General features: G+C 35.6%; 4 protein-coding genes and 1 long non-coding RNA gene across 6 annotated transcripts in view; 4 read left to right on the top strand and 1 right to left on the bottom strand.

The window, feature by feature from the left end:
- Positions 1 to 11,763, top strand: part of LOC100888138 (regulator of telomere elongation helicase 1) — a 19,470-nt gene extending 7,707 nt beyond the window's left edge. The window contains exons 9-18 of one of the 2 annotated variants that reach the window (XM_030983130.1): positions 392 to 593; positions 1,354 to 1,460; positions 2,371 to 2,409; positions 2,809 to 2,880; positions 3,683 to 3,775; positions 5,989 to 6,054; positions 7,798 to 7,876; positions 8,643 to 8,792; positions 9,327 to 9,389; positions 10,332 to 10,409. In XM_030983130.1, the coding sequence (XP_030838990.1) occupies positions 392 to 593; positions 1,354 to 1,460; positions 2,371 to 2,409; positions 2,809 to 2,880; positions 3,683 to 3,775; positions 5,989 to 6,054; positions 7,798 to 7,876; positions 8,643 to 8,792; positions 9,327 to 9,352 (834 nt within the window). In that variant the 3' untranslated portion in view covers positions 9,353 to 9,389; positions 10,332 to 10,409. Of the gene's footprint in view, positions 1 to 391; positions 594 to 1,353; positions 1,461 to 2,370; positions 2,410 to 2,808; positions 2,881 to 3,682; positions 3,776 to 5,988; positions 6,055 to 7,797; positions 7,877 to 8,642; positions 8,793 to 9,326; positions 9,390 to 10,331 lie in introns of both variants that reach the window. The other variant, XM_030983129.1, reaches the window with a different exon arrangement.
- Positions 11,764 to 15,945: 4,182 nt separating this feature from the next.
- LOC581896 (ubiquitin carboxyl-terminal hydrolase 14) lies at positions 15,946 to 32,262 on the top strand. Its single transcript, XM_030983131.1, has 13 exons — positions 15,946 to 16,076; positions 20,034 to 20,212; positions 20,833 to 20,937; positions 21,722 to 21,825; positions 22,458 to 22,650; positions 23,208 to 23,374; positions 23,948 to 24,062; positions 25,701 to 25,766; positions 26,616 to 26,708; positions 27,344 to 27,469; positions 28,452 to 28,545; positions 29,654 to 29,761; positions 30,623 to 32,262. Exons 1-13 carry the CDS (start codon positions 16,061 to 16,063, stop codon positions 30,805 to 30,807), a joined length of 1,551 nt encoding a protein of 516 aa, XP_030838991.1. The 5' UTR covers positions 15,946 to 16,060; the 3' UTR covers positions 30,808 to 32,262.
- Positions 32,263 to 33,425: 1,163 nt separating this feature from the next.
- LOC115923041 lies at positions 33,426 to 33,893 on the top strand. The gene is made up of 2 exons (XR_004063735.1): positions 33,426 to 33,712; positions 33,767 to 33,893. It is a non-coding gene; the product is annotated as an uncharacterized LOC115923041 (long non-coding RNA).
- Positions 33,894 to 34,420: 527 nt separating this feature from the next.
- On the bottom strand, positions 34,421 to 37,990 carry LOC581854 (ankyrin repeat domain-containing protein 66). The gene is made up of 4 exons (XM_781833.5): positions 37,853 to 37,990; positions 36,265 to 36,808; positions 35,547 to 35,775; positions 34,421 to 34,907 (listed from the first exon to the last, which is right to left on the bottom strand). Exons 2-4 carry the CDS (start codon positions 36,401 to 36,403, stop codon positions 34,733 to 34,735), a joined length of 543 nt encoding a protein of 180 aa, XP_786926.1. The 5' UTR covers positions 36,404 to 36,808; positions 37,853 to 37,990; the 3' UTR covers positions 34,421 to 34,732.
- Positions 37,991 to 38,272: 282 nt separating this feature from the next.
- On the top strand, positions 38,273 to 45,345 carry LOC581807 (vacuolar protein sorting-associated protein 28 homolog). Its single transcript, XM_781790.5, has 7 exons — positions 38,273 to 38,440; positions 39,749 to 39,783; positions 40,336 to 40,463; positions 41,020 to 41,122; positions 42,770 to 42,871; positions 43,902 to 44,047; positions 45,193 to 45,345. The coding sequence occupies exons 1-7, from the start codon at positions 38,407 to 38,409 to the stop codon at positions 45,317 to 45,319; spliced, it is 675 nt and encodes a 224-aa protein (XP_786883.1). The 5' UTR covers positions 38,273 to 38,406; the 3' UTR covers positions 45,320 to 45,345.
- Positions 45,346 to 72,089: the final 26,744 nt, after the last annotated feature.

A 72,089-nucleotide genomic window follows, 5' to 3' on the forward strand; every position in this document is an offset into this window, starting at 1 on the left:
TCAATGTGCAGATTATTAGTTACATACACCTGTACATACATGTAGCAGGTAGTTTTCTAAAATCTTCAGTTTTGTTTAATTCTTTATGGAGGTTGCAATAACTATGATAGGAAACAAAGTACTGGGACAGGCACAATTTACAAAGTTATAACAAGAATTTTTCAATAAAAATATATTTGTATTGAGATTCTAGTGTACTTTGCTCTGTACCTTTCTGCATGAAAAACTTTAAGATGCCTAAACCGAAGCTGAAGTCTGACAGAGCTCAAGTTCCAATCGTAGCGAGCGCATCTTCATCATCTAACAGAATTGTTTTATAAATTTGTACATGTATTTGTAATGAGATTCTAGTGTACTTTGCTCTGTATATTTCTGCATGAAAAACTTTCAGATGCCTAAACCAAAGCTGAAGTCTGACAGACCTCCAATCGTAGCGAGTGCATCTTCATCATCTACATCTCTGGACCGGCCGTCACAGGTTGCCAGGGCAGCATCATCATCCTCCTCCTCCTCCTCCTTCAAGAACGTTTCCTACCAGACAGCCAAGCATGTGGATGCTCATGTACCAAGCTTGAAGAGGAATAGAGATGGAAGTAAGACATATATTTTGATTACATCTGGGGGGTGTTTCACAAATCTCCTAAGTTGAACTTATCTCTAAGTTGGACTTAACAATTATGGAAAGCCGTTGGCATCTATCAAAATATTTTGTAAAAGTTATTTTAAAAAGCATAAAATGTTGATTCAAATCATTAAAATTTTCTTATACCAACAGGGATTTCACGCTCTTGATGTGGAATTTATAAAAAGTCTTAAACACTTGAATTTTTGCTTTTATATATATTTTATTTTAAGGCTACAAATGGCTCTCAATAATATTTAAGTCAAACTTAGAGTTAAGTTTGACTTAGGATCTTTGTGAAACACCCCCCCCCCCCCAGTTATGTTTAACTAAAGCCTAGATCTACTGATCTACAGATGACTATTTGGATTGCAGGAAACTGCACACACAATTTTTTTTGAAGAAGGGATGGAATTGCTTGAATATTAAAAATGTAATGATGACATCATCACAAAATAGTTCCTAAAACAATAGATATGCGCAAATTTATGATATCGCTATACAGTATGCAGTTTACAGTATGTAAGACATTGATCTACATTTGCCACAACTCAACCCAGGTGATGTAAATGGGTACCTGGCAGGAATTAATTCCTTGAAATCCTGGAGCGCTGTAATGGCAGCTAGGCTAAAGCCGGGGTAATAATAAATGCGCCTCGGCATAGAATTTCTAGATAGACGGCGCTATAGAAATACCTATTATCATTATTATTATTATTATTATTATTTAGGCCATGTGTCAGAAGCTCAGCTGAAGATCATGTACGAGGAGGCGAGACCTTCACCCTCATCATCATCCAGCGGGTTTACTCTCCTCGATGCTCTACATAATGCTGAGGTACACCAAGATGACAATGTTTTTGTCTCTTTAGACATACATGTACAGTCAAACCTGCTTTAGTGACCACTTGTATAGAAAGACCATATTTTTTTTATTTCCCTTGAAAAAGATTTCTCATTGAAATATGAACTAAAGGAACCTGTACATAAAGACCATCCGCCTATAAAGATCACTTTTTTGTAGGTGGTCTTTATAGACAGGTTTCACTGTACTTTGTAATGCTATTAGTTTTGATGTACTCCTCGTTATAGGTCTTTGTAAATGTTTGTTCATTTGTTTTTTTCAAGGGAAGTCTTACCTGCTGTTAGTTGGTTTTGATTACAGAGATAGTGAGAGAAACGGATCAGGGCAATTTTGTGCATTGTTTCCTGTGTAACATGTGTCTTTTTCCCCATTTATTTCATTAAAAAATCAAAAATATCTTGATTTAACCATTCATTAATTAAATTAGTTACACTAAAAAGATCCATTAACCAAGGATCATAACAAAATGTTTTTTTTTATTTTGGATGAAATACATTAATAAATTCATATGGCCCATGAAAGTCTGAGGGAGGATAAGAAAGTTAATGATTTCATAAAGTTGTAATTGATTCAGTGCAAAATTGGCAACTTTATGATTTGCCTTGTTATAACATGAAAACATAAAAACTTAAGATAATACATGTACATGTACTAGTACTGGTTTTAGATGTCACACAGGTTAGTCTACATGAAAATAGTCAGAATAATAATTGAGGTCTTTATGTAACAGTAATCAAGTAAACTAATGCATGTGCGGTGCAAAGTTGTGATTGTAAGCTTAATGTAAATTTGAACAGTTTTTAAGTTTAACAAAAGAATATTGAAGATGCAGTCACATTCATCTTGTCTTGTTTCTTTTTTTGTTACTTTTTCTCCCTACCAGAAACCCAAATCGGATGACTTTGCAATTCCTACAAGTATAGTAAGTATACATGTTCATGTATACATGTTCATATAATACATTTTCTCATACAGGTTATATTTGTACAATAAATATGTATGGTTATTGTACTAGTATATTGTGCTTGAAAGTCTTTCAAGTTAATTAGTAGGAACTTTTAGAACTATGTGAAATACACCAACCTTTAAAGTGAGCAGGGCTCTCGATGAACCGTCAGCTAGTCAACGAACATTGTAGATGAATACCTCGGTTGCTTAATTCAGATTTTATTGTTTGATGAAAATGGATTTCTTAAAATCTGTATGAAATAACAATATTTTGTTGTTCAATATCTCATCGGCAGCGGTATTTTGAGCCCAGAATGCAGTTATTGATAAGATTGTAAGCTATATTTTTGTTTGTTTGTTTGTTTTTAATCAGCCTTTATCAAATCAGGACAATGCTATGAATAAGCGACAAGATGATCCCAAGAAAAAGAAGAAAATCATCATTGTAAGTATTAAATGAAGATCGGTTGAATAAGGTAAATCTAGGAAGAAATTTTAGCAATAGTCACAAGGTCAAATATGTTGATTTGTTTAATTTCCTGATATTTTGGAACATACAGTGTACATGTATGTACTAGCATAGAGTTGGGAAGCGTGTCCGAGTTACTTGAACTAGACTTATCTGCAACATTCATACCACTTTCATGCATCTTCTTGTAGTTGTCTTTGTTGAAAGTACCTAGAGTTAACAATTAAATTATTCATACCCTTACCAAGTTTTGTAACTTTTTAATCAAGGCAAAAATTGATTTTTCCCCATTGATGTTTCTTGAGAATGCCAAGTATTAAATCTTACATATAAAACTATTCCTCAAATGCCCCAATTCAATCCAACTTTCATTCTTGAGTTACGAAAAACACAAAAAACATTGAATTTATAAGGGGTATTAATAATTTAGTTGCTAACTGCATGTACATTTGATACATTGTAACTAAAGTCTGATTACATGTTATTTTTAATTTGTGTATGATATTGTTCCCATCCATTGCTTGTTTGTTTGATCTTATGTTTGACCTTATGTTTGATCTCATTTTTATGTTTATTATTATATATGCATGATTTATTGAATAAAAACAGGTTTATATTTTTGTGTGTTTATTATTGTTTTGTTATTAAGTTTTGGTTGGTAATTTTAAGTCAGACAGTGGTGCACTTAGAAAGTAGAAACACCCGTATTAAGCGCCTAATAAATGTTATGTATTATTATTATTATTATTATTATTATTATCCACATGCATATGATCAGAAACAAAGTATGTTTGGAGGCCAGTCATCATCTTCCATCACCAAGAGGCAACGGAATGCTTGTCTTGTATCAGCCAAGGATTATGTAACGGAGGTATGACATTCTTCTCTACCTTCTCCTTGTTTCTCTCTTTCCATCTCTTTATACATCTGTCTATAGTTTGATCCTTGCCTGTTCTTTGCAACATCTCTCTCAGTCTACATGTATTTATGTATATCAATTCATCTCCCCCCCCCCCCCACCCTGTATTGTTTTCTTGTTCTCTTTCTCTTTTATCTTTCAATCACTTTCAAGAATGAACGTTGTGGCATAGTGACTCGAGAAGAAGAAGATCACTTTCAACCCCCTCCTTTCCTCCACTTATATAAATATCCATGTAAATGTACATGAAAATATTTTCCTACCTATTTCTCATTGTTTTGCTTTCCAGTTTCCTTCTATAATTCCTTCACCTGACTTCTCTTTCATTTTCCATTTATATTTGTGGTGTGCATTGTCATGAAGGTTGCCATTGGTAGAAAAATGATAATGGCTTCTGTATACTGCAGCAGAGATGCCAACCAGTACGATATTATCATTTTTAGTACGATATTAAGAGTGAAATATGATAATTCGATATCACCTCTTAAAATACAATTTTTCATTTTTCATTTTTTTTTTAAATCCATAAAAACCCATAAAAATCATGGACTTGCATAGAAACATGTACAAGTAAACACCTGCAACCCCAACAAAAACTTTGCTTTACAATTTTCTCATTAAATTCTAATGAAAGAGCAAACAGTTTACTTGGTGTCACGATACAAAACGACTTGAAGTGGGAAGCCCATGTCAGAGATATTGAAAAAAGAGCGAATGCGAAACTATATATGTTCCGTTCTTTGGGGAAGTTCGGTCTTTCACATGAAGATCTGATTACTATTTTTATTGGCTATATTCGCCCAATCCTTGAATATGCTACTCAAGTTTGGAGCGGAGGTCTCACTAGTGCACAAAAACAACGCATAGAAAGATTACAAAAACGTGCATTGAGGATTATCTTTGGAAAGGATTATCATAGTTACGCAAACGCTCTTACTAAATCGAAAATACAAACATTGGAAAGTCGTCGAAATGACTTATGTGTTACCTTCTTTAAAAAAAACTCTTTCATGCACAGACCAGTTCAAACAATTTATACCCCAAAGAGCACACAATAGAACTTTGCGAAGAACTAACAAGATCCCTGAACCCAGGTGCAAAACTAAACGTATGCAGAATACCCCAATCCCAGATTTGATCCTTTTGTATAACAAAAGTTTTTTATGATTGTATTTAATATACTCTGAAAGAAATTACAATTTCATATTCCTTAGTATATAATTAATTCATAAATTTGAGGTCTGATTTTTTTTACCAAGTTAGTCAATGAATTTTTTATGACATGAAGAATGCGATGCATATATATATATCTATATTTATATTTTAATATCTCTAATGTTCACCTTATAATATTCATATTTGTCTTGCAATGTATCTTTGTATTCTATCAACATGTACATAACTGTTTTCCCTCTCTGTCCATCTGTCCCCTTTCTCCCCCCTCTCTCTCTCTCTTTCTCATTCTCTTTCTCTCTCTCTTTCTCTCTTTTTTTCTCTCTCTCCTGCTTTCCCATCTCTCTTTCTTTTTAACTCAAATTTTTAAATTGAAATATTGTATAAGATTAATGGTATATAGTATATACACGCTCTTCATAATTATGTAGATTGTAGTGTGCATTTTAAAATGTATACTTGCTTTTTTCCAGCAATTTACTCATGTGCAATTCAGTTACTTTTTACTGTGATATCACTTGAAATGTATAATTGTCTTCACCATCAATGTTTTATTCATGCACAATTCAGTTACTTGTAACTGCGATACATGGAAATGAATCAATAAATACCATTTATCTATCTATCTATCTATCTATCTAACAGTAAAACATTTCTATGAAGATTTACTGGCCCAGGGCCAACGGGCCAGTGAAAGTGTCAAGTTTTCGTGAAAATCTTATTTTTGCTGCAGCCGTTCTCATGCATAGGACAGTTGTGCTGCAGAAAGTGATGCATGTTATGGTACATTTAAACCTGTCTATAAAGGCCACCTAAGGGAAACAGGAAAACTGGCCACTATGGACGGGTGGTCTGTCTAAACAGGTCCTGCAACACATCATTCTCCCCAGAGGGAGACAATAAAGGTGACCACTATTATAGACAAGTGGTCGCTAAGGCATGTTTAACTGTATACTAAAAGATTTATTAATTTTTTATTTTTTTTTTCGCAGGTGAAGAAGAGGCTGAGTAAAGAAAACTACAAGGCGTTCTCTAATGTCATGCAATCATACAAAAAGGTAAGAACACATTAAAAGTGGAGATGATAATAATAATAATAATAATAATAATCTTTTAATGGTCCACTCCAAATTTTATTTTTATTAAATTAATCCAAAAATGGAAATTCTTTTTGCCCAATTGATCGTGAGCCCGGCAGCCACTGAGCAGCGCCAGATCGACGTTGCTCTATCCCTTTATTGTTGAGCGCCAAACAAGGTAGCAGCAACTCCTGTCTTTTAACGTCTTTTGGTATGACGCGGCCGGGGTTCGAACCCACGACCAGTAGTATTAAAGTTGTGTGTAATGAAATGTGTTAATGGAATTATTTCTGCAATATTTGATACATTTGTACATTCTCATGTGTCAGTTTTCGATACAATCATACATACATTGAAACGTACTTCCTTGTGTCCAATCACTTTCTGTATAAAACGAATAATAGAAATAGTGAATTTTTCAGTTGCCCCGTAGGCAAGAATGGCAAACTTTTAAGTTTGCTCTGTAAGGCTCTTCACTGTCAACAGCATCTGGGCAACTGCTAATTTTTGAGCTCTGGGTATACATTGTTATAAATGGAGTATGAAAGGCTTTGACCAATGTGACCTTTCCTAATCCTTTTGCATACTCTTTAAGGACAAGTCCACTCAAAAAATAACTTACTTTCAATAATAGCAAAAAAATCAGACAAAGCAGAAAAATCAAAAAAAGTTTGAGCAAAATCGGATAACTTAAAAGAAAGTTATGAATTTTTATGAGAATCGCAACACAAATTTCCAAGATGGTTATCAGTTTGTGACGTCATGTCCTCACTATTTATCAATTGCTCTGTATGGTTTAATCCCAATAATTTCCCATTTTATTCCCCAAAAACTTGATTACCCCATGCGTTTGCCTAGGTTATATGATTTATATCATATTGCGTTTAGACATTTCACAAAATCTTTTATGAACTTTGAAGAATTTATACTATTTTGTGAATATTGTATATTCATAATTATTGATTTTTATATAAATAGTTTATCAAGATTCACATTTTTCATGATTTAACTGGGAAAAAATACTCTATATTAGTGCATCCACACAAAAACATATTGCTATTAATCTAACTTGGATGCTGGTGTGAAGAAATAAGATTCTTAAGGAGAAAATAGGAAATTTATATCATCAATATAAAATAATTAGTGGATAGTGAGGACATGACGTAACAGACTCATGAGTGAGTTGCCAATTTGTCTAGTGATTTTCAAAGTTTTTAATGTCATTAAAAATTCATAACTTTCTTATTCGCTATCCGATTTTGCTTGGACTTTTTATGATTGGTTAGTCTGATTTTTCTGCTTCTATTGAAAGTAAGTTATTTTTGGAGTGGACTTGGGCTTTAAAGTAGTCACCCAAGAAAATTCATGACAACTGATAATTATGGACAAGTTATATATGGTTGGAAAGATAGAAAAATCAAATAGATATCACGGAAAGGCGTAAAATGCAATTTTGTGGCTAGCTGTGTCTCGCATGTGACGTCACGAATCTTGACGCTCTACGGAGGACCGCTGAAGGCAGAAAATCTGGATTTCCAAATTAACATTTTTGAGAGATGATTACTGCGGGCCCCAAACATGTTTTGAAGAGGGAAGTTGTTAAATTTGATCAGTAAGGCTTCCCCTTCGCAATGATATGAATTTTTCATCAATTCAAAACATTTTTTCTTCTTCGGGTAACTACTTCAATATGACTTATCCTTTGTTTATCGTGTGATCCAGGACAATGACTTTGGTCTGATGATAGCTGGTCTAGCTGATCTCTTCACAGAAGACCCTACTCAATATCATCTCTTCAGGAGTAAGTATGATCTTTGCAGGTGCACAGTAGAAAGGTGTTGACACAAATTTCTCTTAAAGCCTGATTGCACTAGTTTGGCCGGGAGGATTAGACCTCCCTGCAAGGTCACTGGTGGTTATCTCATCAAATCAGCTCTCAATTAACATAAGAAAAAGGGGATCATGGGGGACCAACAGGCACCAATTAGGCATGGTTTGCTATATAGAGGGCGCAAGTAGCTATAAGTAGTACAGTGAGGCTTTAAAGGCATCATTTAACAATGTCAAATCTGAGATGCATGGCCCTACGTGGTATCAGTGTCTGTGATATGGTGTAATATTGAAGCCCTAAACAAAAATTGTGCTTCAAAATTATCATGAAGTGCCTCAAAAAAGTAAAAATCGTTGAGTGACAGGTTTTACCATACTCATTTTCCCCAATAGACTGTATAATGAAATTTTGATTTCCAATCATAAAAATCTTGATAATCAGGCGATTGGCTGGTAAAAGTCATGGGGTTCCTGACTGACCTAAAGGTTTAAACTGTCATTGCAGCATGAGCTAAATCCAAGATTTTGTTTCACCTACTGTTTTATTTTGCATAGTTTTGATTCTTAAATGATAATATAATGATGGTGGCTTCTTATATAGTGCACAAAAATGTCATGCCATGATGCTCCTTGCGCTCTCTTTCTCTCTCTTTTCTACCATTCTAGTACACTCTTGCAGCGTCATACAACGTATACAATTCATACATCCTCATTATCTCTCTCTTTCTGTCTCTCAGAATTCTATAGTTTTGTACGCCCCTGCCACAAGAAGCGATTTGATGAGCTGTGTAAGGAGATAACAGGAGAAGGATGCGGATACAGACCAGAGGACAGCATCGAGAAGAAGAAGACGGATGACTCTGAAGAGAAGGCACAAAAACCACAAGGTATGTGCTGTATTTATCACCTTGATCATTCCATGATATTCTCCCTTCTTACAACTTTTCGTTACCTCGCATCAGCTCTTTTTTCCCATTCCCTCTATATCCTTCCCATTTACTGTCTTATTATTACTTATTATTACTGTATTAGTTGTTCATATGTATTTTTATTCCTTGTAAAAAAATCCTGTGTAACATTTCCATTTATTTAAACCTTTCATTACCTGGCATCAGCTCACTTTCCTTTTCTCTCTATATCCTTCCCCTTCTTCCGACTCATTCCCTTCTCCCCCGACCTCGATTTACTGTCCTTCTTCCTCTATTACTCTCTTTCCTGTTTTACTGTTTGTTAGTACTAATTATATGGGTAATTTTACTTTAATGTGTAAGATTTCAACGTCTATGAATATTAATCATTTATTATTACTGTTTTAGTTGTTCATAAATGTATTTTTATTCCTCGTAAAAAAATCTGTGTAACATTTCCATTTATTTACTTGAACGAATAAAATTGAATTGAATTGATTTGAAATATTGTAGGAGGAAGCTCTACTGATAAGTCTTAAATTGCTGAGTGATGACTGACAAAAGGTGGAGAGAATGGTGAATTTATAATCCTCAGAAACACAGAATAAACATTAAAGCCCCTCTAAAGTGTTGGGAGCCCCCAATTTGATGGCAAAATTTCACTTAAACTGTATCATAATGGGAAAGGGGATGTCATTTAAGACACATTTTTGCAAGGATTTTCAAAACAAAAGTGTTTGAAGTCAATTATTGATGAAAGAATGCAAAACTTAGGTTTTCCACAAACAACAGAAATCTCAAATTATGTATTCTTTTATCAATATTTGTCTTTGCAGAAGTGTGTCTTAAATGACATCCTCTTTCGCATTATGAATTTATGATACAATTTAAGTAACATTTTGCCATCAAATTTCGGGTGAAATCGGGGATCCCAACACTTTAAGAGGGGCTTTAAAGGGTTCCATCGCCAATTTTTTTTTGCTTTGTATGTCTGGGATTCCATGTCACTATACTAAATTTAAATAATGAGCTCCACATATCACTTATGCAAAGAGCTATTGGAAGCAAAAAAACACTTTATAATTTGTGAGTAGGATCGTCAAATGCACCACTCTGCACTCATTTAGAAGAGCGTACGTACAGAACTCTAGTGCATCATGGGTACTGTGCATGAGGTTTCATGTTATCCCTTATTTTCTTCATACGCTTTCACTGTTAACCTATAGAATGCTAGGTACATTTTTTTAAGGTTGATGTTGGAAATTTTAGCTTGAAACAAATACTGTAGGTGAATGGTACATTTTACCTAAAAAAAAAGAAGAGGACCAAAGGACTGTCTATACATAGAGACTTTAATACTATTACAATTGTAAATTCAAGTAGATCAGCCCATTTCTTCAAATTTTATTTCAGTGCAAAGTCACATATAACAACGGTAAATGGTTGTATCCTGTCATCAAACTGCACAGCTATTTCTTGGTTCCTTGATTTTGCTGCTTCTTCTTCTCATTTTTACAGAGGCCAAGAAGAACTTTGAGCAAAACACTGTGAGTGAAGCAGCGAAAAGGCACTGCTCCGGACTAGGTAGTGCCTCCAGCAGCGCAACCATCGGTCATCTGAACAGCACGTCCCATCTTAGTAAGGGTGTAGACCTTCTGAATCGTGGTGCCGACCACTTGAACAAGGGTTCCTTGCACCTCAATGAAGGTGCTTCATTATGGACCGAAGGCGCAGAGACTCTGGAGAAAGGTAGCTGACAAAGAGTTGATATTTCTTAGTCCCATCTTAGTAAGGGTGCCGACCTTCTTAATCGTGGTGCCGACCACTTGAACAAGGGTTCCTTGCACCTCAATAAAGGTGCTTCATTATGGACCGAGGGCGCAGAGACTCTGGAGAAAGGTAGCTGACAAAGAGTTGATATTTCTTAGTCCCATCTTAGTAAGGGTGTAGACCTTCTGAATCATGGTGCCGACCACTTGAACAAGGGTTCCTTGCACCACAATGAAGGTGCTTCATTATGGACTGAGGGTGCAGAGACTCTGGAGAAAGTTAGCTGACAAAGAGTTGATATTTCTTAGCCATGGTACCACCAACTTAAACAAGGGTTCCTTGCACCTCAATGAAGGTGCTTCATTATGGACTGAGGGCACAGAGATTCTGGAGAAAGGTAGCTGACAAAGAGTTGATGTTTCTTAGCCAAGGTACCACCAACTTGAAGAAGGGTGCCATGCATCTCCTTGATGGTACTTTGCGTTAGAGTTAGAGTGAAGGTGCAGAGATGATGAAAAGTTGTAACTGACAAACATTTGGTATTTCTTAGCCAAGGTAATACCAACTGTAGTAAGGGTGCCCAGCACAATAATAAAGGTTCTCTTCGAATAAAAGGTGCTTTTTTATGAGGTGCAGGTTCAGAGAAAACCAAAGAAAGGTAGCCGACAAAGAGATATATTTCTTAGCCAAGGGCAAGGTATTGCCAACATGACTAAGGGTGCCCTGCACCTTCTTAATGGTGCTTTGCTCTAGAGAGAAGGTACAGTACAGAGACTCTGGAGAAAGTTAGCTGACAAACTTTTCATACTGACCAGCTAAGGTACTGTCGTCTTGACTGAAGGTGCCTTTCACTATAAAGGAGGATCTGCTTTGAATGATGGTGCTTTATTTTGGACAGAAGGTGCAGAGACTTTAAAGAAAAGTCAGCTTACACACAGTTGATATTTCTTAGCTGAAGTACTGCCAACTTTAAGAAGGATTCTTGCTTCTCCCTCAAGGGACACTATTTTTTCAGTGAAGGCACGTTCCTTTGAAGTGAAGGTGCAAATACCCTGTATCAGAGTAGCTTACAAAGCATACAGCGTAGCCTAGGTACAATGAACTTTACTAATGGTGCCTTGTAGCTTGAAGAGAGAGAAAGAGAGAGAGAGAAAAAAAGAAAGAAAGAAAGAAAGAAAGAAAGAGAGAGAGAGAGAGAGAGAGAGAGGGAGGGGGAGGCAGAGAGAGAGAGAGAGAGAGGATGAAAGAGATAGAAAGAGGAAGAGACTCAGAGATAGAGATAGAGAGAATTTAGGTTCAGAGACTATTGTTTAGGGTAGCTGACAAACATATGCAGCTCAGCTAAAATACTACCAATATGATAATGGTTGCCCTATCCTATAATGGGTGGATTCACAATAAACATCGACCCAAGGGGAAATCTGAGACAGGCCAATTTTTCAACCAGTGCAGCACAGCAAAAACTCTAGCCCCTGATCGAAATACCAAATTTTATTGAATAACCAAACTGGAACGAACTGTGTAAAGTTTATTCAATGGGATTGATTGTGCTGATATCAGCGCACACTCTATTTTAAATTCGGATGTCAAAACCCCAAAATGTCAAAAATTCTGATTAAATCTCATCTCCAAGGGTATACAGCGCCACAGCTGATATTTTTGTCGATTTTTCCCATAATGCACCACGTAAAATTGACTTAACACTGGTGTCGCTAGATGGCGCTGTTGATTGTGAATCCATTGTATTAAGGGGCTTCAGCTTTAAACGAAGGTGCAAAGATACTGCACCACAGAAGCTGAATAGTATATTTGTAAAGTGCTTAGAGACATTGTATTAGGCTATATAAAAGCTAAATATTATTATTATTATGAATATTAATAAATGTTGACACGGTTCACCCTCTAGAATAGGGGTACCCTAAAGCCTTGAAACATACATGTAGCTTCAGTATAAAATGAATTCAGGGAAACCGTAGACTTTAACTACTGAAATGATTGTATTATATATTATATATCACAGCACCACTACTTTGAATACATTTTACTCTCTAACTTTAACAATAACACTGTGGTTACACTGCTCATAGTTCAATAAAGTGTCTGTTAATTCAAAAAATTGATATCCAAATTACAACCTTGAATTTCTTCATAAAAATATATGTCCTCATCTTTCAGTCAACAACTGCAATGTTATTTAAAATATTTCAAAGATAGCCGACGAGACCACTTGCCTTTTTGAAATAGAAGTTAGACAGTAGACATACTGTACCTCCATTTACGAATGTGCTTGCTTTAGATGTTATTGAAATCATGATGATGATTAACCAGCTATGACATGCCAGCTCCGTTGTTATAAATATCCATTATTGTAATTGACATTTTAGTTATTAAAAGTGAGCACCCGAAGAAAATTCACGACAACTGATAATTATGGACAAATTATATATGGATGGAAAGAATTTCTCTTGAAAATCATGAAGAATTTGCTGAAAAATCATATAGATATCTCGGAAAGGCGTAAAATGCAATTTTGTGGCTAGCTGTGTCTCGCATATGATGTCACAAATCTTGACGCTCTACGGAGGACTGCTGAAGGCAGAAAATCTGGATCTCAAAATTAACATTTTTTGAGAGATGATTACTGCAGGCCCCAAATATATTTTGAAGGGGGAAGTTGTTATATTTGATCAGTAAGGCTTCCCCTTTGCAATTATATGAATTTTGCATCAATCAAAACATTTTTGATTCTTGGGGTGACAACCGGTACTTTAAAGAATTGGGGTTTATGTAGGAGAGTGGTAATCTTCACTTACTTTCTGCCTTAATTTCACCCCTCAAAATATGATTTTGGGTTTTCAAGAAGGGAAAAATGATGTATTAAACTGTATGATAGTACTTATGAAGCAACAACTATTTTTTCTAAAGTTATATATTTCCTGTTTTTCATAAAAAGAAATATATAATAAAGACATATTATATTAAGGATGAACTGTACATTTATGTTATAAATGGAAAAAAAGAAATGGATTCACTTTAAGATGGCTTATGGAGAAGCATGATTTCAATGATGTATACAAATATTGTTTGGATATTGGTTGTATGAAATGAATATGTAAATTGTTGTGTTTATTATACAAATAAAAATTGCCCATTGGGTCAAAGATATGGAAAAGAAAAATATTTATCCATGCTAAAAGCATTGTGGTCAGGTAACTACAGGAGAATAACCGCTTACTTCATTACAACCAAAAATATTACGATGAAATAATGGAAATTGATAAACATTAACTGATATTTTACAATGTAAGATTGATAAATTTAGATATTTACTCTATAACAGAGAATTGGATTTAAACAAATATAGAATGTTTCAGCAAAAGGTGAAGATAATGCACAAATCTTGAAAATCTACTACACATAACTGTCTTATATTATAAGTGCAATGATCTTTTATGAAATGTTTGAATGCTTACATGTAGTAAGAAACATAGTCATATAATTATTTCTCTACAAAGTTGTACTAATGGATTATATTGTTTTATTGTATACCAGGGATAACATTTTGTATGAAGATTTAGTGATATATCAGAAATGTAATAACAAAACTATTTTTTTGCATAAAATGCTAACAGAAGATGATCTGGATTTTCTTCCATGGAAATTGTGAGGATAACAATTATATAGCTACAACCAAACTACATGTAGTATAATAGCTTAAGAAACATTATCTTTTGTATAGTATGAGCTGTAAACACAAATGAATGCCTGTTTGATTGTTCTGCACCTTTGTTAGACTTAGATTATTAATCATGAGATTTCATATCTAATATGTGAAATATATAATATACCTTTATTACGTGACAAACTGGAGATCTATCAATTTACAATGCATGTATCTACATTGCTCGATCCTCTCAATCCAAGTATAAAATTGGTACCCGGTATGATGCAAATGTCATTGGGAGTGGAGAATGTGTACTGTAATTGTAAATAAATCCATTCATTGACTGTGGTATTAATTCTGTATTACGTGCCTTGATCTGTTATGTTGTAAATGTTACGGGTAAAGCACTTTCTAAGAAATATTATTATTATTATTATCATTAATATTATTATCACTTTTATTATTATCTGTCTAATTTAACCCATTCATGTGTCTTCATGACATGTATGATAAATCAATGAAATACATTGCAAATAGAAACAGGAGTTTGTCCAATGTACGTAGGCCTATATTTACCATAAATAAACCTCACATGAATGTATATGGTTACATGTTGTGAGATTAACATTAACATCCTGCTCTACAATATTTCAAAGGCTAAACCAACAAAAAATTAAGTTGGGTTGCTTGGTTTAACTAATTAGTGGAATAAAAGTTGAATTATGGCTGCTGCATGAAGCTATGTGGGATCAGAAAATTGTAACCGAAATAGCCATTATTTTCCACAGAATAATGACACAAGTGCAACTTAGGAAAAAAGTGTTTGTCATGTGTATTTTCTTTTACATCATATGGACCTATATCAATAATACTGAATAATTAAAAAAAATGAACAAAAATGACTACTTCTTGTTTGTCATATTTTGGAGTGATATTTGCTCTGTGATCAAAGTTTGAGGAATCAAGATTGCACGAGAGAGAAGATGGATAATGAGAATGGCTACATAGCACAGGGAGGGGGAAATAAGATAGAGAAGGGAACATGGAGAGAGAGAGAGAGAGAGAGAGAGAGAGATGGACACAAACAAATGGGGAAGGAGAGAGAGAGAGGGGGAGATGAAAAGGGAGAGAGAGAGAGAGAGAGTGAGAGATTATAGGTACATATGCAGGCCTATATTCTACTACTCTATCTAAGCTATTGCATATGATTGCTAGCAATATTTAGCTATTACAACATATTGAGACAGAAAATATGAGTTCAATGAGCATGTAGTTGCATCAATCAACACAGTACAATACGGTTCATAATTATGGCAACAAAAATGTTTAATAGATATATATTTGTTAACTTATCTTTTTTTACAAAACAAGTAAACAATATTTATGCTGCCTCTGATTATAATTGTTGTTTAGATATCTAAAAGCAACGTTGCGTGTAACTTTGCAATTTGATTGATATATAATTAACAACTAAATTATTCATATACCGGTATCCCTATAATTAAGTTTTATATTTAAACAAATTCTGCCCCGATTTATGTTTCTTGCGAATGTGACACATTAAATCTTTCATCTAAAATTATATAACAAAGGCCGTAATTCAACAAGTCCACCATTCATTCTTGAGTTACGAAAAACATTTAAAAACACATCAAATTTACAAAAATATGAATAACTTAGTTTTTAGCTGGCGCGAGCGCGCGTACGTCGCGTGCACGTAATCTTGAGGTCAAGGTTCATATTTTTGTTAACTCATTCATTCGCACGTTGAATGATTTGAAAGTGGCATACAAATCTCCGGGAATTTTTCAAAATGCCATCATATAAGAGTAAGTTTGCTTTGTTTTGCTTTATTATCGACGTCATATATATATTGTAATGTAATAAATGTAATTTACATGTTTCATTTCGTTTCTGTTGCTTTAATCAATGTAGATCGCCCTTTATTCATTCGCTGAAGAGACTGCTACAGTCCCATGTGTGAAGAAAAATGTAACGTTCATTTTTGCATTGCAATGATTGTAGATCTATAGATGTGGTGCGTTGTAAGAAAGTTGAGTTGCAGTCGATTGCAAATATCAGTTGCAAATTTTGCAACTCGCAATCAATCGCAACTCTCATGCAACGCCCCATTTAATAGACTCTTATGAATAAGAGTAGACTTCTAAGACTAGGGAGGCCAATGCCCAAATCTAACTTTTTAATTACTAATTTGTTTATACTAAAACTAAGATTAAAAGAAAGCATTTACTTTCACTAAGAAAATCCACCCATCTGCCGACTCCATAGGTTCCATCAAATAGGAGATATCCAGCTGGTTTGTAGCCATTTCCTTCTACGCCTTTCCGTACGTAAGAGCCTTGAAACAATTATATTTCATGTCGCAAAGTTACGTTCATAATTAGACAGGCCCGAGGGACAAAGTTCATGATGAAGTTTAAAACTTCGCGCGAAAGTGCAATCACTCAACAGCGGCTAGCCTTGAATCGGTCGCACACGTACACACCTTCTTCTTCTTAGTTGATCCCTCCACCGACACAGGCAAGCCCCGATGCAGGCTGAAGTCCAGCCATCAATGTGCGAACGATTACATCTTCTACTACTACGAGCCGAAGACGATGGTTCAAAAAAGGAAAGAAATATATATAATTCATTGATATTTACCTTAGATGTGTATTCCAATAATTTGATTTCCTCATGAGTATTCCTTATTATCAACGATCGAGAAGTTACGAGGTCCAATTAAAATCCATCTTGCAGCGAACACAATCATAGCGCACATCCATGCATGCAACGTACGTGTACTAATATTTCTCTCACTCTCTCTCTCTCTCTCTCTCCCTTTCGCTATACGTAACATACACACTCACTAACCATGTATCATATACAACACACACCTTCAAATCATGGCTTTCATTTCAATTCTCAATTGGAGTATAGACTGCTCACGTAGACTTTTTTTTTTACTGAAATATCTTTTTTAACACTTCTCATACATTACTGCACGACACTCGTATCTAGTGCTGTGAGAATAAGGTACTAGGGTCTATAAATAAGACTACGCTTTGGGCACGCTCTGACCGGAGCTCAGATTATGTCGCAATACCCTTTATTTTTGGCGCGAACAATGACGTCACTGTTCACTGTTTTCCTTCTCATTTTGAGATGGATGTAGCTATAGGGCTCAAACCAACGCAAGATTGACAGAAACATCGTACTCTATCTACTTTCGAATGTTCAGTTTGTGAAAATCTGTATTTAAAAAGATATAATCTTTTTTCTTTATATTTTCTAGTTGTTAGAAGTGGCAATTGTGAACATCTGAAATGTTGATCTCTATCAAAAGTTCTTTACTCAAAACGGATCCCATATTTTTAGGGTCTACCTTCTGCCAATGAGAAGGTTTTTAGTGAGCAAACCTCTACGCCCTCTAGGATTTTCTTAGTCGGTGGTGCGAGTGCGTCAAGGTCGTCTGCAACCACAATTTTTGGATTAAAAAACGTCAAAATCTGCAAGATTGTCAACAAATGGTGAAAGACTGTTACAGATCCGTGATTATAGGTATGTTGTGAAATGTATAATTGTATTTTCTTTTCATATTTTCTTCAATTTTTATTTTTACATCATTTTTTTCCCTTTGCTAATTTTTTGAAGTGGGCGACGAGCGCACAAATCGTAGGTGTAGAAGCCTTACGCCCGGGCATTGGCCTCCCTACTAAGACAACAATAGGAACTTCGTAGAAGAAGAAGAAGAAGAAGAAGAAGAAGAAGAAGAAGAAAGAAAGAAGAAGACGAATAAAGAAGAAGAGGAGGAGGAGGAGGAGGAGGAAAAGAAAAAGAAAAAGTCAAAACAAGAACTTAATTAAAGTTAAATTGAGTTAAGAAGGAAGAGGAGGATAAACGAGAAGAAAACTCAAGAAGAATATAATTAGGAGGATGGTGGAGGAGAATTCTTCTTCTTCTTCTTCTGTGATACTCCTCAACGTTCCGTAAGGAACCAAGCAAGGAGGATGAGGGGGTGTGCACTGTGCTTGTTTAGTTCTTATTGCTTGAGTCTTGGTTGCGGAAAAAGTTGGTTGCTTGGAGTTTGAAGGTGTCAATGTTTGTGGTCCTTTGGATGTCGGAGGGTAGTGAGTTCCAGTCCTTGATGGTACGTGGAATGTAGGAGTGTTTAAAACAATTGGTGCGGGTGGAGTATTGGATGAAGGAGTTTTCTGAGGTACGTCTGGTGGCTCGTGTAGCTGGATGCAGGTAGTTCGACACCGGCAGGGCCAAGTGCCCCCCCAAGGCTTTGTGCAATATACAGACCCTCGAAACTTTCCTTCGAATAGAAAGCAAGTCCCATCCTAACCCCACCATTAGTTTTGTTGTGCTGGTAGTTTGCCTGTAGTCATTGCATACCATTCTGGCTGTGAGAAGAAGAAGAAGAAGAAGGGGGAAAAGAAGAAGGAGAAGAAGAAGAGGAGGAGGAGGAGGAGGAGGAGGAGGAGGAGGAGGAGGAGGAGGAGGAGGAGGAGGAGGAGGAGGAGGAGGAGGAGGAGGAGGAGGAGGAGGAGGAGGAGGAGGAGGAGGAGGAGGAGGAGGAGGAGGAGGAGGAGGAGGAGGAGGAGGAGGAGGAGGAGGAGGAGGAGGAGGAGGAGGAGGAGGAGAGGGGAGGGGAGGGGGGGAGGGGAGGGGGAGGGAGGGGAGGGAGGGGGAGGAGGAGGAGGAGAGGAAGAAGGAGGAGGAGGAGGTTATAGTCTTTGCCACGATTCATCAGATTTTATCTTGTCCTGAATTACCAAACAAAAATATGAGGCTTAATTTCTCTCAAACTGTTTTTTTAAGTAAAATCTTAGTGGTAGCATAAATGAAGCAAACATCCAATTTGCATGAAAACAAGACGTGTTACCAATGATTTGTAAGAAATTGATGAAACTCGAGGTTACTTTAGCAACGAGCGAATGGAAATTTGCAATTAGACTTCTAAGAGGATACCATAACTCATAACTAATCAAAAGAAGACCCTGATTTTACGTCAAGCTAAGAAAATAAGATATTTTATGACTCATAATTTTAAATTTATTGATCAAATGATTATGTGATATGACTTGTTTCAAGGTTATGCTAAAAACGGAAACTATCTAGAGAAATAGCTACACAAAAAATGTTGTCATTCTCATGAATCTGTAATTAAAGACTGCTCCATCTTTGGCTACTTTTCTATGGTAGACCAAGGTACATGTTATGGATAAATATTATTTATCTTATTTACTTGTTAAGGCATTAAAACTTTATAAGAACAGTTGTTAACTTGTATAATGCTTTTATATCAAAACCAATAAGAACTGATTAGTGAAATGAGAGCTTGAAGATCAAGAAATAAGTTTTAAAATAACTTTTTAGTTTTCAATTTGTCGCTGCCCATAGATTAACTTGAAGTTGCCTTGAGATGGCATTCTAAAAAATTATGATAGGTTTAGAGTCGCAACAAGTCTCTTGTCGCGGAAGTTGTCGCTCATCTTGGCAAAGACAGTTTTGTGAAACAATAGCTCAGACAAGCTGAGCGAAAGCGTCGAGATGTTGTTGATCTTGTAGTTATGACGGTTTCAAGAAACAACCCCATGATGGTTGGGAGAATCTGCCCCCAAGGTGTTCAAATAGTGTTAGTTGCATTTAGATGCATCGTTTTATGCAAGGATCCGGATCTTTTATATGTTCTACAAATAATTAGGTAGACTCCAGTTAGAGCCTTTAGAGAGGAGCAGTTTAATTTTAATGCAATTTAATTTATTTACTTTGTCCAGTCAACGTTAAGTGGGGGAAGGAGAAGTTCAGTGATATAACATGCAACACGGAGGAGACTCCCGAGGTTTTGAAGGCTCAGATGTTTGCCCTGTCAGGCGTGTACCCTCAGAGGCAGAAGATCATGCTCAAGGGGCAGGTGCTCAAGGATGACGAGTGGGGAAACTTCAAGCTCAAAGAGGTGAGTAGCTAGCCACTTGAGTCTTCATTTGCTGACCTTTGACATTTTGTGTAGCATACTGATACTGCAAAAGGTAGCAATGTAATAAAACAAAGGCTTGAAATGGTGAGATCAGTCTTCATGAAAGTGGAAAAGATATGTTGTAGGAAGAAAAACTTTGAGCTGAGATGCAGAATCTGTAAATGCTACATCTGGAGTACTCTATTGTATGGAGTCTTCATTTGTTGACCTTTTACATTTTACATACATACATACATGTACATACATATTGATATTTATATAGCGCCTTGACATGAACATGCTCAAAGCGCTTAACATTAGTAAATACAACGAAATAATTTGTTTGCTCTCCAATTATGTTGCATACTAATAAAAAAAAGAAGAATTCTCTCCTTTTTCTTTCTCATCTCTCATTCTGCGTTGGGCAATTTTCACTTATCTTTTATTTTGTTTAAAAAATCACTCTGAAAATCATTCATTCAAAATGTCCATCATATCAGTTCTCTTTGCATCCATCGGTGAACATTTACAGGGCACACAAGGGCACACATCAATTGTTGCCAGATCATTTGTTGTACAATCCTAAAAATATACTTTGTATCTCTGTGTTTGAATCTTAGGGTGTCACTCTCTTGATGATGGGGTCAGCGGAAACCTTGCCAGAAGCTCCTCAAGAAAAGACTGTCTTTGTGGAAGATATGACAGAAGAGGAACTTGCCACAGCTGTAAGTACAATCGCAGAGCTGCTAACCATTACGTTTTTCCTGGAATTATTCTTTTTTTTTTCCTCAAAATTACAGTAGTATGTTTTTTTCTTTTTAATTTTTTTTTTTTTCTTCAATTTTTTTTATAATTATTTTTTTAGCAATTACTGCACGTTAATCAAATGTGGATCACTACTCTAATAAAAAAAATTCAATAGAGATTCATGAAGCGTACAAATTTACAAATAGTAACCAAACAAACAAGGAAAAAAAGTGAAAGCTGCAAATATTCTCATAAAGAATGAAATGCTGATAATACCCACAAAAAAACAACATACTTGTAAATAAAGTAATTAAATATAGGTCCTAATATGGAAATAACAGTGTGAGGAATGGACATTTCTGCATTGGAAGTGTGTCGCGCGTGGTTGTAAGTTTCGTTTTAATGAATTCCTTTTTTTTGCCATCATGGTTCCTTTTTTTGTTTGCACAAGGTTGGCATAAATGGGGCATTATGTATCTCATTGATTTATCCTTCTGGATCTCACCAGACAGTAAGCAAGTAAGCTTGTGTGGGTTCCTTATGTATAATGTGGGACCCCAAAAATGTCACAAAGTGGGTCCCTAATTTATGGAATTACCCATATATAAGTGATACAATATGTGAACTTTTCATGAACTTTTGCTTTAATAAATGTTAAGACAGAGCAGCCATGTGGTCTTACCGAGTTTAAACAAGTGAAATATTGACACAAAAGCCTTTCTGGCTGAAACCTTATTTTTTTCTTCCTTACCTCATTTTCAGATGGAGCTGCCTTGTGGTCTAACCAACCTCGGTAATACATGCTACCTGAATGCTACTCTACAGTGCCTCCGAAGTGTACCGGACCTTCGAGAACAGCTCAGATCGTAAGAATGAAAAGCATGGAATTATAATAGGTTCTTATTCTATGACACCTGGGGATTGTTTCACAAAGATCTTAAGTCGAACTTAACTCTAAGTTGGACTTAAAAATTATGGAAAGCCACTAGCATCTATGAAAATATTTTGTAAAAGTTATTTTAAGAGGCATAAAATGTTGATTCAAATCATTCATATTTTCTATTGTCAAGGAGATTTCATGTTCTTGATGTGGAATTCATAAACAGTCTAAAATACTTCAATTTTCGCCTTTGAATATATTTTATTTTAAGTCTACAAACGGCTCTCCATAATTTTTAAGTCAAACTTAAGTTCAACTTCGAATCTTTGTGAAACACCCCATGGTCTGGTTGCAATTGCCCCTCTTTCAATATCCCACTCAATACTGCATCACACGCTACACTTATTCCCCTATCCCTAAACTTGACCTTCAATCCCATCTGCATCCCTGACCTTAAAGTTGCTCAAGCTTGGGTATATAGAGGGCTGCACTCCTCCTCCTTCTTCTCCTCCTTCTTCTCCTCCTCCTACTCCTTCTTCTTCTCCTTCTTCTTAATCTTCTTCTTAATCCCTCTCTTTGTCTCCTTAATCCCTCTCTTCGTCTCCTTAATCCCTCTAGGTATCAAGGTAACATGAACATGGCCATAGCTGCCAGTGCCCCTGCTGAATCCATGACCGTGGCCATCAAGGATCTTTACACCGTCATGGACAAGAAGTCTGAAGCTTTCCCTCCCATCATACTCCTCCAGCTCCTCCATCTTGCATTCCCACACTTTGCGGAGAAGAGTGAACATGGCGGATTCCAACAGCAGGTATTCATGCAAATTTAAAGTTTACCAATCACCAATTATATTTTTGCTCTGTACGTTTAGGATTATTATGCTGGTATCGTACATTTAAAAAAGTAGATTCAATATTATTTCAGGAAAGAGATAGCTTCCAAACAGTTTCCTTCATGATGTATTTGTATGATATGTACTCTGCATTGATCTACATTTTCCACACTCAACCCAGGTGATGTAAATGGGTACCTGGCAGGAATTAATTCTTTGATATGCTAGAGTGCTGTAATGGCAGCACAGCTAAAGCTGGGGTAATAATATCCAAGTTTCAAAGCGCTTAGTGATTGTTATAAGCGCTATATAAAAACTGAGTATTATTATTTATTATTATCTTTATCTCTATAATGTTACCTTTGGCCATTAACAGTCTGCATGAATTGAAAATGAGATCATATTTTTATTTCTCCCATTAAATTATGGGAATTATCACCTGAAAATGTAATCTCTATGGTATTATTATGCATGGTCTTTGCACATTATTGCAATAGGGAAACATTGCCTTTGACAAGCTCTCCAATTTGTCATAGGATGCCAACGAGTGCTGGATACAACTTGTACGACTTCTGCAGCAGAAATTGCCCGCTGTGAAACCGAGTGACAGTATACCTGCTGTTGAAGGAGCGCCCGCTGCTGCAGGAGCTGTGGCCAAGAGAACATTTGTAGATCAGTACTTCGGCTGCGAGTTTGAAAGCATGTATCCTTTCACAAATGCTCATCAAGTCAATTTAATTAGTTGAAGTGTTTATCATATCCCTGTGGACCAAAAGTATGTGTTGAATAAAGAATCACCTTGGTATACAATCAACAACAAAATTTACTTATTCAGTGAAACCTGTCTATAAACACCACAAGAAAAGTTGTCTTTATAGGCAGGTGGCCTTTGTAAATGATAGGTCTCTAAAGAAGGTTTGACTGTAGCTCAGATTCAAAACAAAATCCTGGATTTAGCTCATGCTGCAATCATAGTTATAAACCTTTAGGTCAGTCAGGAATCCAATGTCTTACAAGCCGATCGCCTGTCTGATTATCAAGATATTTATTTTATTTTTCGTTTTCCTAACGGTTTTTATTACACTGCAGTTTATTGGGGAAAATGAGTATGGTAAAACCGGTCACTCAAAGATTTTACATTTTTTCAGGCACTTCATGATCATTTTGAAGCGCAACTTATTTAGGGCTTCAATTTTAAATGCAACTCGATTTAACATTGTTAAACGATGCCTTTTACATTGTCTTTGAGTTTCTCTTCTTGACCACCAAGCTTCAGGTTAAAGTGCATAGAGTCGGAAGAAGAACCTCCTGTGAAGTCCAAAGAGACATTCTATCAGCTCAGCTGCTTTATCACACAAGAAGTCAAGTATCTTCATACAGGACTCAAAAACGTAAGTCAACTTTGGGGGTGTTTCACAAAGACTAAGATCGACTCTAAGTTGGAGTTATCGGTAACTATGGCAGCCATTCATGCCACTGGTTGCTCTCACCATTGGTCCCTCAATTATAATCTTTCAATATTATTTTTTCCTTCAGTAATGAATTATCATAAAATATAAATTCTGTAGATTTGTGACTATGATTTTTACGTCCCTTGAGAGTCAAATGCCAGTACTACGGTAAGAGCAAATAGTGCCATGAACGGATTGCCATAGTTAAGTTCAACTTAAAGTTGATCTTAGTCTTCGTGAAACACCCCCCAGGAGCTAAAGCAAATACTATTTGTTGCGCTTGTTCACAACTGTGACCATACTTTGGATCTGTAACTCCAGCGTGGAGATATCTTACTATAAGTTAACACTTTAAATCATATAAATCTTCTACAATTGTTCAAATAACGGTCATGATTTAAAAGTTGTTATCTTTCTTACTGTGAGTTTCGGGCACGCCCCTGCGTGAAGTAATTGGGAATGTACTCTCAGATCCTCATTAAATTCATCCAAGTAATTCACACTGTGAATTGATGATGATCATTACAGTCGCTAACTTCACGCAGGCCCGCGCTCGCCCGAAACCCACCCTCGGTATGCTCATGTATTGTGCAGCGGTTTGCCGTGAAACCTGTGAGAAAATGTGTACTACCGGGAATGTCTATGTTTTTAGGAAAAATAGTCCAAAAAATGGAGAAAACTGACACGAAATAGGTTAAAAAGATAACGGCTTTTAAATCATGACCCTTGTTTGAACAATTGTGGAAGATTTATATGATTTTTGGTGTGTTATAGTAAGGTATCTCCACGTTGGAGTTACGGGTCCAAAGTATGGTCAAAGTTGTGAACAAATGCCAATTTTTTATTGATCTTTCACTGTTGTTACTCAGCTACAATAATTTTTTAAAACAAAATTTATTCAGTGAGAGTTTTGTTCAAATTTAGTATTTGTCATCACTTAGAGGTATTACCTTTATTTATAATTAGCAGCTGGCCCAGTTTCTCTGTAATTTTTTGACACTAGTGCATTTGACAGAATAATTTGAATAAACAAATGTTGTTTAGAGTTCATATAAAGATAATGACTAAAGGAGGAATTTGAAATAATTTTGAGCCAGTTCGAATAGAAAAAGGGACTACATTAAAATTTGAATCAAATTTTATAAACATTGACTTGTGGAATCCGATATTAAGATGTTCTATCATGCACTGAGTATAGAAGAACAAATGATATGTTAAAACACCATCAAAGAATAATCCTTAATAAAGACATACTGAATTGCTCAGCTGTCAGAATTTACTCTGATGAATGCAAGATAAAGTTTGTGGGTCTTAAAGATAAACTTGAGTTCTGGTCATGCTATTGCATTGTGAAAGAAACAGTGTGGAATCGATTTGGTGTGTACTTTTTACGATGTTACACTGTACATGCCATACAGAATATTGAGGCATTTGAAGAGACATGCTTTTTCAGGGAACATTTTTTATCTGATGTTCTTCCACACTTGCATTTATAATACAATGATAATGCCCACAAATTATTTGTCAACTCTTCCCAGAACTCAACCTTCTCTTTAAATATTTATTCTTTCCAAACAGAGATTGCAAGAGTCTTTAGTGAAGAGCTCTCCCACACTCAACAGAGATGCACAATATCTCAAAGAGGTAAGTATTCTTAAAGCCCCACTGCACTTATAGCTACTTGCGCCCTCTATATAGCAAACATTGCCTAATCGGTGTCCATTGGTCACCTGTGTCTTATGCTAATTGAGACTTGAGAGCTGGTTTGATGAGATGACCACTTGTCAGTGACCATGCAGAGAGGATCTAATCCCTCCTGGCCAAACTAGTGCAGAGGGGCTTTAAACCATAGACCATTGTGACACTTGTTTTATTTTCATTTGTCTTTTGCTGTGATGTAAAATGAATCGTATCCCACTGTTTATGGGAGGTGTTTGACTCCCGTATTAGAGCCTTTACGAGAATTATTGAAAGGGAGATAAATACAAATATAAAACAATTACAAAATGTAGCATGTTTTCATACAGTATTAGAGACAGCGATTATGTTCTAATATACTTCCATTACATTGCTTTGCAAGTAGATGGACTTTTAGTGGCTGAATAGTTTATTTATTCAGAATATTCAATAGCAAGAGTTCAGATCATCATATTTTGAGTTACTGTGCAGTTAGTGATCAGGGACCCTTTCACAAAGCCTTTTGTCAATGACAAATTACAAAAATCAGTGACAAATCTGCTGATAACCAATCAGAAGCAAGGCTTTCACTAGCTTATAACATGAACTGTCATTTGTCACTGATGACAAGTTTTGTGAAATGGGGCTCAGATCAGTACAAACCACATAATCTGAACTTATCTTGATATGTCATTGGTTGATTTATGTTGGGAGCTTGTAAATTATGTTATTAGCACTACTTACCAAAAAGTAAGAAGAGTGTGTTGTTACCTCAGATTTAAAAGATTTTATTTTTATTCTTACTTTATCATATAGTCTAAAATCAGCAGACTACCTGGCTATCTAATAGTTCAGTTTGTCCGATTCTACTACAAAGAGAAAGAAGCCATCAGTGCTAAGATCTTAAAGGTAAGAACAGCCAAATTGGATCCAAACTCTCTTCAGTTTTGCTACTCCTTTATCATATACCTTTATTATTTCATGCTATTCACTCTTTCTTCCACCAACCATCCCTACTTCTTGTTTCTGTACTTTGCATCAGCTCTCTTTCCCTTCCTCTCTATTTATATCCTTCCCCTTCTTCTGACTCCTTCCCTTCTCTCCCCACTTCTTATTTCCTTCCTCTACCATCCTCCTTATCCTTTACTCTCTCTCTCTCTCTCTCTCTCTCTCTCTCTCTCTCTCTCTCTCTCTCTCTCATGCATATGCATTTGCTAATTACATGTACATATTTTTAAAACTCTGTGAATCTATGTAATATGGGTAAGAGATCTATGAAATAAATGAGGATTATGATGATGGTCATCATCAACATTATTACTGTTATGTGATTAATATTTTATTGTTCATTGTTTGCTGCAGGATATTAAATACCTGATGGCCCTTCATGGGTTTGAATCGTGTACACTAGAGCTCCAAGAGAAGCTCATCCATGCCAGGGATACATTCTTCTTCTTTTCCTCCTCCTCCTCCCCCTGCCCCTCCTCCTCCTCCTCCTTCACCTTCTATTAATGCTGTCATCATGTTTGTGTTGTTTACCACAGGATATTAAATACCCGATGACCCTAGATACGTATGAACTTTGTTCACCTGAGCTCCAAGAAAAGCTGGTCCCTGTCAGGGATAAATTCAAAGAAATGGAGGACAGGAACCTGGAGCTTGCACAAAAGGTACACATTCAAGGCATTTGGTAATTTAAAGGGATCCGGTAACTTTATCTCAGATTCTGAAACAAACTCCTGGATTTAGCTCATGCTACAATGATAAATATATTGAAGGTATGTCCATTTATATAGTGCAGCTACTACATGTATACAAATATGCTCTTCTACGCTTAATACACAGTATTATATCATTACCCTGGCTATAGCTGAGCTGTCATGATAGGTGCTAAAACAGTTCAGGAATTTATTTCTACTGGATACCGATTTACGTCACCTGGGTAGAGAGTGGCAAATATAGATTAATGCCTTGCCAAAGGATGATTGCCCTATAGTGGGACTTGAACCGCAGACTCTGGGATCCATGGTCCGATGATGTATCTACTAGACCTGGGGGGTGTTTCACAAAGATTCTAAGTAGAACTTAACTCTAAGTTGGACTTAAAAATTATGGACATCCATTGGAGTCTTAAAATGAAATATATTCAAAAGCAGAAATTCAAGTATTTTAGACTTTTTATAAATTCCACATCCAAACATGAAATCTTCTTGATGATAAAAAACATGAATGATTTGAATAAACAATTAATGCCTTTCAAAATAACTTTAACAAAATATTTTCAAAGATGCTAATGGCTTTCCATAGTTGTTAAGTCCAACTTAGAGATAAGTTCAACTTAAAATCTTTGTGAAACACTCCCCCCGGGGGGGGGGGGGGGGGGGGGGGGGGGGTTCACAAACCTTTTTTTCAATGACCAGAATCAGAGAAAAATTTGCTGATAACCAATCAGAAGCAAGGATTTCAGTAGCTTATAACCAAAACTGTCATTTGTCACTGATGACAAGTTTTGTGAAACGCCCCTCAGGACATCTCTGTACATGTTAACAACAAATACACAATCATACTACAAAGGCATTCTTCCTCATATGTATATTTTCCAGATTGTGTACCCATTTATTTTTAGAATGTGATTATGTTTTTAACTTCTAGGCAAAGGATGCGGCCAAGGGCGGAAACAAGAGTGCAGCAGTAACCACAGAACCCAAAAAGGATGTCAAGTACCTTCCATACGACTTCCCAGACGGTAAGCTGTCAAAACAAATTATTATTAAACGTTTTTGTATACCGTAGGACACATAGGCAGAGCGATGTCTCTATGTGCTTTACAGAAGGAGTGGAAACGGTGCAATGGCTTCATAATTGTGATATTTTACAAAGTGCTAAATAGATACCTTTTCAAATTCTTCTGAGCTTTTCATGTTTCTTTATTTCTGAGGTATTCCATAAAATAGTGGCTGCATATGAAAATGACCATTCCCCATAAGATTTTGACACAGTTTGTTCAGTTCTGGTAATTTGTCTTTGTAAGTTTGATTTCATATGACAGAAATGCAGATTTAAAGTATGGGTTTGTGTTTGATATGCCTCGATCCAGTCTGAATTTTGAATAAGAGGTAAATGAAATCTGTAATCACAGGAACTATGGTCTAAAGGCTTGCCCACCTCCATTAAAGGCATCGTTTAACAATGTTAAATCCCCCTACCTGTTATCAGTGTCTGTGATAGGGTGTAATAATGAAGCCCTGAAAAAAAATTGCGCTTCAAAATGATCATGAAGTGCCTCAAAAAAGTAAAAATCTTTGATTGACCGGTTTTACCATACCGGTACTCATTTTCACCTATAGACTGTAGTGTTATGAAAACCGTTAGGAAAACGCAAAATTTGATATTGATTTCCAATCATAACTATCTTGATAATCAGACAGGGGATCGGCTTGTAAAAGTCATGGTGTTCCTGACTGCCCTAAAGGTTTATAACTATCATTGCATCATGAGCTAAATCCAGGATTTTGTTTCAGAATCTGAAACAAAGCTACCCAATCCCTTTAACCTACACATGCTTATTAGACATTCGTGAGTCTTCCAGTGTGTTTGTATGGGGATAATTGCACGTCTTTAGCAACAGTTTTAGAATGACCACTGTGAGCTTTGTTGAAGGCACAACTACATCTTTAACCCCATGGAATAGTCTTACTATCTCACCTATAATTATTAAATATTAAATATAACCAGCAAACACTTTTGAATGAATATTGTGAGATTGTTTGAATAGAACTGCTACATTTGTCACCTCATGAAATAGTTTGATCATCTCTCTCATAATTTTCTATATTATCTACTCCTCCATGTAGATATTGGGTGTAATAACAGTGGCTACTATGAGCTCCAGGCTGTGCTGACCCATCAAGGAAGGTCAAGCTCATCAGGTCACTACGTAGCATGGGTCAAGAAAATAAGAGGTCAGTATTCAGATATTTATATCTATAGCTAGTAAAGCGAGAGATAGCTGTGCACACACAGAGGTCATGGGTTCACATAATTGACCTCCCACGGACAATCTCTGTGGGAGGGAAGCTATTTGGTGCTCAACGAATTAACATCTGAATGAGCGCAGTTTTGTGGAACAATGCCCTCTCAGGCTCTCCCGCCTTCGCTCTAGTCTTGTCTTGGTAGATGAATGGATCAAATTTGAACAACAAAGTTGCCTCTAAGGACACAATGGTTCTTATGCCTATATGATCAACCCTCGAGAACAGTATCTAACCCATTTTCTCCATTATGAAATTGAACTCTGCCACCTGGGGAGTGTTTCACAAAGACTAAGATCGACTTTAAGTTGGACTTGACTATGGCAGGCCGTTCATGCCACTAGTTCCTCTAATCTTTCCTGGCATTGATTTCTCAAAGGACGTACAAATCATGTTCGCAAATCTACAGAATTTACCCTTTTTCATTATTGAAAGAAAAAAATATCTAAAGATCATAATTGAGAGACCAATAGTGAAAGCAACCAGTGGCATGAATGGCCTGCCATAGTTAAGTCCAACTTAAAGTCGATCTTAGTCTTTGTAGGATGCGACCATCATTGTTGGTCAAACAGTTTTTGAGCGTCAAGTCACGCCTGGCTGGAATGCTCCCCAGGGAGTGGAGATTGTGCATACAGTGTGTGCTGGCAAGCACTGAATCCAATGACCGGGGTAATAGTATATTTGTAAAGCATTTAGAGACGTCAGAGATGTATTAAGCGCTATATAAAAGCTGAATATTATTATTATCAATATAATTTGTTTACTCTGGACGTTTGTGGTTTTTCCGTCTAGATGAATGGATCAAATTTGACGACGACAAGGTGACCCCAGTCCACAGCGAGGACATCCTGAAGCTGTCAGGGGGAGGGGACTGGCACTGCGCCTACGTCGTCGTCTATGGCCCCAAGAGGCTGGAGGAGATGCCTCCGGAAACAAAAAAAGCAGAAGAAAAGTCAGAAGATGTCCCAATGGAATAAAGAGGAATTGTTTATATTATGTCAGGGATGCCAGTTTTCAGGCAAAAGCCTGAATTCAGGCCCTGGCGATTTATATTGAAGCCATAGTTTGGGATTTTTGTGTGTGTACAAAATAGCTCATTCTAGGTGATTTTCAGGCCCTCGGATCAATTCAACATGTAACTGGCATCCCTGATATTTATGTGTCTCTGTGTCTCTCGGTAAGAGGCGCTACTGAATTGGGATGTGTCAAGTTTTTTTTTTTTGGGGGGGGGGGGGGGATGACATTACGAAATCTCTGTCTGCAAATTTGAATATTTGAGGACCTTATTTATCCGCAGTAGTAATTAATTATTGGAAATGTGCACCCTATCTCATTTGCGAAGGGGGTAAGATATTGAGGAGGATTGCTGAAAATATGTGGGAAACTTACATGGAAATCGGCCCAACACTTTGAAAACAAATAAACTTCTAGCAATGCCTCTGTGTCTTACTCTTCTCGTCTTATTACTGTTTAAAAAAAGGAAATCTGTATCGATTGTCCTAATAGCTTCAGATAAATTATTTAAGGTAATCTTAATTGCATAGAGTAAGGAAAATAGATTATTTGATTATAAACAAACCGCTTTTTACATTTTGATACCACAAAATTATTGACTAGAACTGATTATTCCTGTCAGGAAATTAGGTAAATATAGGATAAAAGCGCTTTATTGAATTTTTAGAATAACAGATATTTCGATACAAATAGAATATCTGTAGATACATTCTTTTAAATAGGGGAGAATGGGAGGAGGGGGATGGGTTGAGGTTTAATACATAGCTAATTTTTTTTTCTTCTCCTGCTGTGTACAGAAAGAGCCATTTTCCAAATAAGTAAAACTTATCAAAAGTAAGGTATTATCATCATCATTTGAATCTATTTTCATCTCTCTTAGTCTCTTTGTACAAGCATCTTTTCCTAACCTGCTTTAGTGTTATAGAGAGGAACATTATTAGGAAGAGTGTATGAATAAATCCCAAAACCAGGATTATAATTCCAAAGCAGTTTCGAAAGCACAGAGACTTTATATCGTGATGGCATATGGACTATATATGTATGAATGGAATGTTCTTATTTTTATTGTTGTCCCGGCAGTAGATAACTACATATTTGAAACATGTGGATACAATTTCGCTACATATATCAGAAAGTATTCATTACAAAAATGGATCGTTCTCGATTTTCTTATCAGAGGTCTTATTCGAATCTGTTCCAAAACTGATATTTTTGTGTAAATGAATATTGTGTCAAAAAGCAATGTGATTGCTAAATCGACTCCATTGTTCTGCCCCACTCTCTTATTCAATTGTGAGGCTAGTCTTTATTCCATTCAATTTAATTAATGTGCATGAATTATCAACATGAGGAATGATTGAAGTATACATAAAGAGCTGGATGAAAATCTGAAAAATAAATATTCTGTACTTCCAACAGGTAATGTGTGTATTGTATTGTCACTGTCTACCAACATTTCGTGCAGAATGCAGTGTTTATATAACATGGATATGAAGGATGTAAAATTTGATTATCACCGCGAGCCTGAAGTAGTACATGTATTATTTTTGTGCTATGGTAAAAATAATTGTTCAAAATATTTTTCTCTCACTCCAGTGGTCTCTCTTTCTACTATCTAATTTTCCTTGATTTTCCCCATCCTCTGGCTCTCTCTCCTTCTCATTTTCTTCATCTCTTTTCCTTCTCCTTTTTTGCTCTCTCACCCCTTCCCCCTTTCTCCCTGTCTTTCTCACTTCTATCTAGCTCTTCAATCTTCTCCTTCTATCTTTCCTTGCACTCTATCCCATTCCTCTTAATTCCTTCTTTCTCCTTTCCTTCTCCACCCCCGATAGACCAATTTACTATTAAACATACGGGGGTATTCAAATTTATGGATGTTTTTTTCCTGGGGACTTGGTGATGATTTATTCCATTAATCTGTTATTAATGAATGAGCTACAATACTTGGAATCCAGTCTGCAAACATTACGTGTTGCTATGTCAGGCAAGTCTAGGGCAGGCAAAACAAATATGCATAAAATTTGAATATGTTGGTAAACTTATATATTCCTATCACTTTCTATCTTATCTCCCTTGCCACATACTTCTTTCTTTTCAAAACAGTTGCATGTAGCTATGAAACTCAAAACCTTACTCAAAACAGCCAGTTATATAAAACATTTGTTTTAATTTATAAATGTACATTGCATATTAATCGAACAGTACAAGGCTATCAGCTACCTGTATTACACAACAATCTTAAACAAACAAACATGAAAATAAATGAATTACATGTTACAAAGTGATTTACATCATACTTTGCCTATTCAAAATCATTGTTTTTTACTCATTAATCAGCTATAAAATTTCTTTTTTAGTCTCACAATTACATGAATTAAGTTCTTTTTATTCTGTGAGAATTCTGTTCACATTATTACCAGAACTGTCTAAATTAATGTACCCATTTTTTTCTTCTAAAAAGCATGGTCCACTACCATTTATCTAGATTAAAGAATCGTTACTCTCATTTATACAGTATGCAACAGAGAAAAACCTTACACCAACGTGACCTTGATATCAATCACGATGAAGTCATCTAAGAAAATTCAGGGTTACGATAAAAACGTTATTTTATTGTTAAAAACATTTTTTTCTAAACCAGAAATGTGCTTTCACTGCAGTAATTCGCTCAAAGTCATTGATTGTAATACCAGTCATGACTGGCTAGGAACAGTGTATTATGGCACATGGGAAAATAAATAAAATTGCAGTTTATTTTTTACATTTTTAACCCAATAAAATGCAAGTTCTTGAGCATTAACCTGCATATAAATTTGCAAGAAAATAAGACCTTGACAAAAAAATCTTAACGTAAATGTCTATGGGAATGTTTTAAATCATGTTTTTTAAGTTAAAAAAGGGGCGATTTAAAAACGAAGTCAGGTTTTAAACATGCCAACCCTGATTGTTCTTGTATAAATGACAAGTCTTTGGAAAGAACTGCACAAAAGCTTGATATACAACTACATGTAATTTGTTCTTTGCTTTGGGTATGAAAATACATGTATAACAGATTTAAAAGCGCAGCACTGTCTGATATTCCGAGTGCTTTTAAAAATTTGACCCGTTCATGCTGAATCTAAATAATAACTTTAAGCAGCTATAAAAAAAAAAATCTCACTTAATAGAAAGAGCATACTAGGAATTGCATTGAATTACAGGATGAACTCTACGTTTTCTTAAAATAGAGGTAGATTATGTCAAAGAAATTTATGATCAAAACATTCATATGTGAGGAGTTATTGAGGTATGATTGTATACTTGTTTTTTTTTTTCCTATGTGCCTTCTACCTTGGGGCACTGCTCAAAACACATTATGGATAGCACATTATTATAGGTCCTCTATTAAAAGAGAAAAGACCTTCCTGAATTCTGACAAATTTACATAAATGGGAATGGAGTCTCGCACTTCCTCACACTGGCAGCAACATTACCGATTCAGCCACTGATTAAAGGCATCGTTTAACAATGTTAAATCTGAGAAGCACGGACCTACATTTTACCAGTGTCTGTGATATGGTGTAATATTGAAGCCCTAAAAAGATTGTGCTTCAAAATGATCAAGAAGTGCCTCAAAAAAGTTTTTAAAAATTTGAGTGACCAGTTTTACCATACTCCTTTTCCCCAATAGACTGTCACGTGTTGTGAAAACCGTTAGAAAACGCAAAATTGGGTTTTGATTTCCAATCACGAATATCTTGATAGTCAGACAGGCGATCAACTTGCAAAAGTCATGGGGTTCCTGACTGACCTAAAGGTTTATAATTATCATTGCAGCATGAGCTAAATCAAGGATTTTTTAAAGGATCTGAGACAAAGTTACAGGATCCCTTTAACAGCAGATGGACATCATTTTTTTCCTTTCTTCCATCTCGAGGTTAATGACTTCTTTTCTTTCTTCTCGGTCAGGTTTTTTAAGAACTTGGTCTGTTTAGCTTTCTCTTCCTCTATCCTCTTCTTCTCAGCTTCTATCTTGGCTTCTATCTCAGCTTGTCGTTTCTTCTCTTCGATCTCAATCCTGGCCCTGTGTTGATAAGAGGAGGTAAGAGAGAACAAGTGGAGAGATGGCAATAGATAAATTAAAAAGATGCTGCTGATGAAATTTCTTACTTCTACTGTAAATAGCGATAACATTAGCGGTGTTTAATAAGTACTGACACTTTTAGCAGATTCATTATTAAAATGGCGATATATGATGATATGATGATATTACATTCACTAAAACTCGAGTACAAATTCAAGCATATTTGAATATGTATGAACATGCACTGACACATTTTGGCAACTGATGACACATTATATCAAGTCACTACAAGAGAAATAAATACCTTTTTATACAAGATATGAACCAAATCCCATAATACATAGATATAATTGAGCAATACATTAAAATTAGATATTTGGGCAACCGTAATTAGGCTGAAATTATTCCATTCATGAAGTTCATTTAAATCCCTTTTGAAGCGGAACTGTATTACAGTAAAATCCTGTAGGAAAAGACCACATGTGATATATAAAGATCTTTATTGATGGTCTCATGAATCCCTGTTTAGTTCTCATCGAAACCTGTATTTAAGGGATAAAGACCACCTGCTCATACAGCCTGATTTCTTGTCTCCTTTGAGCGGTCTTTATATACAGGCTTCACTGTACATATACTTACTCGTTGACAAAATCAACACAGTCATGATGACCATATATCTCGGCCACTCTCTGAGGCGTATCACCAAACCCGTCTTCCATGTCGACCGAGGCACCGGACTTGTAAAGTGCCCTCAGTGCTAATATCTTCCCCTGCTCGCAGGCGAAGTGGGTTGCCGTCCAGCCATCATCAGTCACAACATCTAGCCTCGCCCCATAGCTGGCCAGAAGCCGGATACTCTCCGCATGCCCTACAGAGCAAAGAATTCAGTATAGTTTCATGTTATCGGTAGAAAAGAGATAGAGGGCTGCCACTGAGGGAGATCATAGAATATTCAATTAATGCTTTTTGATCCAAAGATATAATTTAAAAAAGTAATACAGACTTATACTTTTATGAAATATTTCTCAAACTTTTGCTAATCGATATCTCACATTTCCCTTGTCAGAGTTTTTCAGACTTCTGTGCCCCCCCCCCCTTTATTTTACAAAATCCTGCTCCCGGGTTAAATAACTAAAATAACACAACAAAGTTTGAATATTACTAAAATACCAGCATTTGACATATGTAAATTAACTTTGATGAATCAAAGTCCAGGGCAAATGTCACTAGAACACATATCTGGTCCGCCCCCCCCCAAAAAAAAAAAAAAATAAAAAATAAAAAATAAAAAAAAATTAAAAAAAAAATTGAAAAAAAGAAAGAAAAAATAAGATAGAATGTGACACATGTAACTTACCTTTTATAGCAGCCCAATGAATTGGACATCTGGACTTCCATTCCAAGTCTGGCCCATTGATATCATATTTGCCAGTTGTCAGCAACGATTCAATTTGAGTACTGTCTCCTGACGCAGCTGCCTCATGAAGTTCAGTCATCACGATAGCAAGATGATTAGTCTATCTCTATGCTTGCAAATTTCATTTCTACTCCAGCTTCATAGGCATTAATTGACTCCAAACTATATATTGTCAAGTGATTTGAAATTTATTACAAATTATCTGTAAAATGTGATCAGTTCAGGAGGAATATTTGTATTAAAAACCAACCCAATGAGCTATTCAAATTTCTATTCTTTCAGACCATGATAATAAATAAGTTTCTTTGTTTATAATTTAGGAGTAAAAATGGTTGAAATCAATTATTAACTCATCAATTCAACCTTCTCAGTACAAAATTTATATACGGTAGGCTTAATTTGGCTTTAAATCGATTCTCCACAATGCTTCAATCAAGCACTTTAAATCCATTGAGCTAGTTTTCCAGTAGATCCACACTAAGTTCTGTTTTTAAAAAGAAAAGCAAAGGAAAATAAATATATTCAGAGAAGTGTGTTTGAAAAATAAATATATTAACATAGGTTGGACATTATCAGGTGTGAATATAATATGGCATCTTTCATTTGTCATATTCTGAATGCTGAAACTACATACATGTCGTAAAACATTGATGCTAGCTAGCTCACAAAAGGTCTTCCTCAGAGAAAAATGGATAAAACTAAATTTACTGATGCATTCTGGCAATTAATAAAATAAAATAAAGAGCACCACATTTAACAAAAGTAACACTTAATTTGACAAATTATGAACAGAAAATGCAAAGAACATATGACTTTTGACCTACAAAAATAATAGCATAAAAACTTATGCAAGTTAAAATTTAGCATGCATTTCTATTCTATGCATTTCTATGTAGAGGTGTTGTGGTCGAGTGGATACGTCGCCGGACTGTCGATCACAAGGTTCGCGGTTCGAGTCCCGCCGCCGCACTAATGTCCTTTGGCAAGACATTGATCTACATTTGCCACACTCACACACCAGGTGAAGTAAATGGGTACCTGGTAGGAATTTATTCCTTGAAATGCTAGAGCGCCGTATGGCAGCCGTGCTAAAGCCAGGGTCACTAATCGGGAGTGCCAGGAGGGTCAAATCTGACTGACATGAGCGCTATATACAAGAACCCACTATTATTATTATTATTATTTAATCATTCATTATTACATCGTATTTTAATAGTCTACATGCATTCACAATTGGTCAAACAAATTTAGAATTAAAGTACTTGTTTCGTTTCATAAAGTTCTTCCGATGCTTAAATGCCACTCTCTAACAATATCAAAGAATTCTATACATTTTGCAATGTGGCACTTATGCACTGCACTAACGTGACGAGTTAATTCAGTCTGAAACTCCGGGCATGTGTGGCCTGTGGGTATATTATTGGAATATAATTTACAGGTGGCGATATATCACAGTGACATAATCATGTCGGTTTATTGGCCAAGTTGTGTAGGCTGGACCTATACTAACAAAACAAACACAGCTTACCCCCTTCTAAATGCCCGCAGACTCTACTGCATCCAAAAACACATCTTCAATGCCCCTCCGTCACCTTAAACAGGAATTGAAAGAAATATATTGGTGGAGAAAACTCGCAGGTGTAACTACATCCTTGTACTCTGTACATAGCAGGAGTATCCATGAGACTTGTATACAACTTTATGCAAATAACTTTTGCCTTGCAGACACACGCAGGATTTTATATATTTTATATACATCTCAAGAAATCAAGATATTTCAGTAGTTTCGATCAATCAAACTTACAAATGTGATATTAGAATTTTCTAGGCACCTCTTTAATCTGTCAAAACTATCCCTACTGACTAATACTGAGCAATATTGATATATCAATAAATATTATTCTATAGGAACGACTTTTATTTGAGGCTAACTAAGTAAGTGACGTCATTTACTGTATTTTGATCCTTCCTTCATGATTCACCATCAGCCCTCATCATCGTCCTAAATCTACGTTTTTATTAAATCGTGAGAGATAAAGTCCGTAAAAGTAACACTTTTCGTGACATACGTTCTATTTCAAGATGTTTTCAGGCGTCCCAGTAACTCAGGGCTCATGTAAGTACCAATTTTATGCGATTTTGCTATTGTATATTAATACAAAAATTATTGTTCAGTCCCATACACTGACATCGGTGCGGCATAATACGTGCTTTTGTTAGTCGACAATAAAGTTGAACAGTAGCGGTAGCTGGTCCGAGAATAAGGATCGTCCTCACAAACGATGATTGTCTTCGTAATTATGAACAGACGCCATCGCAGAAATAAAGATCGTCCGCATTTTCGCTGACAATTCTGATTTTCGATCCACGTGTTGGCGACGCGAAAAACAAGTTCCCCAATGATTTTCTTGATGCATTTTACATTGACTTTGTACAGAGATTTCACGTGATGAGCGATATATCCGCAGGAAAACGGACATCCCCATCACCTGCAAAGCGCAAAATTTAAAAGACGTCCGCGTATTTGAGGATATCCTCGTTTATGCAGACGATCCTCATTCTCGGACCAAAGGAGAAGACATGTGCATCTGCAACTTACAAGCGCCGGAGCAAGGCAATGAAACTCTAACAGTAACAGTGAACAGCAACAGATGTCTGGTAGAAGGAAAGGAATAAGAAGTAAAATGAATAATAACTTCAATAGGAAGAAAGAAGGAGAAGAAGAAAAAAAGAAGAAAATGAATCGTGATTCATGAATTGAAGTTGAAGAAGAAAAGGAATAAAGATGTAGTTACATGTATTGTTAATTGGAGGAGAAGAAGAAGTGAAAAGAAGGAATGGGAAAGAAAAAGGAAAGGGAAGAGAAGGAAAAGAAAACTGAGAAATATCTAATTTTACACATAAATTGGCTAGTGAGAGGAGGTTTTGAAAAAGTCTACACTACAGTTTGTGTGTGATTGCTTATCTCATTGTGTGCAGTTTTCTCAAGAAAACGGGCAGATTAGCTGAAAGTAAGCTGCTATATTTTGATTTTTTACAATGATTTTCAATGTTATTTTGAAATTATATGAAAAGTAGATCTATTTCCTTTCCACTCATATTTTTAAAATATGAAACTGTTAAATCTAGAATCTAGATAAAGAAAAACTGAAGGGAAAACTTTCACCAGATTTCAGCAAAAATCTAGTATATCCCCTTGTGGGTACCGTCTGTGTATTTCTGTTTTATTTTTAAAAAAAATGTCTAGACATATATCTACTAGATTTGTATTTTGTCTGTGAAAATTCCAAACTTTTAGCAGAATATACTGTATGAAACCTCAGAATCAATTTATCAAGCAATGTAACAAAAATTGAATCATACTTTACAATTGATGTTAATAATATGCAGTAATAATTTTTTCCTTTTATACTACCCCATTCAGCATCGGCATCCAGTCATCGTCCAGAACTATATGAGGTAAGTTTAACAAGCTATTGGGTAAATTACTTTTGTAAGTAAATTGTTGAATCAGGTCAAATAGATTTATTTTATTTTTCCAAAGATTATACAATTGTAATTGCCAAATTCAAAACTGATTAAAGAGATCTATTGATCCACACTGACATGAAGGTTGACAAGGGAGAAAAAAAGATGATGTTAAATCTCTCTTCAAATTTGTTCCTTGTTCACATAAAAAAAAATGAATGAATAAATGAATAAACAAATAAATAATCAAATTCATGAATGTCAAGAACATACTGTAGATCAATTAATTCATTTGTAAGCAAATAAAGAAATTCCTTATTAACCGTAAATGTTTTTTTTAATTTTCCCTGTTTTGTCTCTTTATAAAATTAATTCACTATTTTATTGGTATTTTTTGGTTTGTCGGATCTAAATTCATGATCTTTTCAATACAAAATATCATTTTCTGTGTGCTAAATAATTCCTCATTTTGCTTTGTACATGATGATAAACTTTTGTTGTGAACTATGTAACTTTTCTTTAATAATACCTTTTTGTTCATAGGAGGTGAAACTTTACAGAAATGTGCGAGAAAGGGAAAAATACGATAATATGGCTGAACTGTTTGCAGTAATCAACTCCTTGGAATGGCTGGAGAAAGCATACATCCGAGATGCAGTCCCTGCAAAAGAGTAAGTACAGGGACCTGTTTCACAAAGGCGAGCCTTTTTTCAATGACGTTGACAAATTACAAATACCAGTGACAAATCTGCTGATCACCAATCAGAAGCAAGGATTTCAGTAGCTTATAACAAAAACTGTCATTTGTCACTAATAATAAGTTTTATGAAACGCCCCCCAGATCAATGCATAAAACAATAGTACTGACTTAAAAGCACTCAAATTATACCAGATACATGAGAGGAAAGCACAACAAAATTGTCTCATCTGTTTCCAATTTTGTGGCATTAAGAGTTGCTATTTGAATCTAGGATTTAAAAAGAGAGAGAGAAAAAAAATTGTAATTGAGCATTAAAATCCTCAAAGTTTGCAGCAATTTTGATAAAATCAAATCTTCTGGTTTTCATAAAAATTGGCAATTCCTTAACTTTTCTGCATACTAGACTAGTAGTTTTTGCCTGTGGTTATTCTCTTCAAATGCATCATTTGAAAGAAATTTTAGCAATAAAAAAGAAAAATACTGATGTTGCCACAAGATGATGAATAAAATCTCTTTGATTACTTCAGATACACAGGTTCATGTTCCAAGCTTCTGATGCAGTACAAGGCATCTTTCAGACATGTCAAGGGGGAGTTCACATCAGTGGAAGACTTCATGAAGAAGTACAGAGTAAGTATGAAAGGAGCCAGTGGTCATAGATTAAAAGCATGTACAACTATATTGTTTTTGACATCTGTTTCCTTTATGAAGGATGATATGTTAGCATACCTGCCAACCACCCCGATTTAGGCGGAGTTCCTCCGCATTTTTCATACCAACTCCGAATTCCGAGTGCATGCCTCAAAACTGCGATTTTTTTTAATTTTAAAATATTTTTAAAACAAACGACTGTTGCATAAGACTAAAGCATAACACAGCACTGATAACCAGATCACGCCGACATCCGCGCTCGCGCTCATAGAAGATATACACAGCGCAGCCCGAACGTGATCGTTAGTTCCGTGTACTGCAGTCATTATCCATGTACTGCATGTACTAGTACATGGAAGCACGTGCGCAAGCTATATCGATAAAGTGTGTGCGGACGTTGTACTAATACATACACTACATGCAGCATTGTTGCATAGTAACTGCATGCGTATAGCCCACGTGTATTTATATTACATGTGCAGTTGATACACCTGCATAAACACTGTATACATTGGCGTGTTTTCTTCAATGCTTGTGCGATGACTGCGATCGTGGAAGCTTGTTATTTACCGGACTTCCTCGGATTTATTTTGGATTACTACTACTATATACCTTTGCAAAATAGGGCTCCTAACTGAGGTGGGTAGTGAAACATGTAGTTTTGTGAGTGTTCACATTTTGATATTTCAAAAATTGTTTTATGTGTGGGGCGAAAAGGTTGAAGGAAAAGGCCCATTTGCACCATTAAAATGGAGAGAAAAAAAAATAGACCCAAAAGTCCTGTGTACCCCCCCCCCCCCCCCCCCCCCCAATCTACGGGCTACTACCCCAATCCTTCGGTGGTTCACGACCTCGTAGTCCATCCAGAAAAATTTACTCCTAATTTCTCTTGTCTCAGGTTGGCAGGTATGTGTTAGAAACACATATGGCTAATTAATCTTCAAGTACCAAATCCAGAATCTTTCTCATTTGAGAAGTCTGAATATTTTTATTTGATGCCTGCCTACTGAGATAAATAAAAAACAATGAAATATTGTTAATTGGCCATATATACATGTATGTGTTCACTTGGTAAAAAGTTGTGGTTCTATATGTATGTTCCATCAATTTCACTAAGCTATCTAGTATTTTATCATATACAGTTAATGTTTGTCATGTGAGTTGATATAAATCTGGGACCTGGAAAGTGTTTTACAAAGACTAAGATCGACTGAAGTCAGAATTAACTATGACGAACCATTCATGCCACTGTTTTCTATCTGCATTTACTGGAATTGTTCTCTCAAGGGACATACAAATCATGGTCACAAAATCTGCAGAATTTACTTTTGTTGATAGTTCATTATTGAAGGAAAAAACATCATCTAAAGATCATAATGGTGAGAGCAAACATTGGCATTAACAGCCTGCCATGTTTAAGTCCAACTTAAGTAGATCTTAGTCTTTGTGAAAAATCCTTCTTCTCTTATAAACCACTGGGATTAATACAAATCAATCACAACTCTACTAATAAGAGATAGAAGTTTGTGAGTTGGTGATTGAGTAGAGGACATGCGATCATTTGGATCAATTGCAGCTCTTTGTGAAACAGTGCCCTCATGATTTCAATTGTTTATATGATTTCAGATGAATTGTCCAGCAGCAATGGAGAGGATAAAGGAAGACCGTCCAATCACAATCAAGAAAGACGACGGGAACACCAGCGAATGCATTGCGCAGATTGTATCGGTTAGTATTGTATTTTACATGTACCTCTACTGATATTCTCAAAACGATTGACCAATTTCATCTTCTCTTTAATCCCACTAGCTATCATGAAATAAAAATTGTGTTCTATTTATTTACTGTTGGACTTAAAATCTAATCAATTAAAATCAATGACTATGTTAAAATTTGTTAAACATGTTTTATGAAGTTATATTGAAGATGATGTTACATGTATGTTGGTGCAGAGTCCCTTTGGAATTAGTGGGTGTTGATGAAGTGGTACTTTACAACTCAACCATAGTTGAGGATGATCGACTAAAGAAAAGTGATTTGCCCTTGAACGACATATTGGGGCATGGTCCTTGCATGTTTCTCTTCGGACCAATTCATGTGTTTGTGGATGTAGGAATACATGTACCATCTAGTAGGGTTGAGAAAAAATATATGTGCATAACAAAGGCCTTTTAAAGGTACTATGTCCCATTTACAGGTAAAAAAAAGAAAGGTTAAATTCCAACAGCATTTGAAAGACAATACTTATTTAAAACTTTCCTCAAAACGAAAAGGTTTGAAAATGGCTTTTTGGGGCAAAATAACGACCATTAGTTGTTGAATAGCAATCACTTAATTAATAGTCTGAATTTCACAATTTTGAACCAAATGGTTGTACGTTTTGCACTGCACAAAGATTCAATCAGTTTAATTTGGGGCCTTACAAGTACCGGTAGTGGGTTATTGATGAAGAAGAAAAAAAAGATGTCAGTCAGTCACTGAATAGTGTCTGCCAGGGAAGTCTAGAAAGTAAACAGGTTTCCTTGCAAAATTTGAATACTAGTACACTGAATTTCACAGATAGGACATACATGACATATTCATAATTACTTTAAATTTCTACATAATTTATTGTTGGCTGCAAAAGGGACATAGTAACAAAGAGTTATGCATTAAATTTGATTACATTACGAATATGGCCTATTTATATGGGCCTCGTGTATGTTGTGTGTAGAGTATTTGAAGCATCAATATTGGTATTGTTTTTTCTCTCCTTCAGTTATTCATCACAGTGATGGACAAGCTTCGGCTAGACATGAAGGCAGTGGATGAGGTCGAACCAGAGGTCCGGGAGCTCAGTGAGACCATGAGTAGGATGGGGACTCTACCGGCTGGATATGATGGCAAGGAACGCATCAATAAATGGTAAGTGCCATCTCCAATTTGTTCCTTATATCATCTATTTCTATCAACGTGATGTATTTATTTCTTGTAATTATGTATTTTCTTGAATATTACTGCAACGCCAGTGGAAACCAAATTTCTATGTTACTGGCTTGCAAAGACCAAATAAAATATTTTTTATCTTGTATCTTGTATTTAGTTCCTGAGGAATAATGTCAATTTCACTTCAGATTGTTTGTTCTCTCTCTTGAAAGGTTAATGATAATGATAATGATGATGATAAGAATGATGATGATGATGATATTGATAATGATGATTATAATGATAATGATAATGATGATTATAATGATAATGATGATGATAAGAATGTTGATGATAATGAAAATGATGATGACAATGGTAATGATAATGATAGATATTAGTAAGATACTGGTAATGATAAGAATGATGATGACAATAATAATGATAATAATAAAGATACTGATAATAATGATGATGATAACAATAATGATAATAGTAATAATATCTCTTTATCTCGAGCAAATATCCTTCCCAGGGGATCTCCTCAAGGTGCTTACTAAGTACTTCAATTACCCTCATTGTTTTTTTTTCTAATATGCCCCAGGGTGCATGATGTAGCCTGTGGAATATAAATAGAAGAAATGTATATTGGATTTGCCTTAAGTTGAATTAGGGCTTTGTGAAACCAGTATGTCTATTCTTTGGGTATACAATCAAACCTGTCTAAGTGGTCACCTCTCTATATAGGCCACCCATCTATAGTAACCATGTCTTATGTCTTTCTGGAGAAAGAAATGTGTGTTGTATATAACCTGTCTAAAAAGACCACCTGTCTACAGTGGCCCCTTTTTCTCTTTCCCTTGGGCGGCCTTTATAGACAGGTTTGTGGAGTTCTTGCTACAAAAACAAATCAAACTATCCGCCAATGCATTGAAAAATAAAACTTTGATTTCCAATCATAAATATCTTGATAATCAGACAGGCGATCGGCTCGTAAAACTCATGGGATTCCTGACTGACCTGAAGGTTTATAATCATGATTGCAGCTTGAGCTAAATCCAGGCTTTTGTTTAAGAATCTGAGGCAATGTTACCGAGTCACTTAAAAACAACAAACAAACGATTCCTGCTTCTCTTGTATCTTAGGTTGACGACAATGAGTTCCATGAGGGCAGCAGACGAACTCTCCGAAGAACAGATCAGGCAACTCCTCTACGACCTGGACTCGGCGTACAACAGCTTCATGAGAACACTGAGTGGTGGATCACAATAACTAAAGGCAAGATGACTTCCGCTGTACATAATGAGTTAACCTATTGCCTATCGAAACCAGGTGGCTCCTGTATCGAAGCCTATTGGAATAAGAGAATTCAGTAGTCAACGGGTTAAGATGATTGTCTATAGAAGTTTTCACAGAGCAGGTTCAACTATTAAAGGTATAGACCAGTTTTGTAAACGCCCTCTCTCAAAAAATGAAATGGAAGCTCTTTTTACCAATCATGTGAAAGAATATGTTTTGACTAAGACACGTGATGATACAAATTTTGTCGGGAAACCGCCTACTAATTGATGTATTTGATAAATTATTATATCTATCCGGACTGGATAGCTATCGTGTAGTCCCATATACATCTTTCTGTGTATAGTGCATATAACTTTACCAAGACTGGGCCAAATTTCTTATCATTTTGATGATTCCAGAACCTTGCAGTACACACCAATACTTATATGCTAGATGATCAAGCTTTTCTGATCGATTCCACAACCTTTCTTTCACAATGCAATCGCATGACCAGAACTGGTCTATACCTTTAAAGGATGTTGCTTAAAGGGCAATCCAAGCATATAATAAGTTCATTAGTATAAAAGCAGAAAAATAAGATGAACAGAAAGGCGAAAGTTTGAAAAAAATTGAACCAATCATAAGATAGCTATGAATGTTTGAAATATGAGATCCCTAAATTTATGCGAATCTCAAATTGGCAGTTTGGTCAGTGGATTGTGGCGTAGTCGCGATTACTCTCTAGTTTGTCGTGTACAAAAATATCACTAATTTCTGATTTTTTTTTCAAAGTTCCCTCTCCCTCGGGACACTACTGAAAATAAATTATGGATAAGAGGAAGAGTCAAACATTTTAGGACAAAAAAGTTATATTTTAGTCCTTTTGTGTGTTGGAACAAATGGGAAAGTTGCCGGGCCACTACATCAAAGAGACAATACGGATTCAGCCAATTTAAAGAGCCCATAAGTATAGTGATTTCAACATTGAGGATCGTAACTTTCTTATATTTGGTCTGATACCATTCAACCTTTCACCAGGCAAGATCTCTGATTTTCTTCTTTCCTCTTAGAGTAGTTTGCTATCAAGGTTGGATTTCCCTTTAAGACGGTGACCGGGATGTAAGGCTACTACCCCTTCTTACCCCTACCCTCGCCCCCATGCCACCCACGGGCATATCCAATATTTTAGTTCGAAATTTCTCAGTCTTTGTGTACTTGTTTGCACTGATGCTGGGGAGAACTTCTAAAAGCATGAACAAATTCTAGCAGCTATTTTGATATCACCCAAAACTGATGCTGAAGCTCTTTATGATCATCATGTTCAAAATGAAGTATTGAAGCAGGATCATAAACATTAAACTTCTTTAGTAATGCATGCTTTGAGTGAGCGAAGGCACTGACGGGTTAGGGATTTGCAGGATTTTCGTCTTGGAATTTTGAGAAATACATAGTTTGAGGTTGGAGGTTGGAGTTGAAGTTGTTCTGTGAATACTCCTTGTAGACAGGAGTGATATAATATATTTTCTTTTATGATCATCATTGTTATATGATATTTTACACTATTTGTTTAAAGGCAAGTCTGGGGTATTTATGATTTTGTTTGTTCTTTATTTCTCCAATACAAATACAGTCGACCCTTAACCGGGTAATTTCACAGGTCCTAACTGTTAGTTTTCTATTGTTTTTTTTAGCCCAGGGCCCCATCTTATTAAGAGTTAGGATTGATTCAAAATCCTCCAATCAATCGCAAGCTTGCAGTCTCCTATCTCTTTTGTACATAGTTGCGATTGATATCAACTCTCTATAATATGGGGCCCGCATATAATCATTTTCAATATTACAAGATAATCTCATTGGTCCCAGTGGTGTCGCTATACATGGTTCCACTGTACTTGTGTAATGGAATATTTTTTCCTATTCTACTTCATATGTTCGGAAGGTCCTACTTTTATGAGTGTGATTAGCTTTAACAGCAGTCATTAAGTACTGGTTACATAGAATCAGTATTGGAAATTATACCTTGTATTCTTTCTCATATTTATTATTATTCTTACAGTATGTGAGCTGCACTCATTTGCAGTTGTAAGTTCTAGAGAATATGTAGATTATCCACAAAGGAAATCATAAACCAAGAATTTTAATTTCACTTCAATTAAATCGCTTTGATTAAAAATATTATGTGAATTGAAAGTCTTACAAAATGATTGATGTAGATTTCATTGGATAAAATTGCCCTTCATTTAAAAATGGTCTGAATTTTGAGTCAATGATCAAAATATCAAATTGCTCAAGTTCTTATATTTTTTCATTCTAAGATTGTCCCTGAACTCACCCTTTAGTGTTGGGGTGTACTCTGCAAACAAAAAAGTAGTTACTCTAAATGCAATCTCTATGTAGAACAGAAACATATTGCAGTAACTACATTCTGAAGACTGGAAATTTGATTCAATGAGCTTACATGTAATTATGTTAAAAGACTTACATTCAATAAAATAAATTAATTGATATAGATATACATGTTTAAGCAAAATATTAATTCTTAGCTAGATTACGATATATAGTTTTTTGTACAGTATGCATGTTACTTGGATAAACTTGGATACATTTTTGAGATATTACTTCTATTCCCTGTAAAGTCTTCTTGTTTTACCTCAAGTTAGGGTCGAGGAATTGCCCCCCCCCCCCCAAAAAAAAAAAAAAAACATAATTGTTTATTGTATGGATAACATTGACCAAATCTTCAGTTACCAACAAAATGCATTATACCAAATGCATAACATGAAGCCAATACACAATGATAACAATCACAGTTGTTTAGGGAAATGGCTTTTTGATATAAGCAAATCGTCATGTTGTTAATGGTGACTCTTGCCAGTAGAGTGCACAAGCTTTACAAATTTCGGGGAAAAATAATAATGATGATAAAATATAATGCAAGATTTATTTAGTTGTCATATTACAAACCATCACAAGTCCGAAATTAATTGTATACAAAGGAGATTGAACTTAAGATATGACCACAAAAAAAGAACTCTTTTATTTTATGCTGTTACCTCATCATTCTGAGATGAGATTTCATCGTTAATTTTGTTTTATCACTACTCAAGATGATTAAAATGGATATTATGTTTATGTAAATTTTATACATGTACAAGTATATACATTTATGCTAATATAGGTAATAGTGCAATTTGTATATTAAATTTTGTAATGCAGCAAAATCATTTTCTGTTTGTGCTTTGTTTTCACCTTGGTCTCAGTTAATATATGTTACCGTCGTAATGTCTAGTATTACAAACACAGTGATCTAAAACATGCCAAATCATCCTCGTCATTTTAGGTTAAATTCCACCAACATGATCCCAAAGACTTTCAAAAAATCAATTTAAGGACAATTCAAAAGCCTTGTCCATAACCTTTTGAAATTTGCAAACATAAATTAATGACATATTACAAAATATAAACGTGATTTCTATAGGAAATTTAATAGAGTATTGACTTTGCCTTTGAGTCGATTTCTTGTAAATCTTTGCAATAGTGCTGCCTACACAATAATCTACACCTTATGATTTACTACATGCACATCTAAATGCATTATAGTCTATCTTACTATTTACATGTCACCGACGTTCATAGTTATCACCCCTTTCGTCATAGTCAACATCAATGGTTAAAAATCACTTTAAAAATCGAATAAAGTACAATGAAATAATTTAAAATACAATACAATTCACTCACACTTCAATACAAATATGACATATGCTTTCTCTTTCTCCATTATAATAATTATATAATATGGATATCACATATGTTTCCCAAACTAGACTCGTATTTCCCCGAGTCAAAGACTAAAAAGTAAAAGGCCAGAACCTTTTTTTGAAAGAAAATTATAGCTTTGGTGACGGGATATTGAATTTCCTTTGAATATACTTCGACTGTTTTGACAGTGCGTGTGATTATAAAATTGTTCCTATCATGTTACAAATAGAATTCCTAATGAAGTTCGACTTTGAAAAAGTTCCCTTGTTTCTCAACACTAAATGCACTGACATTGACCTTTCAATAATGCTTTCTTCACACAAATTGACAAGCGCAATGACATAAATATAATGACTTGAATTGCCAAGCTTACAAATCCCATTTCACAGCAAGCAAAACAACTTTAGGATTGACTAATTAATGACATTATGGTGGGAGAAGATGTTATGGTATTACAGGTCTAATTACAACATATAACCAATTACAGGTTTAATTCTATTTTTCAAATGTTTCGTTTTCGCAAATCAGCTCATTAGGCAAAATAACAAAAATGGAGTGTTTCTCGTTTCCGCCCGCCTCCTTTATGGCCGTTGCCTCCCCCTTTTTAATATTTTTGTTTACAGTTACTGTTTATAAGAAAAAATGTCTGTGATATACATTTTGTTTAAATAGCTTCTAAAGTGATACAAATCATTCGTCTTGTCATACATTGCATCAGTATACTGAGCACAACATCTGTAAATAAATAAGCTCGGCCAGCTATAAAAATAGCATTGCAGCGAACTTGGACATGAATAGCAAAAAATTACAAGATATTTGATAGTAATGCCCTGCATGGGCCTGCATACCTCCTCCTTTTTTTCAAAAAGTCCGGACGAGAAACACGTTTTTTTTATTATTTGGCCCTATACGGTTTCGATATCGGGTTTTACAATAAAATAACTCGTCCCCATCTGGGAGACGAGGTGCCATCTCTCGTAGGAGCGCGCAAACAATTCGCACTTTCTCTCTGTCAACCCATCGGCATCCTCGTAATTGAAGCTCACACACAATTCGTCCGCAAGGCAGGAATTGGCACACTGCGAAAGCGCGTTCACGAGGTGTAAGTGGAGTCGTCCATTCTTGGTGGAGGGGAGGGCTTTGTCGAGACCAACAGCGATGTAATGCGCAGCGCGGAACGAGTCGAATTTGGACCGGTATGTATCTGAAATGAACAAAAGATTAAAACTTGTTGGATAATTTGGTTTGCAATAATTTATATTTCAAATTAAGACGCTTCAATGAATTTTATGCAATAAACCAATTAAATGTATTGCAAATTTTGGGTTGGATCACCTTTTTTGGGGGGTCATCTTTTCTTCATGTAAACTTAGTAATGTTAATCAATATCTTTGAAGAAGAAAAAAAAACATTTTGTGTATAATTCGAACGGAATTCAAATAATTGTCTTTTAACATTACATTAACACATAAATATTAGTCCACTGGTGACGAAATGATGATAGATAAGGCCCTCTTTCATAAAATTTGTTATAAATAACATGGATGGAACTAGTGAAATAGAAAATCTATTCACATTCTAGGTTGTACACAATGCTCAAGATTCAAAGCAAACGAAGTAGCTCGGGAAAATCAAGGATTAATCTCTGATTAACAGAGATCACCATACGACAAAATGTTCTTTTATATGTTATGTTAATGAATAGTACATGTATGGATATATATATACATATACATATATATATATATATATATATATATACGACAAAGGAGTACGGATGAGTTGGTTATTTACTGTTAATTCATGAATAAAATTACTGAACAAGTGCACACACAAATGGTTCACATTGCTGTGTGGATATTCCATCACTGTCGCAAGTTGAATCAAACAAAGAGTTACACATAATTGAAAAACATCGACGGAATCATCAAATATGGAGAAAAGGAGGAGAGAAAGTGTTACAAATAAACGAGTTATATATAATTAATAAAAACATGGATTGGTAAAGAATAGAATGGAATAGAAATTTTAAAAAAAGCATCAAATATTCAGTCACATGCATCACATGTAAAGAGCATACAGTTGGCAAGCAAAACAGAAACATTCGTTCAGAAATAAAATGACACTTATTTGACATAAAATCATGCGATCTTACAGGCTTACAGCTCTACAAACACATTAAAGGGATCAGGTTGGGAATATAAACAAAATTATGGGAAAATAAGAGGGAAATTATGGTTAGTATCATCTTCACAATATACACAAAATAGCTTTCTGTTAGCAGTGGTAAAGACTGTTAAACATAATTTTGTAGTATTGTGAATAAAAGAAAACCCCTGAAATTACAATAGTCCGGAAATTGTAAGGAAATCCTCATATAAACATACGAATCTAAACGAATATCTTGAAAACAGTACATTTTCAAAAGTTGGGATTGATACATTAACGATACCGTATCAACGCACCGCACTTTACACACACGCACTACTCAACCCACTCATCTTGCGCTAAACATATTACAAAAGGCGGTGTCAGATAGAGGCCAATTATCTAGAAAATAGCTAGCCGTATAATTCGCTGTCTGTCATCAATATAATACCGCGAAAAAATCCTACAACGAACCAAGTAAATTTTCCCTTATCGAGAAATTGCCGGGGGTTTTTCGCGGGAAATTTCTGTCTGTCACCTACGTAAGTGAATTATCTAGGTAATTCGAGATGGTCAGGGAAAATTGTGCCTGACACGTACCGCCTAATAAAAACAAAATGCAAAACACTGGCACTTTATCACCCGACTCGTCGTAATCATAATAATTATCATAAACATAATCATAATCATAATCATATTCATAATCATAATAGTAATCATATTCATAATCATTTAAAGTCTGTTTAAGTTTAGAACATTATAGTGAGGTCACTATTTACTTCCGAGTAATATGCTCCAATAAACCTGCATGAAAAACAGAAATACATGGCAATTACTCGTATTACAACTTGAAAAAACATCATGAACGTATCGGCTTTGCTGGGGCGAACTACATAGAAAGGTGATGTATTCGCGAATGTTGACATTTTAATGTTTAATACTTGTTCATTTATATTCCGTTCAGATTACAATAATATCCAGACTATTATGATAATGTTTGAGTGGTCAAACAAGTTTCCGTCATTTTGTTAATAATTTTCATGATTATAACCACTGATGTACATCATAATACAATAAATCAGAATGACTTTCTTTATTCCAGATTCTCTTGAAATGCAGTTTGATCATTAGAACTTTAGATTAGGTATTGGAGAAGGAAACAATAAAATAAATAATTCATGATAAAACAAGTTCTTACCTTTTACCACAGTTGACCGCATCCATGTTTTACCATAACCCTCCATGCATATTTTCATGCATTTAAAAGCTACATAAACGATGAAGGGTGAGAGGAGTCCAACATGATTGTTCAGCTTCTGTACAGAGGTTATTCTTATCTGCCTTCACTTTTAACAGTTGAATATCTTTGGTTATTATGCTTATCGTTTGCTAAAAATCGGAACCCTGTAATCACAACTTATCGATTCCTCTCGAAATGAATAAAATAAAACAATGTCGTTTCTATGGTGACCACTACTACAGGGGGAGGGAAATACACACGCTTTGTTGTAAACATGGCTCAATGCAAAATTTAAGTCAGAGCGCCAAAATTGATTTCCCTCTCCCCGGCCGACCCACCTATCGATGTGTATTGAATATTACATCCTTCAACTGTAATAATTAAAAGTTAGACTTTCATAATTATTGGAAGTATTGTTTTGATTGCATTATCACAAACTTCATAACAGAAGTTATGGCAAAGAAGCACTTGTTTTGCTTAAAGTAAAGAAAATGCTTGCATTTCACTTTGAAAGTTATGCTCTTTAATTCCGTGAAGCAAAGACAGTCTATGAAGTGCAGCAATTGCATATGTTTACACATAAATAAGTTAACATACACGGTTATCAATAATAAAGTATACTTGTAGTCTGTTGATAACTCGTTAACAAATGAACCAAAACAACAAATGTTACTTTATATTGCAAATATGCCTTCGATTTCTCTCGCCAACAAAGTTGGATTAATTTGGCTTACCGCTTTTCATGAAGTAATTGTGACAAAAGGGTCTATTCTTGATAGATAAAGTTCATATTTTCTCCGAACTGTATTTGCTAAATCTAAAGAGTCATAGAGATTGATCGATAAAGTTCTGAAAAGATGTACACTTTATATATCAAGATTATATCATACTGTCAGTCTGTCACAATCATTATATGCAAAGAGGTAAGAAAAAATATTGCGACTTAATGGTGAAAGTGTAGGAAGAGAGAGAGAAAAGAGAGAGAGAAAGATAGACAGAAAGGAGAGAGTGAGAAACAAAGAGAGAGAAAGAAAGACAGAAAGGAGAGAGAGAGAGAGAGAAACAAGAGAGAGAGAGAGAGAGAGAGAGAGAAAGAGAAAGAAAGAGAAAGAAAGAAAAAGAGAGAACAACCGAAAAGAGAGAGAAAGATAGACAGAAAGGAGAGAGAGAAAAAAAAGAGAGAAATAAAGACAGAAAGGAGAGAGAGAGGGGGAGAAAAGATAGAGAGAGAGAGAAAGAGAGAAAGAGAAAGAAAGAAAGAGAGAAAGACAAAGGGAGAGAGACAAAGAGAGAGGGAGAGAGAGAGACAGAGAGACAGATAGGCAGAGAGAGATTTAATTGACTCTTCATGGATGCCACAGAATATTGTTGAAGAAAATCGATTATTGTGTTAATATTACTTGCTATTGAAAAATGAGGTCGAAACGTCGGGATGCGATATAACCGAATGGGCTTCTTATGATTTAAGATATGGTATAATTATACGATCATATGAATGCAGACAACGCCATGGATTTTGTAAAAGTGGGTCCATTTCCTTCCGGAGGTTAATCATATTGCAAACGGCAATCCTCCTTCTGTATTGTAAAGTAACTGAAGAATAAAAATCAGTTCGTCTATCCCCTATTGCATGTGGCAGCCCTTGACCCCATTTTATTTTTTATAAAGCTTGTTATCAGAAAGAAATCCTAAAATTCTATGACAAATTGGCACTCAGCCAATCAGATGCCACGATTTCAGTAGCTTATAACAATAATTGATAACAAGTTTAATGAAACAGGGGCCCGATCTCTGTCACACTGAGAAAGAGGTGAGTTAAACAAAGAGACATAATGGAAATGTAACCGGATGACCCCCCCCCCCCACACACACACACATGGACATAAACTAAATCTTTGAAGGATCCCCCCCCCCCCCGTTTTGTTTGAATACGCCATTGGGGAAGGTACTTCGAGTATTAAAGCGCGATTAATTTTCGAAGTGTCATTACACCCAAAGCTCTTGATTTTGAACTTGCGGTTTGCGACGGGAAATTGTTCGTACAAAATCAACAATCCTGATAGATACTTGTCTTAGTCGTCATGATATGTTAAAGGATTGCAAGATGGGCATCTCTCTAGCTGGAAAGGCGGTGAGTGGAAAACTGTATTGAAATATTCACTTGAATAATTCTAACTATCAAAGTAAACATTTCGTTGTTCACTTTAGCCCAACCAAATCTGTGATGTTCTCAAAATGTTCTGCAATAAAAACTATCACACGTTTGACTATATATGTTTACCTCTGTTTACTTCTTGGCAATACTTGATTCATGTCAAGTTTCAAGTTTATTTTTCCACATCTCATTGAAATAACAGCTAGTAAATATTACAATATTGCATATTACACAGTAATGGAGAAAATACATTCAGTAATTTTACATAAAGTACATGGTTATATAAAATGAGACGATTTACATATTTTTTTTTAATTCAAGCAAACGCACACACATAAAAACGCTTATCAATAAAACATATTGTATAATATGAGGGTGTGGGGTTGTTGTTGTTGTTGGGTAATTGTTTATTGGCGTTCATTCAATGTTGAATATATACGCCATAATTATTTTTAATTTTATAAGGAAAATCAGTTATAAATAAGAAAACTGAGGATAAAGATTTGTAATGATATAATTAAAAAGTAACGCAATTTTTTAGGAGTCTCTGGATGGTTTGCAACTTCGTGTTTCTGCTTTTTTTAAAAAGTTTAATCTGGTCAGCCCGGTTTCGATGGCATGGAAAACTAGCTTTGCCCGATGTGAAACAGGCTTCTCGGCTACTCGGCGTGCGTGCGCAGTGATCTTTTAATTTTATAACGCACGGTGCCTAGACCACTCAGAAACACAGAAACACTATAAATTGAGACACATCGTACAGTGGCGCTCCTGAAACCGAATTTCCAATCCATTCAAGTAAATTGATATACAAATCTTATCACATTATCACTATTTGTAAGCAAACATTTAAGTGGGCTCTTTGTTAGTATCAATGCATAAAAATAGAACAATTGAAAAATAAACGTCTTTATTTAATATTATATATGGCCTATATAGGCCTATATATTACATACCTACATACATTATATTTCTTTATTTATTCCTCCTTTTATTCTCTTTATGAGAATCTCCTAAAGAAGCGATAGGGGAAAGAAGTACTTTTGGCTTATTTTACTTTACTTGTAGGTAAACTTATTAGGTCTCTTGTTTTATTTGAAGCGACCTGTTCTATGGATATATAGTAGGATGGCATATTGAGCCTTCTGTGAAAACTTGAAAAGTATTCTTTTTGTTTCTTCTATTGTTTTGGTGTCTAAATCTGAGAAAAGCATTGCTCGTTCAATGATATACTTATTACAATAAAATATAAAATGTTCTTCTGTTTCACTGATGTTACAATAATCACAATATTCTGTTTCACTTAAACCCACTTTAGCCTTTTGTTGGTTCAGTTGAAGAACACCCATTCTCAATCTATGTAATATTACTTCACTGTATCTGTTTACCTTGATTGATATACATGAATGATTCTCAAATCGTTTTAAAGGTGATTCTATCGTTTTCCATCTTTCTTCCCCAATTTCTCGTACTCTTTTACTCAGTATTGATTTCAGTTCTTGTACATTAAGATCATTGTTAATTTCTATGTTTTTCTTTAATGCTCTCTTAGCAAAACTATCTACTACTTCATTCCCTACTAGTCCACAGTGAGATGGGATCCATTCTAGCGTTATGTTTATACCTCTATAATGAAGATGTGTTATTTTTATCAGTATTTCTATTACGAAATTTTCTTTTATCTGCGATTCTATTGCATTTATTGTACTCAGAGAGTCTGAAAGAATAACTATACCAACATAAATATTCAAGTTTTCAATCCAATCTAATGCCATAATAATGGCTACTTGTTCTGCCCTGTATGACTTTTGTTTTGTAATGACGATGTGTCATTGACGATGTATATGACGATATGTATGACGATGTGTCATTGTGTAATCGTTTCTGTTCATGAATTTTCATCGCTGGTACGTAGAAGCCTGCTGCTGCGTTGCCTCTTTTAGGATCTTTAGATCCGTCTGTGTATATATGTAGGTGTGTTTTATATCTAGTGTTTATTACTTCTAAAGATTTGGCTTTTTGATAGTGTGGGTTGTCATTCTTGCTGATTAAAGTATGTAATTCAGTGGAGATGGTGGGTGGAATGTAATGCCATGGTGGAAATGGTATTGGTCTGTTTTCTTCAACTTCATCCGATTCTTGAACTATTTTCTCGTTTAGAATTCTAAAACCAAAGGGCTTTTTTCCTTTCTTTTTTTAAGATTTTCATACTGCCAACAGTTGATTGTACATTTTCGGACTGGGTGTTCGGGAGTAGATTTCACTTTAAAATAATATCTATTCGTCAGCATTTTTCTCCTTATATCTAGTGGTTCTTCTCCTGTTTCTTTAAGCAGGGATTGTAATGAAGTTCCAATAGGGCCACCAGTTATAATTTTTAAAGCCTGATATTGTACTGAGTTCAACGTATTCTTTACTAAGTTTGAAGCTGAATCGTATGCTTCACATCCATAGTCAAATAGTGAACGTATTAATGCTTTATATACAATAAGCATAGAGTGGGAGTCATTTCCCCATGATATACCAGTTATTTTCTTCAAAATATTCAATTTTATTTTACATCTTTTTACTATATCCTGAATATGTGGTCTCCAACTTAATTTTTTATCAAACATTAAGCCTAGGAATTTGTGCTCCTGTACAAAAGGCAAGGGTACTCCTTCAAGATTCAGTTCACATTTTTTATTACTATTTGTAAATAGAAGCGAAACTGTTTTTTCATGAGATATTGAAATTCCCCAGTATTTAAACCATTCATTTAACCGATGTAGGTATGTTTGAACTTTGTCTTGAACAAACGTTTCATTTTTACCTGATTTCCATATAGCACAGTCATCTGCAAATAATGATAAATTCACTTCCTTTTCCAATGGTATATCATGCATCATAATGTTGAATAAAATTGGGCTAAGGGCACTTCCTTGTGGTAATCCATTGGCTAGGGTAGATATTTTAGATAATGTCTGTCCATTCCTCACTTGGAAGGTTCTTTTCTGTAGTAAGTTCTGAATAAATGTATACATGTTTCCTTTCACTCCTAATTTGAGTAATTTATATAATAAACCATTGTACCACAACTTATCGTATGCCTTTGTTACATCTATAAAGCAGACTAGAGTATGTTCATGGTTCCCTAAGCTTTGCTGAATACTATTTTCAAGTAGTATAATATTATCTGTAGAGCTTCTTCCTTTTCTGAATCCGCTCTGTATGCTCGGAAAAATACTTTTATTTTCTAAATACCAATCTAGTCTTCTATAAACCATCTTTTCCAATATCTTTATAAAGATGGGAGTTAATGTTATTGGTCTATACGATGATGGTTTTTGTGGATCTTTACCTGCTTTTAGTATCGGTATCAAGATTCCGTGTTTACACTGTTGGGGGATGTTTCCACTTTCCCAAATCTTATTCATAATTTTTAACATTTTATTTTTAATCTGTACTGGTAACTTCTTGTAGATTTCATATCCAATTTTATCTTTTCCTGGTGCTGTATCTTTTTGATTTTTCAGGACTTGATTGAATTCTTGCATAGTAAATTTTTGATTCAAAGACTGATTTCTACGTTGTTCTTGATCGTCATTTACATTTTCTTGCATAATATATTCTTTAACTATATTTTCGGCTTCATTGTTTATTATTGTACTCTCACTAATATTTTCAAAATGATTAGCCATCACATTTACAACCTCTTGAGGATTTATTATTTCTTTCTCTTCGTATATTATCGATTTAATGTTTTTATTTTTCTTATTAGTCTTACTATTTTCTATTTTACGTATCATATTCCAAATGTCTGTCATTGATGTGAAACGAGTCATTTCCTTACAATAGGTGATCCAATAGTCTCGTTTTGCTTGTCTTTTGATCTTTTGTGCTTCTGCTTTCTTTATCAGGTAATCTTCTACATACTCTCCAGTTTTTCTTTTCTCTGCTAGATATCTTAGGTGATTTCTTTCTTTTATACTTTGTGAACATTCCTTGTTCCACCAGGGAACAGGATTTTGTCTTCTTTTTGATTTCACTTTTCCTAGACGTATCATTATGTTATTCAAAGTTTCTACAAATATAATGTAAGCTTCTTCTACATTATGTTCGTCTATATTTATCATCTCTTCTTCACATGCTTGTTGGAATGTTTCCCAATTAATATTAGCAAGTGACCAATTTATTTCTTCCGGATCAATCTTTGGAAGATCATTTTGATTTCCTATTTCTATCAATATAGGAAAATGATCACTTCCTAAAGTGGTAGATTCTACGCTCCAAGAAATCTTATGGGAAATATTAGGAGATGAAAAGCATAAATCTAATGCTGAACGCTTTGTCGTTCTATGGTCAATTCTTGTACCTTCCCCAAGGTTACAAATCGTAAAATCATGTTTCAACATGTATTTTTCGATTATTTTTCCATTTCCGTCGGTCTTGTCACTACCCCATAAAGTATTATGTGCGTTAAAGTCTCCTAATATAATTTTTCTTTTAGCTTCTTTTGCATTTTTTGTTATATTATCCAATATCTGTGGTGTTATCTTTTTACATGGGTTATAAAAGTTCACCACTGTGTATATACATTGATTGAAATATATATTCACCGTTTGACATTCTATGTCTTCATGTTCTGTAACTTTGTTATGTCCTAACGAATTATGGAAGTATATAGCACATCCACCTCGTATGCCTGTTTTTCTATTTCTATAAACTCCTTCATAATTATTTATATCAAAATTTTCGTTTTCTAATAGCCAAGTTTCTTGCACGCAAATTAAATGAATTATTTCTTGTCTATTATTAATGTGAAGTCTCAGTTCGTCTCCGTGACCATTTATGCCCTGCGCATTCCATTGCAGTATATTTAGGGTCACGGAGGCGAACAGACTAAAATACCAGGTCAATAACATTTTGTTCATTTAACATTTCTTTAGTGAGATTGAAAAATTTGAGAGCTGCTCCTACAATCAGGCTTATTGGATTATCTTTCTTTTGATTAAAATTTGCAAGAATATATACAATAAATGAAATTATTTCTTCATTACTGGCATTGACAACGAAGTTTTTCTCATTTTTACAAACTTCTCCTCCTTCATGAACATACTGCGTGGTTCCAGAATAATCTTGGTGTGCAGTATTTTCTTTCGTATTTCTGTTTTGTTGTCTGCCTTCGCTTTGTTTTAGTTGTTTGGGATAAGTTTTAATTTCCTTCTCAGATTCTTTAATCTGGGGTGTTTGTTTGTTTATCTGTACCGGAAAGTCTACCGCTTGTCTTTCTTGTGAAAGAGGAGCGTGTTGGATTTGGTTTGTATCCATTGCTTGATCTTGATCATTCTTCCAAACTTTGGCAGCTTGAGCATAGCTTACTTTTTTTTCTATTTTGATTCTTTGCACTTCTTTTGCTTTTTGGGCTTCTTGACATCCCAAATATGCCGCAGAGTGTTCGCCTCCACAATTAACACATTTTGGCGTTTCTTTGTGGGGACATTCGTCGAAGGAGTGCGTCTCCCCACAGCGAACACATCTGGGCTTGGATTCACATTGTGCTATTCCGTGGCCGAAACGTTGGCATTTGAAACATCTGAGTGTGGGTGGAAAGAATTGTTTAACCTTAAATAATTGGTAACAAAACGTTATTTCAGAGGGGAGGTTGGTGCGGTCAAATGATAGAATGATATTCCTAGTGGGAATTGGTTCTTTTATTTTGTCTTCTCTTCCTTCAGAACCATTTTCTTTTTTGTCATTTCTTCTACTCATCATTCTTTTAACCCCCACAACTTTCTGTTTAGTCAGTTCATTTTGGATTTCTCGTTCTGTCATTTCGATGGGGATACCATATATCACTCCTTTCACCCAATTTCTCAACTCTTCCGCCTTCACGGGGATATTTCCGATGTTTTCAATTTCTTTCACACTTCTCATTTGCTTGGAGTTTTTACACTTTACCATGATTCCATTCCTTACATGCTTCACGAATTCCACTGGATTATTGCCCACCACTGCATGTATAGCTTTAGCTATCACTAGGAGATTCAGATTGTTTAGATTTTTCGTTTTGTCTATTGGGACTAAAAAGCATTTTAAGTCAGGTGGTTTTGGGGGTTGAGAAAGTATCATTTTCTTTATCCGAATTCGAAGTATCGTGCATTTTAAGTGTTTCCACTTCTCTACTTTCTTTTCTTCGTCTTTTTGCTGATTGTTTTTTCCCTGGACTGACAGTCATAAAATTATCTTCTGTTTCGTTGCCTAATTGCTCCGGAGCGGAGGCCGCCATGGTTGCAGTGACGTGGCGCCACTACAAAAGGGCGGGAGTTTCAAAAAGATTCGATAGTTTTTAACAGTGTTAGTATAAACAATTTGCCCACAAAATGTCTGCTTACCTTTGTGATTCCTTCTTGCGATGTAGGTGTTCACTAGATATTCCAAATAATATGTGATATAAAGGAGATTTTCTATTGTAAATCCTGATATTTCCTAAGTGTAACAAATTTGCGTCCACGCCCTATCGCGTGGGTGTATGAGGGTGTGGGGGATTCAGCAAAGCTGTTGAGCCTATCAGTGGCCAATTTCCAATTATTTAAAAATTGTATATGATACAATAACATTAAAATACATATACAAGTACAAATTACTTGTTTATCTGTTTAATTTTCAGTTTCCAAACGATTATCTTTATATATATGCGTTTAAGTTGAGAAAATGACTTTGATTTTTTTTCTTCAACTCATTGGGCATTTCATTCCAGCTCTTAGCTCCAGTGAAAACTATTGTTTTGCGTGAAAAAAAATATACTTGTATGACGGCAAATGTATGTTTTTCTATGTTCGAATACTGTGACTGTGGATTGCAAAATGAAAAGTAAAAAGTCCACTAAATGTTTTGGGAAAGAGGTTAAAATATGAAAACATAAAATTGCCATCTGTAATCTACTTCCATTACTTTCAATTTTTATTTTTTTTTGGGAAAAAAGGTCAGTATCATCTAGCGGTGATTCATTGTTAACAATATATTATAGCACGTTTCTGTTAGACTTTTAGTCTGTTTAATAAATACCTTTTTATAACATTCATGATTCAGATAGATGAATCTATTCGCAAACTGGCTTTGATTTAAAAAATAAGTGCAGAGTTGGTGTTGCTTTTTGTGGGGTGGGAGAAGTAATTCTAATTGTTCGTTATAAATGTAGTAGGTCAACTACTGGGAGTCGGTAGCCAGGGTGTGTGTCGTTGTTGTTGTAATAGTTTTCATTATTATAATTATTACTGTTACTATCATTATTGATTATTAGTGTTATCATCAGGGGAGGCGATTTCTTTTCATGACAGGGGGGGGGGACGAAATGCGAGGGGAAATCTGTATTCCGCTGGTATCACGGTGATACCAACTGAGTACAGATTTTCTACAATATTTACCTGAACATTTTGAAAGATATTTTTCGGTTGGGGGGGGGGGGGGTACCCACATATTAAGACAAAGGAGTGTGCCGCTCTATGGGGTCACTTTTTCACAAAAAATCCCTAAACATCGGTCCCATTTTTAACCAAAATACCATTAAAAATGGGTCTGTTTTTCAAAAGTTCCCCAAATTTCGGGTTTTTGCATGGCAAACACCCGAAAACACCCTTAGATTGTGAAAGATGGGCCTTATTTCGAGAAAAAACCCAAAACGACCCTTAAAAAAGGGTAGGGATTTCGGCAACCCCCCCGTCCAAACCAAATCCGAGTACCCCCCCCCCCTCCCCTTACCGGGAATGTTATGTGAGGGAGCGTATAGCGACCGAGCTTGATTTTTGCATTTTTATAATTCAAAACGCTGCACTTTTGGGTCCTCCAGAGCCTGAAAGTGTGGTGCAGTCTTCAGTCATTATTTGCTATACATTTTTTGTGTGCACTTTTTCAAAATTTCCGGGGGGGGGGGACGATCCCCCCTAAAAAAAAATTGAGGGGAGTGTCCCCCCCCCCCCCGGATCGCCGCCCCTGATTATCATCATCGGCATCAACATAGTTTCAATGATTACGATAACTAAAATTAAAAAAATTATCATATATTTCTTTATTTATTTGTTTGTCTATTTATTCATTTATTTATCTAGTTATATGTTCTTCTATTTAATGTCAATTGTGTTAGGGAGGGGACAAGACGAATCAGAAGTGAAAGTGGAAAATATTTGTTTATCAAAAAACAAAAACAAGATATTTTATTTCATGCATATTTGCTTTTTCTATCATTGGCTAAAATTATGTTATGTTGTCCCGCAGTCCGTCAAATTAAATTTTTTTTAAACTGTGAACTATTCAGTTACTGTTTGGTTCTAAAAAAGCTACATGGAGTCATTTCATTTCACGCGATCTTGATATTTGTGTCTCGAGTTTTTTAGCACTTAAATATCGGAGAATTTTGAAAGTGCTTTAAAGAGTTCCACTTTCGCTTTTTAACAGATTATCGCCGCTTGGATCTTGTGTCTCGTATTAACGGACGTTTCGGCCGAGTGTAGTACTGGTAAGTATAAATTGCATTATATTAAAATGGTTTGCCATTATAAATTTTCTTCATTAAAATAGCTTGAAGACTCTGATCACAATGGCGTCTATTCAACTCAGTTTTGGATTAAGTACACTATATGCCATGTTTACACGTTTCAATAGGGGCCCGCCCCCCCCCCCACTCAGTGTTATTTAGGGTACGCATATGCGTGTTCCAAGCGACCCCCCCCCCCTTTCAGCAAAAGTCCGGTGTGTAAAGTCAATACGGGTCGACCTTTTTTCTTTTGTTATACGAGCCTTTTCAGCACCCCCCCCTTTTTCAGCAAAAGTCCGGTGTGTAAAGTCAATACGGGTCGACCTTTTTCTTTTGTTACGAAAAGAACATTTTGGTAACACGCATCGGGTCCGTCCGTTCTCGGAGAGGGGGGGGGGGGGGGCGGGAATAGGGGACGCACAAAACTATTGAAATTGCCAGAGGTCGAGTTTACGAAAATAGTTGCGATCTTTTTTCTTTCACAGTCGGGCAAACTTCCTTAATATGTTCTAATATTTCTCCTCGATATCCTAAACAACGATCGCAAAGTCTTTCGAGAAAGTTCAATGCTATATAAGTATCCCATATAGCCACAGACATGTAATGAAAACGAACTAGGCCTTCATACACTCTAAAACTAAAAAGTGAAATGTAAAATCACCATTTAAAAGGGCCGAGGAGTGACCACTCTTTCAAAATGTCAGATTGATAAGTTTAACCTGCTACATTCAAACATTATAATGTCGAATCCAAGTGTTAATCGACCATTTTGAAAAAGTGGTCACTCCTCGGCCTTTTCAAATAGTGATTTAACATTTCAGGTTTTAGAGTGTAATGTTCGCGCCTTTTAATAGGTAATGGGTAAGCCTGCAGATATTGCCGTAGTTTGTTCTTCGAAAGTCTTTATAATCTTAATCCCGTTGGTTTTTCTCTGGAGTTATTGTTGTTCATTTTATGTTTTGCTTCTCCGTTCTTTGTTTATGATTCTGGTAAAGCATATTTGCTCAACATGTTGCAAACACTTTCAAGAATTTCCAAAGGTTTTCAGGAAATCATCTTTCAATAGCCTATTGTTTATCCTATAGGAATCTTGTTGGGATCAGGTAATAGGTTATTGTAATGTTAAGCAGTATATTATATAGGTAACGCAAAGGGCGATAGAAATTGCCTTGAGCCGATTTCTTTTGTGCAAGAAACATAATTTATTTTATTTTATTTTGTTCACAAACGGGTATAGGGTGCGTAGAGATTTTTGCTTATTGTTTATTTTGCTCAAAATAATATAGTCTGCTTTTTTCTGGGGGGGGGGGGGTTGCGATGAATGATTACGCATGATGCATGGTTAGCTGGATTTTTCTAATTAACACCTCCACTCGTGGACGAGTGGATATTTCATCGGATCACAATGTCCGCGGTTCAAGTCCCACCGCGGCACTAATGTCCTTTGGCAAGACATTGATCTATATTTGCCACTCTCCACCCAGGTGTGGCATGGGTACCCGGTATAGGATGCGAAAGCTAATGTGGTTAGATTAGCAAGTGTGCGCTTGTAAAAATGACACCTGGCTGGAATGCTCCTCCTGAAGTGGAGAATGTGCATACATTGTATGCGGTTAAGCCTGAATCCGATGACCGGGGTAATAATATATATATATATATATATATATATAAATCTGTAAAGCGCTTTGAGAGGGCCTTCGGTCCTGAAAAGCGCTATATAAGAACTAGCTATTATTACGTTTATACAAATAATGAATGGTTATGAGTTCAATAGTACGAATATTTTCATGAGTTGAAAGATTAACCAGGGTATGTGAGTTAACATTCTATTCAACGGGGCGTCAGCCGAGTTGAATAGAATTAACGCTAATCTTCCAACGAATGAAAATATTCGAACTACTGAACGAATGAAAAACATTCATTATTTGTTTTATACAACATCGAAGAACGTTAATAGAACGTTAATCAACAAATTATGCTTTACTTCTTATATTAAAGATAAATTAAAGTTGGAGTTAAGCCTTCTCCATTACATTCAGATTGCCTTCGCATCAGATACACGCAGGGATACGCGCGTGGCAGAGAGATACGCAGTCTGCATATAACCAAAAATGCACGCCCGTGCAATAGAACATCTATTGAACATCATGTGACCAACAATCCTCCAATCAAATGACAAGGATCCACGTAGGTGTTGTATAATAGGAATTATATTCCACATACTAAGAATCTTGCTCTACGATTGGTCAAAAGTAAATCACGTGATGAAAGATAATTCGCCCATTATTGATGGGAGAGGCAAAAAGTTCGTTACACTGTGTAGATAGTACTTCTATCTACACAGGGCAACGCACTTTCACTGAAGATTATCCAAAGGCGCACTAAAACAGGCGTAATTAAGCGCGCATTACAAAACACATGCGCGCACCGTACCCTCAAGGGGTTGGGTATAACTTAAACTTTTTTGGTGTGAATTTGGGCCTAGGTGTCTTTTATGTAAATGCATACACGTCCTTTTCTTTTTGTAGTTTAATTGTTTTAGATGTGGAGTATAAAGCAAATAATAACTTTTTGGTTACAGGCGATGGCAAACTATCACTTCCTCGTCGATCAGAATGTATATGAGGGCTCGAATCCCAGACCAACACTAACCTGGTTTTTTGCATTCTCCACCCAGGTGCAAACAGGAACCCGATATGCTTAGAGTGCTATACAATCATTTGGCCGCTCGGCTAAGATATATATTGGAGTGCGAGCATATAGGTGCGTCGTTGCGTGGAAAATCTGAGCGCTATATAATATTCGAAGGCACCATTATGATCATAATGATAGTAATAATGATAATAATAACAATAATAATAATAATAATAATAATAATAATAATAATAATAATAACCACAACAAATAATGGGGGGGGGGGGTCGTTTAATATCCAAAAGTACTAGTATTTCTCTTCTTCTTTAAAAGTTTCCCCCCCCCCCCCCAAAAAAAAAAAAAAAAAAAAAAAAAAAAAAAAATCTAATCTAGTATTCATTTGTTTTCTGCTAGATATTTGGTAAAAGTTAATCAATAAATGGGCCGTAGGCTCTGGTTACTGTTGTTGTTATTCCAAAGAATTTTGTGTTATATTCGTTTAGATTATCCATGTATTGTTTAATTATTATATTAACTGATATATACTATTACGTAGTTCTGTGTTAAATGTGTTATTGTTGTTATTATTTATTTGGCACTTTCAAAAGAATCACAATCAGAAAACAATATACAATGTACATGTACAAAAGACATAATGAATACATACAATAATTTGCCACTTATGCACCCGGCCAGGTAGCTTGGGTAAGGAACATGTCAACTTAATGTCCATGCCCCACAGGCCTTCCTTCCCACACCTGATCGGGTGCACAGACATCTTGACATAAAGTGTGGATACAACATAGAATAAAATCACATATTCAAAACAAAACAAAATGTGACAGAAGTTTAAACATACATGTACATGTAGCTTAACTGCATCATTAACTAATGCAAGATAGAGAGATGGAGAATATAGAGAAGACAGAAGAGAAAGTAGAAAAATAATACCAGACAGAGAGTGGGGGAAAGAGGGAAAACAGGAGATAGAGAGCAGAATAGGGAGACTGCAAAAAAATAACAAGTTCCGGATCATGACTGTGATGTCATTTGCATAAAATAGTGTTGTAGGTAATAATACTATTTAAAACTAACCAAGTGTGTTGGTTTTTGTATTAAATGTGATGTTATTTTATGTACCTGTAATTTACAAGCACTGCTTTTTAATAGGTTCCTCAGATTCTACTTAATCTATTATATGAATTGAGAATCCTTGAGACGTGCCCATTTATACTAAATGTATTGTAAATTTTTAAATTTTATATGTATGTCTATATTTTTGGTAAAATGTGAAACAATAAAAACCTGAAACTTTGAATGTAGGGCTTCCTTGGAAAGCTGGCCATTATATTGATGTTTTATCATGAATGGACCCACCCTACTGAAATAAAAGTTAATAAATAATAAATAAATAAATATTTATGATAATAATAATACAGATGATAATAGTAATAATGATATTAAAAAATACAATGATATTAGAAACAATTATAATAATAATGATGAGAATAACGATGGTGATATCAATAATGATAATGATAATAATATTAATAATAATAATAATAATAATAATAATAATGATAACAATAATAATAATAATCATATGAATAATTTAGTACTACTAATAATGATTATAATGCTAGTATTGTTAATTGTCTATAAATCATTGAGTGGTCAAGCCCCTAAATACATCAAAGAATTACTTCAACTCAAAGTCCAGTCACGCAGTCGTAGCCTGCGCAGTTCCACAGATAAATTATTGTTTCATATTCCCCATGGAAAAACTAAAGTAACTCTTGGGGACCGTGCTTTTGCTATTGCTACCCCCAAACTATGGAATAGCTTGCCAATAGAAATACGAAGCACTCCATCTCTCAATAGTTTCAAATCCAATTAAAAAACTTATTTGTTCAACTGAGAGATCTTATTTTGTAGAATTTAGTAAAAAGGAGCTCTTAACCAGCGCAGCTTAATATATTTTGTATAAAAGCTGCGCTATATAAATTTATTATTATTAGTAGTAGTAGTAGTAGTAGTAGTAACTATAATAGCGCCTACAATATAGTATTATTATCCTGGTTTAGCCCAGCTGCCCCAAGGCGCTAAATGCATTTAGTGAGTACCTACCAGATACCCATTTACTACACCTGAAAGGAGATTTGAAAATGTATTTTAATGTCTTGCCAAAGAATATTAGTGCAGTGGTGGGTCTCGAACCGGGAACCATGTGAATAACAGTCCAGGGCCGTATCCACTAGACCAAGAAATCTCTTGCTATTATTATCATTATATATTGACAATTTAATCATGACAGATCTGAATAAAATTGGTGTACTACCTGCATCCTCATACCTTACTGCCTGGTACAACTCGGATGACCCAAGCGATGGCCAGGATGTTGAAACCATCGCATCAGTACTACTGGTAAGATGCGGACATCCAAACCTGTCTTGGTGGCCAACTCTATCCTAAAAGCCACTTGTATATAGTTGTATATAGGGGGCACAGGTGGCACGTGCCCCCCCCCCCCTCCGGCCAAAAAAGGAAAAAAGTGCTCACTACCCCTCCCCCCTACTATCTTCATCATCATCGCAATGATATCTATAGCAACAACCGTGATGATAACGTTACATTTGTATGGGGCATAATAACAAATCATGATTACTATATTATATTCTAAAAAACATGACATTACTGCAAGAAAGATGTTTGTTCGGGCCTCCGGAACAAGAAAACTAACCAAACAAAAATACAACATTTCCGATCCATTGACAGGTGGATCCTAACGTATGCCAGACACCAACCTTAGTGGAGTGTCGCGTTCGAATCGCACATCTGAATACTACGGAGGCAGGCCAAGTATTACAATACGACTGCACCCTAACCGCGGGACTTGCATGTCTTGACTCAGAACAAGCCAGTGGAGAGACCTGTTACGACTATGAAATCAGATTCACTTGCCCTCCCGCTGCAGGTAGGCCTACCGATTGATGATGATAATGAGGATGGTGATAATGATGGATGATAATGATGATGGTGATGTGATGATGATGATGTTGATGATAATGATGTTGACGATAATGATGATGATGTTAATATAATGATGATGGTGATGACGATAATGATGATGATGTTAATATAATGTTAATGATGATGAAGCCGATGATCTTGATGATGATGAGGATAATGTATTATTGGAAAATATTCAATGGATAGTTTTCGTAAAGGTACACCATTCAAAAGAGTGAAGATAAAAGTGGCAACATTCAAGGATATCATGTCACGAATTGGCAAAATTTGCAGTTGCCGAATTAAAGGTGGTCACTGTGGGAAAGAAAATGCGAGTGAGGTATTAAATGTACTTCACGTTCGATTGATATAAGTTGATATTTGATGTGAATCCCCAAGATAAATTACAAAAATAACTGAAAGAAAAAAAAAGAATGAAATTTGATGACAAATTATGAAAATGAAGAAAATTCAACATGGGGTCCCCCAGGGCTCAATCTTGTGGGCCTTGTTATTTATTATATATAATTATAGTCTTCCTCAATATCTTAAACCACACGTAAAATTAACACGTATGCAGATGATGCCGTTTAGATATTTAATGCTAAAACGCCAATTGAGCTTGAAAAACCCCAAGCATACGGGTCTAAAGAATGTAAATCAGTGGTTAATATCACATAGGTTGGCGCTCAATGTACGTAAAACAAAATGATTTTGGTTTGAGGCAACGACTCCAAAATATCCGTCATGTCAAGTTTTCTGTAGGTCAGAATGAAATTAAAAGAGTGATATAATTATCGTGAAATTCTGAGAATCTAACGTACAACAAAAATATTTATTATACTGCCAAAAATCAAAACAATCTCCCAAACGATATTTTAAAACTACTCTGTAACGCTCTTATTATGCCATGATTCGACGACTGCGATGCAGTTTGGTCAAATCGATCTAGAGGCTTCTTATTATAGATTGATTAAATTGCATAACCGGTTGGAAAGAATGGTCGTGGGGCTCACTCCAGGAACCACATTAGTGACTTATTGTCTGCCCTTAAGTGGAAAGATCTCTCTTGTAGATGGCACTTTCACAGGATGTGTGAAGTATTTGAATGTGCCAACAACATTGCCCCTCCCCCTTAACTCGATCAGTGCACGATTTTTAAAGCATTTGTATGATATACAAACAAGTTCAGTATCCAGTGCGGCAATTCAAGAAGCCGGGTCGCCTTTGGTAAATGACAGTAGTACGCGGACTTTCCAGTTAATAGAAACTAGGGAATGGAACAGCCTCAATAAAAACGAAGAAAGGCTATGTCTTTAGCAGTTTTCAGGGCCTCTTTTAGAAATTAAAACATGTTAACGTCCTCTCCCCCTCAATCTCTTTCCGGCATTTTCCCTAACTCTTTACCTACTACTCTTTACCTCACTTTTGTCCTCCTTTTTCTTTTTTGTCTTGGTCTCAGATCACCATTTCACTTAGGATATCAAAAGTGATCTCAAACGTTGTATACATACATGAACATCATTCAGCTTGAATGTTGTATATAGTTTCGTTCAAAACTGATTTGTTCTTTTGAATTTTCATTTCAATGATATAAAACCTTAGGTGCTCTTCCCGCACCTAATCTTCACTGGGAGCTAAATGGTCGGACATCCGCATCCGACAATGCTCCAGAGGGCTGCTCCGGGCGACCCAAGTTCTACAATACCACCATCTACAGCAACACGCCCGGTGTGGCGGACGGTACGGTGAACCTAAACGACCACAGTACTCTTATTCTGCAGGAGGGACCAAGTTCCTCCAGATACGCATGCGCACTGCGGAGCGCGCGAACAGGACAAGCCAACTTGGGCTTGTTCTTGGATCACTGTATATGTGACTTCGTCTGTTGTGTCGCCCCTAAAGGGGTGAGTCGTATTTATATCATCTGACCCTTCAAATATTTTATTGTAATTCAAATGGTATTTACATTGATTTAACTCTGAAAAAAAAGGTACACATTGCATAACAAAATGAGATGAAAATCTGGAAAAGGGTCGTTCATTTACGGACCGCCAAGAAGAAAGCAGTTACTTTCGGAAATTGTTTTGACCTGAAAACACTTCATTGCATCAAAGTAAAGGAAATCAAGCAATACAAATAAAACAGACGATCCAAAGAACAAATCCCAACTTTAAATATATTTGATCATGAGGGGTTCATCTGCCCGAATACGCCCCCACCCCACATTTTTGGTGTCTATTTAGAATTGTCATAAATTTGAAATACTGTTGCATTAATGACTACCTTTTTACTGTTCATCAATGCCAACACTTTTCCATGGACCATTTGTAATGAACAGTCTTATTGCTTCCTTTTCCCTTGTTTGCATGGGCTGGTAGGGCGTTTAGTCTCACAACCATTTGGCCAATGGCTCAGATATGCTTTGTAACTGTTAGGAGTCTAATCCTTTGGTTGCATTCGGTGATAACATCGGGGCAGTCTCTGGTCTAAACCGTTTTTTTTAAATTTTTTTATCAATGACTTAATTGGTCCCGGTAACTTTTAGATGTCAATGCTATATAATTGGTGGGATGGGTGTTTTTTATGTTTTCGTTTTCTTTGTTGCAGTATACAGTGAGTGTATGGATGAACGATCATTCTGTGACAGATCCCAAGACATTCATCATAAATTCAGGAGCACGGGTGGGCTCTCAAGGATTTTCATTCGACAGTGAGTAGCAGAAGTTGAAGAAGAAAAAAGGGTGGAGAAAAGTACATTTTCAATCGAATTGCTATGCTTTGTTTAATATTCTATGTCAACGCAGATTGTTTTCTTAAATGTCAATGATTCATTACTTTATAGGCATAGATCTGTATAATAACTTCAAGGACAGGCTCGGACTGGCTATATGGGAGAGTGCTCTAGAACTTTGAGCCTGTTCAAAATTGTCCCCGTCCTGCAATTAGACGGAGTGAGAACGTACTTAAAAGCAGGGGGACGTACTACAAAGAGACCTCGTTCACAATACGTCCAAACCATTCTAACTAGTTCGCATCTTGTTCTAACAAGTTTTAAGCCGACCACCCCGTGCAGGGACAGTTCAACTCGTCCTCACCTCGTTCTTAGTACGTTCGAACGCGCCCTATAGGCTCGAGGGCTACAAAAACTCTTGCCATTCCTCATTTCCGTTCAATATACTGCTAATTGATGCTTAACCACTTCACGTTGTTACACGTTCCTAGTAGGACCGAAGTAAGGCGATTCCGTTCGTAGTACGTCCATCTCGTTTAAGTACGTTGTCACTCCGTTTAATCGCAGGAGGGG

The sequence above is a fragment of the Strongylocentrotus purpuratus genome, unplaced genomic scaffold (assembly GCF_000002235.5).
Source record: "Strongylocentrotus purpuratus isolate Spur 01 unplaced genomic scaffold, Spur_5.0 spur5_scaffold_13, whole genome shotgun sequence".
NCBI classification, from domain to species: domain Eukaryota; kingdom Metazoa; phylum Echinodermata; class Echinoidea; order Camarodonta; family Strongylocentrotidae; genus Strongylocentrotus; species Strongylocentrotus purpuratus.

Bases quoted from the DNA above. Each gene is read 5' to 3' on its own strand.
- LOC581896 (XM_030983131.1), top strand. The intron at 24,063-25,700 runs GTAAGTCAACTT...CTTTCCAAACAG, and splicing joins TTCATACAGGACTCAAAAAC to AGATTGCAAGAGTCTTTAGT. The intron at 29,762-30,622 runs GTCAGTATTCAG...TTTTCCGTCTAG, and splicing joins ATGGGTCAAGAAAATAAGAG to ATGAATGGATCAAATTTGAC.
- LOC581854 (XM_781833.5), bottom strand. From the start codon at position 36,403: ATGACTGAACTTCATGAGGCAGCTGCGTCAGGAGACAGTACTCAAATT. The intron at 35,776-36,264 runs GTAAGTTACATG...TTTGCTCTGTAG, and splicing joins TCATTGGGCTGCTATAAAAG to GGCATGCGGAGAGTATCCGG. The intron at 34,908-35,546 runs GTAAGTATATGT...TTATCAACACAG, and splicing joins TGTGTTGATTTTGTCAACGA to GGCCAGGATTGAGATCGAAG.
- LOC581807 (XM_781790.5), top strand. From the start codon at position 38,407: ATGTTTTCAGGCGTCCCAGTAACTCAGGGCTCAT. The intron at 38,441-39,748 runs GTAAGTACCAAT...TACCCCATTCAG, and splicing joins CCCAGTAACTCAGGGCTCAT to CATCGGCATCCAGTCATCGT. The intron at 40,464-41,019 runs GTAAGTACAGGG...TGATTACTTCAG, and splicing joins GATGCAGTCCCTGCAAAAGA to ATACACAGGTTCATGTTCCA.